We start from the raw sequence: 72,089 nt of genomic DNA on the forward strand, positions 1-72,089 counted from the left end.
CTAGCTAGAAACACAACTCATGTGACAGCTGCAGTTGTCTTTAAGGTGTATGACACACATAAGTTTATGACACACATAAGTTTATTTTTTTCCATTGTCAAATTGTGGAGGGATACTCCCTGCCAGTGCTCCCCATTGGTAGCAAATCATGTGAACTGCCACAGCTTCTGGAAAATATTCCCATGTTATTTTCTTTCCATTGGAACATTTTTTTATAGTTTATTCTCCTTTATCATAAACCACAAATATGTTCAGCAGTCCATCACATATGTACCTAATTCCCATCAATCCCTGCCCCAGCTAAAGGCACACAAACTAGGGTTAATTTCCCCAGAAATATGATGCGTTACCAGTACTCCCTGAAACCTTTTCTAATGAATTACCTGGTGCACAGTGTGGGGGACTGGCAACCCCATATATATGCATAAAGAAAGAAATGGCACAGCAACAACTGCTGGGCTGGTTCTGGCTTTGTTGATTTCACCAGAAGCTAAACTACCTACTTAAATCTTCATGGAGTATAAGAGAAACCCTACAAAGATGTGGAATGTAAATATAAACTGCACATAGAATGTGCCATGGATTGAACCAAGGCCATGAGACTGCCACTGAAAACAAGAAGGAAATTCCAATAAAAAGTAAGCATTAAGAATGTTTAGCCTATTTAACATATGTATGTGAGACTGGAGATGAGCATTGCTTTGCTATGCATTTATGGCTAATAAGATGCTGGCAGAAGAGAGATTTACAGGACATGGGTCCCTTGTGTTCTGCCTTGTACTGAATAATACTATTATAACAATGGGCCTTTAGTTCAAGCAGAAGGTAAATATATGTACAGTGAAATTCTGCAGATAGATAGTGCACTACAGGCCCCTAGGAATTTGCATCCGGGCATTTCCTGGCACAGCATTAAGGGAAGGACACCACTCACTGACCCCTCTGCGCAGTCCCACAAACACTATCAGCAGAAATACCAAGTGCTGACAGGACTGATTAGCTGGGGCCTCTGACAGTGGCCATTTGTGTTCTTTGACCCTCTAGGTGCCAGGTCTCTCAGACACATTTCCTGACCTACTGCAAAACAAGACATTCCTCCCTCTGCTTTTCATTGATGTATGCCTTTGAAGTAAACACAATGATTTGCTCTATCTGTGAAGCCACACAGTGCCCAATCCTGTCTCCTAAAGCTCTTCATTCATAGATGAGCGCACAAGGGCTGAACGGAAATAAAATGGAGCAAACCATGAACTGCATGAAAAAAAAAAAAAACTGGGATCCTTTACCCTTGGGGGAATAAATGCTTTCAAGGAATCTTTTAAATTCTAATTATGGCTGTAGAAAACATGTGCACTTGATGGTGTTTCTTCCTATTAAAACACGTGTTCTCCTATGTCTGATAGACATACTGTAGTATACTGGTCCGGACTGAGAATTAAAATAGGCCCTGGCATTTCAGGTACACAGAGGCCCAATCAGCCCACATAGAGGCCCAAACAGCCCCCACCAGCCCACTAAATACTGACTTTTAATGGGACCTTATAGCAGGCCCTCTGGCATTTGCCAGAACCCACAGATTGCCAGTCCGGGCCTGGTAGTATAGCAGAACACAACCGAGCAAATATGGTGCCATTTTGCCAGATAATCTGGCCAAGGCCAGTAATTATGTTGTTGATGTTACTTTTCCAGAGCAAATTAGGAAACATAAATATACTGAAACATGAATCTTCCTTTGCTGAATAACCTGTTCCCAGGTAAGGGGTGTGTTTATGTGCCTATTATTTATTACTTATTCATACTATTTATTAGAAGATTGGTAGATGCAAAGGACAGAAGAGTTTTTGTTTTGGAAGCGGAGAGTGAGCACATCCTTTAAGAGTCCAATAATTCCTATATTTTTAGTTTGGATTATGCGGGAGAGGGATACAGTAGGAGTAAATTGCCAGCAAAGCCAGGGCCAGTAAACATAGCAACACAACAAAACAGAGATAAATGAGGGCAGAGCTGGGGAGTGCAGAGCTGAGTACAAACCCTTATGTATCAGTGAAAATGTCAGTGTAGAGAATAAGCATTACATGCCAAACTATAATAATCTTCTGTATATTGACATATGTTCAGCATAAGCCCAAACTCATCCTGTGCTGAAAATATAGCTTACTGTTTTCATAATTTAACTGCTATTTTGGTTTATATCCTTTCAGGCACTTTTACTGAGATGTGAACAACTTTTGTATTCTATTTTCTTCCCTCTGTACCCAATTTGAGCATGATAATGTAGCATAGGAATCAATGGATGAAAACAGCTAAATTTGCCTCTTAAATAAAAAGACAAGTGGAAAAAAGACCTAAGAAATTCCTGTGAAAATGGTGCCAACTCTTCATTTACTCCCTGATAAATATCCACATGTTAGTAGAGCCACCTATTAGTTTAATAGGCACAACAAAAAAATATGTGAAAGCTTTTTCTATAGCAAATTGCATTTTTGTATCTGACTGATTTTGACATTACAACACCATTAAGATAGAAAATAATGCCCTAACACAGAATCAGAATGGCAGGATTTGTCTCAAATATATTTCCATATTAGACAAAGTAAATTGTGGTGTGAAGATTATGGCAGATGATAGATAGACAGACAGACAGACAGACAGACAGATAGACAGAGAGATAGATGATAGAGAGATAGATATATAGATAGAGAGATAGAGAGATAGATAGATAGATAGATAGATAGATAGATAGATAGATAGATAGATAGATAGATGATAGAGAGATAGATAGATAGATGATAGATAGATAGATAGATGATAGATAGATAGATAGATAGATAGATAGATAGATAGATAGATAGATGATAGAGAGATAGATAGATAGATAGATAGATAAAGAGATAGATAGATTGATAGATAGATGATGGGTAGATATTAATAGAGAGATAGAGAGATAGATAGATAGATAGATAGATAGATAGATAGATAGATAGATAGATGATAGATTGATAGATCGATAGATAAAGAGATAGATAGATAGATAGATGATGGGTAGATATTAATAGAGAGATAGAGAGATAGAGAGATAGATAGATAGATAGATAGATAGATGATAAATAGCAAATAAAGGGAAAGTTGTGCTCACCACCGCAATGAGGGGTGCAATGAGGCTTTGACTACAAAATTGATACAGAAAAAGCAAGAGGACCTCTGAACTTACCCATGTGAGTGAGTGTAGGATTGTCCAAAACAGAGATGTCTTTGACATAGTTGGCCAGCTTGAATATATTGCAATGTATGGACAAACAATCCCTGTTTTGTTTTGTTGCATGTGAGTCTTTGGGTTCATCCTGAGCGGAGTCCTCCTTACATCAAAATTACCTTGTGCTCCCATCATCCCCTAGGCACTGCTTTGAAACATATCGCTCCAGACACAAGCAAGGCAGCCTGGGCTGATGGCTCCAGGGTTTCCAAGGAATGAGTGTACGGTACCTATACATTTTTAATCTAAAAATACATGTGCAATTGTTCAAAATAAAAAGCTAAGTAATTTTCATTGCTCACATACTTTGTACTCACAGGACTGTGCTGAACTGGTGAACATATATGACAGGCTGTGTGTTGCATCTTACCTGCATTCCTTTAAGTATGCAAATAGAAACACATTAAAATGCCAGTGTGTAAGAACCCTTAAACACATGGTTTGAACAGTCCATCCAGAAACCATCCAGGAATGGTACTGAAGAAGTTATGGAAAGTCAATAGATGGTCAACAGCATGATGGTTATACTATGGACATTGATAGATCCCACCATCTATGCTCACTCACAGCCTTAGCACAGAATTATTTCTTGGTAGAGCTTACATTGGCCATTCTAATAACACAAATGTATCCAAAAATCAACCATACCAAAAAGACAGAGGTACCTCAGTGTTCTATGGTCAATGAACCCCTACATCCTAAAGCATTTGGCATTATTGGACACATTGATCACCCCTTCTGATGAAGCATCCAGTCATGTGAAATGCGATAGAAGGTAGGAACTTAGGGACCATGGAGATCTGAGATACATCCCTCGTTTTGGTATTGTTGATTTTTTTTAAAAATTTTTAGAAAAATTATGATTTTTAAAATGGTGTAATGAAATAAATGTTTAATGTGTGATAAGGCCTACTAGACCTGGATGGGCGATCTGTAGGTTCTGGTAAATGTCTGAAGGGATGCTGTAACAGCGCCGTTTCTGGGGAAGGAGCCGCCTGAGGCGGCTCCTGCAATGCCGCCCCCCGCACCGACTTACCTGTCGGGAGGGGAGGCTGGAACACGATTGCAAAGAGCGCATTGCGCTCTCTCGCAATAGCGCAGCCGAATTTCCGGTTTAAAAACCGGAAATTTGGCTCTTAAAGGTGCAGGAGCGGCTTTTTGCCGCCCCTGGAATCCTCTCTGGCGCTCCCGCCTGAGGCGAGCGGCTCAGCTCGCCTCATTGGCGGAGCGCCCCTGTGCTGTAAGACATGCCATAGACAGTCACTATTTAATTGGCTGGTGGTGGCTGTTTGGGCCTCTGTGTACTTGATATGCTAGGGCCTATACTGAATCCCAGTTCAGACCTGTTTCCTTCTGTCTTGCCGAGCTTCCCCTAGCAGACTTGTCACATGCAGGGATAGAAATAAAACACACACATCAATATTAGATAAGAATAATAAATTTTAAGAAAATAAATACATCACCAATTGAACACAATGCAACGTCTAGCTGAGCTTCCCTTGGCAGACTTTTGAGAGGAACATCAGCTGGGGGACCCCAGGCCAAGTACAGCAAACTCTCAAAGCCAGATCATTCAGGCAAGGTTCTACACGTCTGCTTGTAGATGAAGTCCCGAAGCCCCCTTAACTGAGTTCTCTTTTTATACTAGTGTAACAATAAAATAATCAATCAAACAGAATTTGGCCTCAATCCTAATTGCAGACATGTGACCATGAGAATGACCATGAGAATGAAAACAATGGTTGAATGCTTAAAATTATAACCACGTGAATGAGACATGAGCTTCCTTCTTGATAAGTTTATGAGTTAATTACCTCAACTCCTGCTGTTCCCTTGTCTCCAACTAATGTTAATGTATCCATATTAATTACCTCAATTCCGGTTGTTCCCTTGACTCCAACTAATGTCAGTAGATCCATGTTGTAACTAAGGAGCCATATTGGATACACTTGATCACACTCACATTCATACATGGCCTGCCGTGTACTCCACTGATCATTGCCCATTCTATTATAACACTCCAATGACCGGCTATGAAGTTCCTGGCCTAAATCTCCAACAAGGTTACAGTATGTACAGTATGTATAGTAACTTGCAGAATGAGTACTTTCCTACAAATACACTGAATACAGGATAAAGAACACTTTGTAGATATATAACTGTTCTCATAAATAACCATTTAACAGCAATTAAACAGCTCAGTTCCTTCCTGTGCTTAGTTTGTACAGTTATTCCAAAATGGTGCCATTAATAAAAGGTGATAAATACTCTAGAACAGTAGTGCAGCTAATGAAAACGAATGATCTGAATTACATGGGAACGTAACATTTGTGCCGTTCAGGGAGGCAAATTAGAATTCAATGTTAATTATTTCTAGTGGCCAAAGTCCCTAGAAATTCTCACAATAAGTATCATGTCTGTAAAAGAACTGAGAAACATGATATGTATGCAGTAAAACTTAGCAGAGCATGTAATTATGGAATATTTAATTACACAGTTAAACTACAGTACTAAAGAAGGATAGATTGTGTGCCCAAACCACCAATCTGTCTTGTAGGTTTGTTTTTAAAGTTACAGCTTTGATTAAAACAAATTGATATTATGGTAACTGTAGCCTCAGCATGAATGAAATACGCCAAAAATACATAACTGTGAGCATGAACATATTAATGTAACAGTAAACATTGTGCCTTTTTATTATATGCTGAATCAGTTGTTCGATGTGACTTATTAGGTACCAGAGGGGTCATTCATTTATCAAGTGCCGTGCAGAGTGCAAAGTACAGAAAATAGGCACTGTCAGCCATGTTTTTGGCACTGAAACAAAGGCAGTGGGAGGCAGGTGGGCATACCTTCTACCCACCACCTTATTTGAGCATCTTTCAGACAAGCTAGGGAGTGCTAGCGCATGATATGGGGTACTAGACCCTTGACTCAAGAGCTCTTTGAATGCAAAGTAGTAGTGAGCTGCAATTTATTGCGAGAAGTCCCTGTCTGAATAATATGAAAGGACCCTCTTTCCTTATAAAAGTATTCTTATTATATTTGTATATTTTTTATTACTCTTGTCGTGTGCCATGTCCAAGCTGTGTTGTTGGCACTTTACAAGTCCTCTGAATTCACATTCATTCAAGTCAGGTCTACTTGCAAACAGCTTGTTAAGTGTAATATATAGTTCTGTTTCCCCTTTTTGCTCTTAAATGGTCACATGATAATAGCGCTTTGCTGAGCAAAAACACAACCACATCAAGGTAAACGTTAAGTTATGGTTTTGTATTATTGTATTTAGCTTTTTGTTCATGAGGATAGGTGGATTTTCATTAAGGCTTCCCAAACCTGTTTGCCAAAAAAAAATTTAAAACCCATAAATCCATAAAAAGTAAATATGCCAGTGCATGTAATTTTGAAACAGGGTTTTTTTGTTACAAAGTTATGATCATAATATTGATAAGCCACCATACCACGTCAAGGTAAAACCCCACATGGTGGTCCCTAACTTATTTATCTTTAATCATAGTAAACAAGGTACATTACCTCTCTGTAGTAACAATTCTTTGTGTAAACATCTCCTGTGCCTTGGTTTCAACTCAAAATTACATGCACTGGCATATTTACTTGAATTACTTAGACAGGGCTTTATACTTTTTGAAATTATACTTTTTGAAATTGGCCTTAGGTGTGCATCCACAAACCCCCCCATATTGATGTATTTGCCTGAAGCTTTGGCTAAGCTCATGTGGTTATTGCACCCTCATACCCCCCCTTTATACTTTTGGTGGTCCCCCTCACTTGTTGTGCCTTGGTTTGTGCAATCGCTCTCTCTTAAAAGCCATAAGTGCTGGCGGCATGGGAGGGTCTAGCCGTGAAAAAACCAACGTCCCATTAGACACTACTCTATGTACACATACACTTATTATGTCTCTTATTTATTTCTTCTTTACATTCTTTTATTCTATGCTTTCTTACACATATACTCCCAAATACACATACACTTTCCCTTACCACTATCATACATACCTTCACATTTCACTTACACATGTATACACACTATTGTGCAACTGCACATATCACTCTACCTTGATTTTAATTACAACACCTGACTTCTACTTTTCTAAAATGGGCGTTGGTTAAGGCAGTCTCTCCCTCTTAAAAGCCGCTCAGCAGTTGGCGGGGGAGGATCTAGCACAGAGTTGAAACCAAGGCACAGGAGATGTTTACACAAAGAATTGTTACTACAGAGAGGTAATGTACCTTGTTTACTATGATTAAAGATAAATAAGTTAGGGACCACCATGTGGGGTTTTACCTTGACGTGGTATGGTGGCTTATCAATATTATGATCATAACTTTGTAACAAAAAAACCCTGTTTCAAAATTACATGCACTGGCATATTTACTTGAATTACTTAGACAGGGCTTTATACTTTTTGAAATTATACTTTTTGAAATTGGCCTTAGGTGTGCATCCACAAACCCCCCCCATATTGAGGTATTTTTTAATACTTACATTTCCTATGAAGTCATCCTGGATAGGTGATTTTGGAAGGAGCTATTGCAAGGGGTTATTGGCACAAAAAATAAATACCATCAATGGTCACTAGAAGTTCTATTTAACTATTCAGGTAGGTGTTGGCTGAAACTAAAAAAAGGTGTGATGCAGTCAATATGGTACCATTGTGACAAGATCACACCTCTACACATCTCTACCTACCTGAATAGTTAAATGGAACCAATGTGATTGGATATCGGTGACTGTTTCTTTAAGGGGTTAAAGGCCTTGTAACCTTAGCTGCCTGGCAATTAAATAAGCCATAACTTTTTACTGGAGTGCTGCCTTCATCTGTATCACAGCTTAGGGCAGGGGCACACGGGCAGATTCGGGGCGCCTCTTCTTCTGGGCGACAATCTCCCCGAACTGCCTCCCGCCTGCTATAATGACAAAACTCCAGCGCAATGGCTTCAATTTCCGAAGTCGCCTCCCGAGGAAACTTCAGGCGACTTCGGAAATCGAAGAGCCGCGAGTGCATTGCTGCAGGTGATTTTTAATTTTAGCAGACGGAAGGCAGGGGGAAGGCAATTCGGAGAAGTGGCGATTAGTCGCAAGGTGACTAAATCTCCTCGAATCTGCCCGTGTGCCCCTGCCCTTAGACTGAAGCACAATGCTTTTTTTTGTAATTTCACCTTCCCCTGGGTCAGCTAGCAGATCAGGCTACTTTCACAAATTGTGTCAATATTAAATGCAAGTTTTTTTTCAACCTCATCTACTGTTATATTGTATTACTTTGAAAGTACAGTAAAGAGACAACTAGTGTTTTTTGCAAGGGAACCAAAATATATCTCAATCAACTCCACCATAGGCGTGCACTCCAACAACTTCTCAGACGCAGCGTAACATCAAAAAGTTAAGTTGTAATTAATGTGAAAGACTTACCTTTTTTAACTTACGCTGCGTCTGAGAAGTTGTTGGAGTGTACGCCTATGGTGGAGTCGATTGAAGTATTTCCCCTTAAGCTACGGGTTCGGGGCGCAGCACCCGGGCCTCAGACGACGAGCGGTGAGTGCTTCTGATCCTTACAAAGTGTATTTGATTAAGCAACGGGTTCGGGGTATAGACGCCCGAACCACAGCGCCGGCTTGGTGAGCGCTTGAACAGTAATTTTTAAATATAGCTATAACTATAATAATGAGCTATAGTAACCGAGCCGTTAACGAACTAATGGGATAAGCTGTAAGCACCTGTAGATTGTTAATTGGAGTGTTCATTTTTAAACCAAAATATATCTCTTGTGTTTTATGTGACCAATAAACATGGTTTAATGTTAAATCCAAGCATAAGTCCTGATTTCCAGTAATGTGGCTTTTTCTATAATTGTAATAATAAGAGAATGCTATGCATGTTATTTTCAAAATAGTCAGGAGTTCATCCATGGCAGTTGGAAAATAACTTAGTACTTAGCCATGCAGTCTGTGGTAGGGTTGCCCCCTGTACAGTTTTGACCCGGCGAGCCCGGTATTTTGAAAGGCTGCCTGGGTCAAAACTTCCTGCCTGGTTTTCCAAATTAGGTAAATGGGTCTTACTTTTTTACTTTTAAATAAGATGGGTGATAGTAAATCTCCCAAAGTGTGTGCTCATCTAGCCACACTTCTCACTTCTTGTTTCAGTGTATCAAAAAAATCGTCATCTGTGTATAGAATTGGTAAGAATTTCTTGACTACATTGACAATTTTTTTGATATTGTCTGCTATATCTTGTAATAAAGAGTATCTTATTATTATATTGTGTGTTGTATTCCTTCTTTTTTTGGGGCCAGCAGCGAGTCCCTATCCATATTCGCTGCTTTACAGTAAGCCATACCTCCCAACTGTCCCTTTTTCGGAGGGGCAGTCCCTCTATTGACAGCTCAACCCGCAGTCCCTCATTTGTACTGGAAAGTCCCTCTTTTCTCTGCACTGAACAGCCAGAAAAAGAAACAAAGTTTCTCACTTAATTGGCTTTTAGCAGAGAGCCCAGAACAGGTAACAGGTGCAAATAAGATACTTTGTAACAATTTTGAGACACAAAAACACAGTTTAGATAAGGAGAAATATTTTCAAACTCTAATAACCTGCCAAATTTTGTAAACCGAACATGGTAATTAGTGGGTGTGGCCACAGAAAGGGGTGTGGTCAAAAAATTGCTGCGCAATATATTGTGGAGTTGACCCTGTTCTCCTTGAGAAATAATCTCACATCTAGAAATTCAATCCCTGTTTGTGAGAAATTCAATCCCTGTTTGTGAGAAGTTATCTGTAAATCGTACATTCACATTTTTAGCATTGATTGTTTGCACAAACTCCTTAAATTCTTGCCTTCCTGTCCAGATACATAACAGATCATCGATTAAGCGAACATATCATTTCAGATACTTTCTCCAACCTGCAGCGATGTGGGTTTCCTTCCACCAACCCATATGAAGGCGAATTTTTATTTCGCTTGCGGCACAACGTGGAAATTCACCGCAAATTTGTGTCTGGCAAATTTATTCGCCCATCACTAGTGATGTGGCAAATGAGTTGAGTTGAATCTTACATGCATCAGAGAGTGGAATTTTATCAGAAAGGGTAAGGTGGCAGTGCAGGTCTGAATTCAATTTTCCCCAGGCTGGTGCATTTTTTTCCCAAATGGAGCAACAGCCCAGGGAAAGTAACAGGATTCACCTAGGTGGTATCATATTGCCACACCCCCAGTGAATATAGGTTTCTGTGTCCTTTAAGGAACTCAGATTAAAACAATCTGTTATATTTTACAGTATACATAAAACTCTTTATAAACAGGATGTAATATCTCAGTTCTTCCATTTTCATGCTCTTGCAAAAGCTTCTTTTCTTGTGGTGCATATTCATTCCTTGAGGATTTCTTCCCTTCGCTTGCCTGATTTATTTGCTGAACTTTGTCATGTTCTGTTGTCTTTGGTGCTTTCATCAAGAGTCATGGAATGCATGTCTCTTAGATATAAACCATTCCAGAAGAAAATCAGTAGCACAAGAGGTACACCCTGAAACCTTTTTTTTTTTAAAGGTATAGATAGTAATGAATAATGGTAAAAAAAAATATAGTTACTGGTATTGACCCAATTGTGCTGATTCAATCAGAAAACTATAAATGAATGCTCAAACCTATCCCTTGTTTCCATTGGAGCCGATTATCTTATAATGTGGTTTCTGCATGTACAGAGGACAAACTGCTTAGTGCAACTATAATAATATGTAATATATGTTACACATTTTAATTTTTTTTTGGACATTGAAGCCTTGCTTTGGCTAGTGCTAAAACAGATGAAGGGAGGGTCCCCCCCAGAAACCTTGACCGTGTAGTCTCTACTGGTGCAATAAATGGAGTCAATTCCCCTGAGCATTGTATACTGTATATAGCACAGTCTCTATTCTCTGCAGGTTGCGTTCACCACTATCCCAAATGATCTGTCCCTGTGATATTCTGTTACAGCAACAATGTTAATAACCAGCATGAATTATGCCTAATGAATTTCATCTGCAACATCTTATCCCACCGCAGCGATAATGCAATAATGGAATACATCTGCAGAACTGTCATTATATCAGCCATCTAGTATTTTTTTTGAAGAAAGACAGCCATGATTTCTACTGAAGGTGGTGGTTTGCATGGCCTGGTTCAGAACAGAGGGGTTCAAGGTAGTGCGGAAAGACAGGGGATGGTGGGAAAATATACAAATAGATAAACAGAATCACAATGTAAATCAGCCATCTGGCTAGTACACTACAGATCTCTACAACAGCTGCAAAGTCACAGGCTGGATATCCCTAATGTAAAGACAATTATTATACAAAGTTACATTATGAGACTTTTGCCAATTCCATTTCCTGGCTAAACTCTTGTCAGTAAGGGCCTAGGGCATATTCTCTTGGCCTAATCCTTAGCTGATGCAGAGGTGGAAGGGCACGGTGCAGATCAAAGCAATAATCGGCAACGGGTTGACAAAGGCAGACAATTACAGAGTTAAACACAGAATCACAATTAAATCAAGCCAAGGGATTATTCTTTGAGCCTAGAGAGCTAATTATCATGGTGCACCCCTGTCTATAACCTCCACATGTCAAAGTATTTTCTAAACTAAACATAATCACTCAAATGTGACATCCCCCCTGGCAATAGCTCCACATTCACAGGGGTTAATTTGGGTTGAGACCTCTGTTTTGAGCTATGAAAGTGAGCATATGAAACCGTGAGCCCTGGCGATCCCTATGGGATACTGTTGTTACATAAGTTAGTGTTTTCCCATTATCTTCATTAGCTTTTTACACATTTCTAAATGGCACTGTTTAGGTGGTAATTAAGACTTGGGAGTTTGCATAAAATGTATTTTTAAGAGACAGGAACTGTGGTGTTTTGTAGCTGTGTTTATTCTGACAACTAAAATGTGGCAACAAAATACCAGCAATCGGCTCAAGTTCATTTCCATTAAAGTAAATGGGAATCAAAAGACGAATGGCACAAGTGAGCAATAACTGCATGAAATTCAGAGGTTTCTATTTCTGTCTGTCATAAAGACCAAGGGGCAAATTCACTAAGAATCGAAGTTGCGCTAGTCGCAACTTCGCCGCTCTTCGCCGCACTTCGCCAGGCGAATTTTCGCCAGCGCTCCGCAAATTCACTAAAATCCGAAGTTGCGTACAGGGGTAGCGTAAGTTTGCGAAGTTGCGCTAGCGTTGATTCGCTATATAAAGCGAAGTTGCGCTGGCGAAGGCTAATTTGCATACAGCGCGAAATTCTAATTTCAATGGAGGAACACGTATCTGCACTACAAATGCCTAGAAAACCTTCAAATCAGCAAATAAAAATTTTATTTTGCCCTACACATGTGCCCACTGTCTAGGTAAGTTGCCATGAGTCAGGAAATGTAGGGGGGAGGAAGGGGAGCCCCAAAAATTTTTCGATCTTTTTCAGCCTATCAGCCAGAAAACACGCCAGCGTTTTTTGGGACTTAGAAAAAATTTTGACTTTTTTTGAAACAATCCCTATCTACTCTATTGCGCTTCGCCAGGTCTGAGGTGGCGAAGGATGTCTAGCGTAAAAGGAGCGTTCAGTACACTGCGCAAGTTAGTGATTTTGCGTAGTTCCGTCGCTAGCGAAAATTCGCCTGGCGTAAGGTTGCGAAGTAACACTAGCGAAACTACGCCAGCGTTCGTTAGTGAATTTGCGCAGTAGCGAAAATGCCAAACGCTAGCGAAATAACGCTAGCGTTCGGCGCTTCGCGCCTTAGTGAATTTGCCCCCAATAGTCCTATCTCTTAAGGCAACCAGTGTACTGGTATTGTGTGGGACTCATTTACATATGCCCCAGATGTGCAGGATAATGTGCAAAAATGTGCCTGTTTTTTGTACTTTGCACCTTACCTGAGAAAAATCACAGCTACAAAACCATATTTGCATTGCCCTAAAAGTGCCATGGTTTTGTTTGCTCTGCTTTCATTTATCTTGTTATCTCCTCCAGTCTGCAGCTTGCATTGAGGACTATGCCACATATGGACAACTGTTGCTTCAAATTCTCCCAAATTGCATAACAGAGACAGAATGTCTAGAAGCAAAGTTAGTGGGACATATTGCATTTTGTATTTGTAATCTCAACCAAACAAGGTCTGCATCTTGGTCATAAATCTACTAGTACTATGTTTTTTTAATAGCAACCCAATGTCCAGAGGCATTGCATCCTTTTGTTAGCACTAAAGTGCTATCAATAGATGTCACAGCAAAGCACTATACCAATTTCCACAGACACAAGCACCCCACAATCTCCATAATACTTACAGTCAATTTTATCACCTGATCTTCCACTCGCCTGTAAGTTCTGTAAGGATTTTTGGGCTCATCAACAGTTAATGGAGAAGCCACCTCCACTTTGTATCATAGACACACAGGGGTCTGATACATGTAGTTCCTCAATAAACTACCATTGACGTTATTGAAAAGCTCTCCAGTTATCTCCATAATATTTACTTTAGGGGCAGTTAAATAATTTGGTAAAGGAATAAAGCAGGGCTGTCCAACTGCAGGTCCACAAAGTAAACGTGTCCACAAAAATACTGACCCTCCCATCGCTGACACAGCAATTACGGTAACTAAAAATAAACTTGTGAAATAAAAGTGTTCTCTCCAACATTGCATCATGACTTTTTACTTTTGTCACCAACAGAACTGATTTTACTTCTTTAGGAAAACAATGTGTAATTAGAGAAGTGCTGGAAATATCATTACATCGAAAGAATGGGATAGGTGAATGTACATGGCAATACAGGGGAGCCTGGTTATCAGTTTAGAAAACGAATTTTAAAGTGACTGCACCAGAGACTGATTGGGCAGAACGATTGGGAGGTACAGCATGAATACAGCCCCAGGCTCATTTAGAGAAGTGCTGATGAGAAAGCTTTACATTTTATAGTTTTATTCTGTTAATATGGTTTCTTACTTTGGCAGGTTAATAAGTGAGTTGAAGCTCAAGTTAAAGGGATACTGTCATGGGAATTTTCTTTTTCAAAATGCATGCTCCAGCAGAATTCTGCACTGATTTCTGTTTCTCAAAAGAGCAAACAGATTTATTTATATTTAATTTTGAAATCTGACATGGGGCTAGACATTTTGTCTGTTTCCCAGAAACCCCCAGTCATGTGACTTGTTCTCTGATAAACGTCAGTTACTCTTTACTGCTGCACTGCAAGTTGGAGTGATATCACCCCCTCCCTTTCCCCCCCAGCAGCCTAACAACAGAACAATGGGAAGGTAACCAGATAACAGCTCCTTAACACAAGATAACAGCTGCCTGGTAGATCTAAGAACAACACTCAATAGTAAAATCCAGGTCCCACTGGAACACATTCAGTTACATTGAGTAGGAGAAACAACAGCATGCCAGAAAGCAGTTCCATCCTAAAGTGCTGGCTCTTTCTGAAAGCACATGACCAGGCAAAATGACCTGAGATGGCTGCCTACATACCAATATTATAAATGTAAAAAAAAATACACTTGCTGGTTCAGGAATTACATTTTATATTGTAGAGTGGATTATTTGCAGTGTAAACAGTGTAATGTAGAAATAAAAAATACATTGTAAAAATCATGACAGAATCCCTTTAAAGAAAAGGTCAATGACAAAGCCCCTGTTAATCTGTTCAGTAGCTATATTGTTTTCAATGGGATAGATCCCCAAGCCCAAGAAGGCATTTCACATCAGGCATTGGGAAGGAAGGGGATTCAGCTGTATACTGTATATGTAATAGAAGGGCACTCATCTGGAATCTACTTAACTCTTCCTCTTCTTTATAATCAGGAAATGGTTTCAGATTTGTCCAGGGTTTGTAATGCCAGGAAATGTTTCTGTTTTCAAACAAGCTATATCGCTTAAAGGGGAAGAAAAGAAAAAAGATAAGAAAACAAAATCTGATCCATGTTTATCCGATCAGTCTCAATTTGTCCCACACCTCATGTGGAGGTCACTGGGGAGCTGTGCCATCTGCTTATCTCATCATCCTGCATTCCAGGGATACTGACTGCAATTCCCACTGGGATGCGGAATAACAACATCTTAGGGCTCCTATTTTATTATTGATTTCCCACCTTGATGTCCTTAGTTTCTGTATACACTTGCCAGGCCTAAATCATTCATATTATGTTCACTGAATGATTCCCACATGCACTCCCCACCCATATAGATAACATTGTAAAATTGCTTGCAGGGCATGTTATAGTTCAGATATCTGGATACACTCACATATATTTACATTCATCCGTCTGTGGCCTTCGTTGGATCATTCCTCTATGTCTGGAGCATGACACATTTTATATTTTCACACACTGTGGCCAAATACTGTACATTCTCAGATTATTTATTTATTTTTTAAATTGACTTTCCACACTTAGGGGCCGATTCACTAAATTTGAGTGAAGGATTCGAAGTAAAAAAAACTTTGAATTTCGAAGTATTTTTTGGGCTACTTCGACCATCGAATGGGCTACTTCGACCTTCGACTACGAATCGAAGGATTCGAAGTAAAAATCGTTCGACTATTCGACCATTCGATAGTCGAAGTACTGTCTCTTTAAAAAAAACTTCCACCCCCTAGTTCGCTATCTAAAAGCTACCGAAGTCAATGTTAGCCTATGGGGAAGGTCCCCATAGGCTTACCTAACTTTTTTTGATCGAAGGATATTCCTTCGATCGTTGGATTTAAATCCTTCGAATCGTTCGATTCGAAGGATTTAATCGTTCGATCGAAGGAATAATCCTTCAATCGTACGATTGCAGTATTTGCGCTAAATCCTTCGACTTCGATATTCGAAGTCGCAGGATTTCAATTCCTAGTCGAATATCGAGGGTTAATTAACCCTCAATATTCGACCCTTAGTGAATCAGCCCCTAAATGTAAAACAAGGAAAGATATTGTGGATACAATGTGGATAGAAATTGGAACAAACAAGAGGAAAAAGGTGCTCCAGAATATCAATACAAAAAGCTCACTAAGTATATCCAGTGGTCCAGGTGCACCAGCCCCAGACCCTCAGCTTCAGTTAGCGGCAATCCCGCATGTACAGAAAAAGCAGGGCTAACTGGCACTCAAAAGAATCAGTTTTTTTTTGTATTAAGTTATATTTATTAGTAGAAATTAAAAATTACACATCTTCATGGGCCCTACGCGTTTCGTACCTTAAGGGCACTTAGTCACTATGGGCCCATAGAGATGTGTAATTTTTAATTTCTACTAATAAATATAATTTTTTTCTGGCCCTGTGGATTCATTTGAGTGCCGCTTAGCCCTGCTTTTTCTATCTGTCCAATGTGGATACACACTGCGCCACACTTTCTGAGCAAAACAGTGGATAATATTAGAGAGCACCTTCTACCTATCTCCTTCTGAATGAATTAAAATAATTTATAATAAAACTGAATGTAACAAGAATAAACTGACATCTTTTTACCCTAACCTCGCCCTGAGCAGGTCCCTCCTGCCAATTGATATTTGTATGTATGTTTTTATGCTTTATGGATAAAACTTTTTATGGCAGGATATAATGGCATTTTATAATTATGTGTTATTAATAATACAGGTATGGGATTCCTCATCTGGAAACCCATTATCCAGAATGAAGCTCCAAACTACTGGAAGGCTATCTCCCATATACTCCATTTTAATCAAGTAATTTCCATTTTTAAAAGTGATTTCCTTTTTCTCTGTAATAATAAAACAGTACCTTGTACTTGATCCAAACTAAGATATAATTAATCCTAAAACCAACCTACTGAGTTTAATTCATATTTAAATTATTTTTAGTAGACAATATATGGAGATAAATTATTTTTTGCTATGGAAAGATCCTTTATCCACAAAACTCCAGGTCTTGCGCATTTTGGAAAATAGATCCCATACTTGTAATAATAATCTCTTGTGAGCAGGGCCCTCTTATCCTATATTTATTCTGCAATTCTTGTTAAATAATCTTTAAGACTCATGTTTGTTATAAATGAATGTAATGTGCTGCGTAACTTGCTGCCGCTATATACACCAAATGATGATGATAATAATAATAACATTCACCATTTTCTATGGTGCCTTTAAACCTGTTTAATTTGAAAGTGGTTTTGGGAAGTCTTTGACTTCCCTTTCCTTTTCAAATCACATTAATTCGGCTGTCAGAACAGCTTTCTCTTCACAAGCAGCTACTACAATATGCTCTGATCCTGGCTAGGCAATTGTAATCAGCTACTTAACGACCTGTCAGATTCCTACCTCTGCTTCTTCAGTCTTGTTTTAATCTCTGCTGTAACATTATGGTTCTCTGTTAAGCAAAGAATCTTTCTCTTTCATACCCATTCATCCCTTGCCAACTCATTATGTCTCTTTATTTATTCCTCTATATGTTCCTAGGGATCTACTTTTTTTCTTACACTCACAGACTTATTACTCCACCCGCTGCCATCTCTCTTGCTTTTCCTTATCTATGGAATTCCATCGACAAATTTCTTTGTAAGGAGAACTTCTAGGTCCTCTTTGAAACTAAATGTAAATCCTATCTCTTTGTGCATGGACATAAACTTTTTGCTTCATAACAAGAAAGTCACCATGTGTATCAAAAAGAAAATGGTAGGAGCAACTGCATTACCATCATATAAATATATCATTTGGAATATTGGTATATTACAGAGCTCTTTAAGTGGATTCAAATCAGGAGTATGTGGGAGACTTTGTTTAAATGTTATTGTAGGTAAAACAAAGGTTACTGAAGAAAAGGGTTCCTTCTTCAAATCAATTTACACCAACAACCATTCCTACCCTTAGGGCTTTAGCACACGGCAGATTCGGGGAGATTTAGTCATCTTGCGACTAATCGCCTCTTTTTCGGGCGACAATCTCCCCAAACTGCCTTCCCCCTACTACAATGAAAAATCGCCTGCGGCAATGCACTTGCAGTGCTTTGATTTCCAAAATCTCAAGAAGTTTGTTTCCTTGTGAGGCAACTTCGGGCGACTTCGGAAATCAAAGCGTCGAGAGTGCATTGCCGCAGGCGATTTTTCATTTTAGCAGGCGGAGGCAGGGGGAAGGCAGTTCGGGGAGATTGTCCCCAGAAGAAAAGGCGATTAGTCACCAGACGACTAAATCTCCCCGTATCTGCCTGGTACTAAAGCCCTAAAGAGCTGCAAAATAAAAGAGCCAAAAATTAATTTGTTCTGCAGATAAGACTAATGGCTGATACCTTTTGAAGGAAACGTATGTTAGCAATAAATAAAAGCCCTTTGTAATGTATTGGCACACCAACAATACAGTATATCTGATTTAGTATGTGTGGTTCTCTTATCAGTGTGAAGAACCCAACAAAAGTATAGTAATGTCTCCCCAAGGATAAGAAGCCCAGGTTCAGAATAGAAAATATTTGCCTGACAAATATTACAAGCTTTTTATATGCAAGATTGTAATATTTGTCAGGCAAATATTTTCTATTCTGAACCTGGTCTTCTTATCCTTGGGGAGACATTACTATACATTTGTCGGGTTCTTGTAAGCTTTGTAAACAAGAGAAATGACAATGAAACCTCTGTTAACACAGTCAGTTTCTAGATATGCCCAACAAAAGGCATTTGAAACTCCCAGGTTGTCAACCTGCTATGAAATACAACCCACAGCATTCTTCCTCAGCCATATACACTGGGAGTCTCGGTTCAACAGGAGCTGGAGAGTCACAGGTTGGTCATTACTTTATATTTATAGCACAAAGAACATCATAAGCCAAAACAATTGTGCAAGTTAACAAAAACAACATTAAACTTGATTCAAAAAAATACAAACACAACTAGGAAAGCTTATTATACCCAATGGTTACAATATTAATTGTCAATCTTTAAAATACTGAATTGGTAAGGGAGAAAAAAACAATGTGCATAGGGATAAAATGGATCACAAAGAGGAAAAGGTATGTGCATGAGTACATGTGATTAGGGGTGATGAGATAAAAGGTGTGGAGTGTGATACTGGTTTAGTTACCTTCAGGAATCAGCAGGTAGCATTTACTGGTTGCTGTGGTTAACCAGACCAGAGCAAGCTTTGCACCATTTATTACATTACCTTCTGTTAAGGCAGTTACACAGTTCTAATCTGTGGACATCGGTAGTATAGGAAGCAGGGCAACAGTTAGGGAAAAAGGGGCCCTGGGCAATAATTCAAGGTTGGAGCCCCATAATTACACAAGGACATTCTAATACCAGTATGGAATTGGCTTCTGGATGGCCATCAAATAAGAATAAAAGGAAAATCAGTGATGGGCAATATTTGTCCCTCCAGCTGTTGTTCAACTACAACAAGCACTGTCCAACAGAGCCTGCTGTTGTAAATGCTAGATGTTGTAGTTCAAAAAGTGGGCTAGTGGGCCATAAAATGACACCCCTGATGTAAACACACAGAAAATCTATTATTTTGGCTACAGGGCCCCACTAAGGCAAGGGTCTTTACTCTACAACAATCGATAGGAAGCAACTCTGGCTTGGGGCTCCTTTCCAGCTGAGACACTTTGTTCTATTGAGGGCTAAATGACTTCTCCACTACAGGTCAGGTCAACAGGACAGCAAAGGACACCCCCACGCCGAAACCCAGATTTAGGTAAAAATTAAGTGGCATTTTAGTAGTCAGCAGGTGTATCAAATACAGGAGACAATGATAAGAGAAAGTTTGATTCGGGGACACTGCAGAAGTCAACCTCTTTGCCTACTTTTTAATGATCACAGCCCAAGAGTTCCATTCGTAGTGTGATACGCTCGTGCCAAGACTGTGGCAGCACGCGCACAAAACGGGCGGAGAATGGCACATCAAAGAGGTTCTTTTTGTGGGAGTAGTTGTCAGTGTTTCCGAGGAAGATCTGCAAAAGAATAAAGAGTAATGCACATTATGTGATTCACTTTAGTATTACAGGCGGTCCATTGGGGAACACAAAATAGATATCCTCACAGTCGTTTGCACACATCTGCCCATATATAGAGGTTAAACAGCTGGTATGAAGTGAAAATACAATCATTTTTATAGGTTTGTTTTACTTTAATACAATGGGATGAAAGGGGCAGCAATGCTTAAATGTTACTGGGAGCAGAAATACTTAAAGCTCACTGGAATCACATTACGCAAATACTGCTTTTACTTCATTAAAGGTGATCTCCAACCTTTTGAGATATCGGTAGTTTTTTTTAGTGTGCTCCCTGAACCTAACATTTCTTATAGCTTCAAACAACTCAGCCATGCTTGCTTGTCAGTAATACATTGACAATTTCTAACTCATGCTGGAATCTGTCTCTGAAATTTGAGATTCTCATCATAACGGGTTTGTTTGCAGCTAGGGTCACACCTGACCGCTATTTTACTGGCCTGGCTGGTAAAAATGATGGCTGATCCCAATGTTATTAATAGGGAAAAAAGATAAATATATAGGAAGGTCGGTATTTTTTTCCAGAAAAGGTGGCAACTCTAGTTGCAGCTGAAAGAAAATATTTGGTTAGAGACCTCACAAATTTCTCATTAAAATATACAAACAACTGTGAACAAATGTTTTTTTTAATTATGAAACATCCAGTACAGTTCTTGAATCACCTGGATTTTGCTACATTGTTTTAGGAGTCAGAACCAGCAGTCCAGAGACTATAAAGATCCAAATAGATATTACTTTAATATATTTATAAATAAGTATTAAAACCACTGAACATTTGTAATCAATGGATATTGGACAGCCGCTTGTGATTGATTACATTTTAATTATTAAAAATAATTTTGGGTGGATATTTCCTTTAAAAAGTAAACAGGTTGTTGCTTCTTACTTTAGACTGTTTACAAGGGCCAAATCAGGAACAGTAGCATTTTTAAAATAAAAAGATATGATTACATCCATTACTGGTTTCTGCTCAACAACACCTGCCCTGGGCATAGGAAACAAGAACATACCAAGAACATAGTTTCCAATAGGACGAGTTCTTATACACTGGTGTGCAAAGTCATCTGTTACTTCACAGGGGCAAATTCACTAAACGCTGAAGCGCCTAACGCTAGCGTGAATTCGCCAGCGTTGGGCATTTTCGTTAATTCGCAGATTCACTAACGAACACTGGCGTAACTTCGCTAGTGTTACTTCGCACCCTTACGCCTGGCGAATTTGCGCAACGGACGTAACTACGCAAATTCACTTAAGCGCGAATGATTCTGAACGCTACCTTTTACGCCAGACTTCCTTCGCCACCTCAGACCAGGCGAAGTGCAATAGAGTAGATAGGGATTGCTTCAACAAAAGTTAAAATTTTTTCTAAGTCCCAAAAAACGCTGGCGTTTTTTCATTTTTTATGGGTGATAGGTTGAAAAAGATTGAAAACATTTTTGGGGCTACCCTCCTTCCCCCCTACATTTCCTAACTCATGGCAACTTAACTATACAGTGGGCACATGTGTAGGGCAAAATAAAAATTTTATTTGATGTTTTGAAGGTTTCTCAGGCTTGTGTAGTGCTGCTACGAATACTTCCATTGAAAATTGAATTTGGCGCTGTATGCAAATCGCTAGCGTAGTAGGTGAATTAACGCTAGCGCAACTTCGCAACCTTACGCTACCCCTGAGCGCAACTTCGGATTTTGCTGACTACGATTGTGTGTGTCCCACACAGTGTTTATGGAATATGGCAGCAAGTGAAATGCAAGACTGAATGTTTAAATGGATAGATCAGATTTAAGCTGGCAACAGCAAATGTCCCCCCCCCCAGCAGCCTTTTAGAGGAAACAGAGGCTGTAATTCCAGGAACTAGCTTTCTGACAGCAGATAAAGCTATGAAAGTGGCTACATGGATGTCCGGCTAGCACCGATCCACTTGTTTGGCCAATCGGCTATGTGAGCAGACTTGAACAGAAGAAAGAGAATGTGTCCCAGGTTACTTCCCTATACACACACGAACTCAAGGGGAGGCAATGGCCAGATTTTCTGGTCACATGGCTTTACCAAGTTCCGATGGTACTGCAGTGCAGTCTGATAAACTGTCTCATTAGGGGCCCAAGCACTCAATAATAGTATAGTAGAAAGACCGAAATATGCAGAATTACCCCTGCTTTGTTTGGTCCTATTACTTTTCCTCTGTTCAGCTTTTCTCCCTTTAAATGTGCAGCTTTAAATTATAATAAATACCTTATCTACTTTTGTCCTGCTATCTTTGTAAATCTTCCAGGTGTTGCCATCGTCGCTGTAAGCCACTTTGAAGGACTCCACATACTGAATACTTCCAAAGTCCTTTGCACCCTGTGTAATAATTCCAGTGATCTTCTTAGGAATGTGGAGGTCAATCTGCCGAGGAAAGTCACAGACATTGATAAGGAATACAGTATGTAAGTGTGTGTGTCTCCAGCTTTTCAGAATGTTATACATTAATCCAGATGCCAAAAGAATTTTAGGTATGTTTTGTAAAGGATTGATTTATTTAAACAGGGTCATAATTGCACAGATTGGGTCAGGCAGTTTGGACAATCCTGGCAGTACTGCATAAGCATCTGTTCATGTGTGGCCAATTCAGGGGGTACTTTTTGACAGACTTTCAAGTATTAAAATAACAGATTCATGACAATTTCATTCTAAAGCCGCTTTAAAACATCATGTATTGGTGTAAAGTAAAGGTGCCAGCAAAAGAAGATATTTGGAATGACCATTGCAATCTGAAGGTCAAACAAGGGACAGGAATCAAAAAGGGCAATGGAGACAACCTGGCAAAAGCAGTCCCGGCAAACAGGAGCACTTAAGGTTATAACCCCATGGAAAGAGAAATGTAAAGGAGTCAGTAGCCAACAGGCCACAGTTTGGAATGGAACAACTCAACTGCCACATTGATAACATCTGTTTCTAAGCTGAGACAGCATTCCGGGCATCCCTTACTGACAAAAGTGTTTGCTTTGGGAGAAAGAGGAGAAAGAAAAGAATTTATATGCAAAATAAACCATATTTCTAAGTAGAACTGTATGTTACTTTGTTTTATAACATTTACAACATACTGTTCTGAATATGTATCTAATCATGAATGGGGGGGTTACAATGCTGTACTTCGCCTCTACCAGTTAAACCTCATCTATATTCATAATAAAACAGTGTCTTCTAGTGGCCAATCTAAAGCCCTTTGTATTACAGACGTTACTGAAGAAAAAATGTTAATGATTCACTTCTACTGTGATGGCTCTTGAGCCAGTTATATTGACCCACGGAAGTCATTCAATTGGTTCTACTAAACATTATATCTCTCAATAAATAGCTCTGATTGTACCCACAACTGTGTTCCCTGTAATAGTCAGGGGAGCGGTTTTTGGGCTAACACCCACTGCTGGGTAAGGTATGGGAGCACCTTATCCTTACATGTACTAGAACCTACATACCATTATGACTGTTTCCCATTAGTATTGGATCATATTCAAGGTTGGACAAACGTCTATTTACAAAGATAAAGAATTGATCCTTCAAATAAGAGCAGAGTGAGCATTGCTGAGATGGTTTAGACCAAACATGCATGTGGAAATGTATCAGTCCATTTTCAATGCTATGGATAATAAGTTAGGAGAGGATAAAAGCTGTCAGGAAGCTGTAGGACTGTATGAGCAAGTATCAGGGAATTTAAGCATGGCCCAACAAAAACACATGGACTGCCAAAGAGACAAATAAGCCTGACACCATGATAATACCACAGTGAAACAGCTAGTAGTTATGCATCATCAACTGCCAATGATACAGCAAGCAACCACACGCCATCAGCTGAGAAACGAGAAGTCAGCAGCCATGGTGCAGTAACCTACAAATTAGCTCAACCAGGCAATCCTCAACCAATTCACTCCCATTGGCTTTGTTTTCCTTTAGTTATTTTGGTATTTATGCATGAGATATTTCCCTTTAATGGATCTACAGCTCCTTCCTGTTTCCTGCAGGTTCCATTTATTTATGAGTGAAAGGAGACATTGCATTCTTCACTATGTTATATCTAAAGTTCTCCACCTTACAATAGATGGAGCAGAGCAGCAATTATATGTAGTCCCCAAAAACATTATTCTTTCCTAAACCTGATGAAGGGTTCCATGGACCGGCATTGAGTTACAGCACCCTGTGAGGTCGTTTTGAGTATTCAGACTTAGGTTTGCAATATAGCAGCCCATATACGAACACATAAGCACATATACATATGAGATTTAAGAGAAGACAAACAGTATAAACCCCCTTTCAAACAAGATAACTATATTAAGTAATATCTAATGAGGATAACCAATTTTCTATTCTTTTGGTTTTTCTATTTTATTGGCACTGTTCCCACTCCCAAATTCTTCTACATACAGTGGCTTTTTTTTTTTTTAAATCCAATGGTTTATTAATACATTAAGAAGCATGCTCGGGCCAAGGGTAGCGTTTTTCACCCACATCAATTTGCCCCTTAGTCTAACAGCCTAAAACAGCGCAGATCATCATTTCTCCACCTGTTTTTCTCTATGATGATACTCCTTACACTTTTATTTTCTTCTATATCGCTCTGGCATGTGCCTGCTACTGGGGCAGATTTTGCCTCTTGAGTGGAAGCGGTTCTCAGTGACAGACTGATGCCATAGAAGTCAGTTGAATAATGTATAGGAGGTACTGGAGAAAACACCATGGTTAATATTAGCCCTGAGTATGATAAAGATATGATCAGCAACCAATATCCCTCAACTGTCCCCCACCATACTTTGTAGAGTTTATCAATCTAGCTAATCTAATTCTAGTAATATTCTAGTAATATAGCTAATCTAATTCTAGTAATATTCTAGTAATCTAGCTAATCTAATTCTAGGAATATTCTAGTAATCTAGCTAATCTAATTCTAGGAATATTCTAGTAATCTACCATAGCTAATATAATTCTAGTAATAAAATATTCACCCATTCTGAACAACTAATCTCCTACTACTGACACACAGTAATGCAGAGGGAATGTAAATAAACGTGAAAATATTGATATGGGAGCACCATCCATCAAGAAACAAAAGATGGTGTGCAGAGTCAATAGTATTAACATATATGAAAAAAGAGAAGAAAAAGATTGGCCCATGTAATTGCACCTACCCATCTATTACTTCCGAGAATTCATACGTAACAATTACAACTTAACTTTTAATCTTTATTTAAAACAGGGTCCAAACTGGTTTGAAGGGGTAGACCAAATTCGTGTTTCGAGTACAGCAAAACATACTGGTTAGGCAGGTGATTTACTCTATTTACAGTCTTTACCTAGAACCACTTGCCTCTAGTCATTCCGACCCCCTTGCCTTTTACTACATTTTAATTTATTTTTCCTGGACCCTGTTTTAAATAAGGATTAAAAGCTACGTATTAATTATTACATAGGAGTTCTCAGAAGTAATAGATGGGTAGGTGCAATAACATGAGCCAATCTTTTTCTTCTCTTTTTCAGGAATGAAAATAAAACAAGGAAGCAGTGAAGTTTGTATTATATATCATATCTACCAAAATTTTGGAATGAGTGGAGTGGCATGAAGAGCGCAAATTATTTTTTGGACACGCTCACTTTGTGGCCACACCCCCTAATTACCACATCCATTATACAAAATTTGGCAGGTTAATATAAGTATGAACATTTCTGTGTGTTATTACAGTTTTGCTAATGAAGGTGACTTGCCCTTTAAACTACAAATCACAGTTTCCCAGTTTTACCAGAGACCTGTATCTTAAATTGTTAAAAAGTATCTATTCTGGGCTCTCTGCCAAAAGCCAATTAACTTTTAGAAACTTTGTATGTTTTTCTGGAGGTTCAGTGCAGGAGATCAAAGAGAAAGGCAGGACATTTCAGTAACAGACCCAGGACTGTCAAAATCGGGACTGTCCTGCTCAAAATGGGACAGTTGGGAGGTATGTGATATTATATATACATTTTATGTTATATAAAATGTATTCAATAATATAATAAAAAAGTATTTATTGGTGAGCCTCATTGCTGTTCGAACTGCTCTGCTGGTAGTCCACCTCTGTGTGCCAGTGTCCCTTTAGGCTTACGGCACAGCAGTTTGCAATGTTTTACCTGCACAAACTGACACAAATGGTTTGTCTACCCCTGTGTTGGTATTTTGCATGGATATCACTCAGCAGGCAGCTTTGGGAGTTTGACTACAGATATAAAATACCAAGAAACCCTAAAATAATCATGTGCTATAAGAATTTATATACAAAAGAAATGACCAAATATTAGGGCAACCAAACAAATAACTGTAGTTACAACATTTTTCAAAATTACATAAAATATATCCAAATGGATATAACAATCAATTCCCATGAAAAGAACTGCAACACTGATTACTTGCAAAAGGCAGAGCATTCTCCTCTATCATCTAATAAAACAGTGCCCTCTACTGGCCATGTTATAAAATCAGTCCAAACATCAATGAGGGTCCCCCGTTTTTGCTTTGCATAAACATCATACAAAGTATTATGTTCAGTGAATATACATAGATGGACATCATGATATCTCTTAATACAACAAAGAAGCTCACGTCACTATGTACTAGGGATGCACCGAAACCACTATTTTGGGATACGAGCGAATCCCAAATCCTTTGTGAAAGAATTAGGCGAATACTGAACTGAATCCTCATTTGTATATGCAAATTAGATGAAGGAGGGGTTACAGAGAACCACACTCTGTGTAAGTAGTTAAAACATTTATTTGCTTCCTTGTGAGACAAAAAGTCACGTGATTTTAAAGATTTGGATTTGGTTCAGCCAAGCACTTTGGCTTAAAATTGTTGAATCCTGGCCAAATCCCATACCGAATCCTGGATTCTGTGCATACTTACTATGTACCAAGAACTCCAACATAAATCACATGAAAGCACCACCCAAAAATCATAGCAGAGAAATGGTCCATGGGAATCTGCACTTACAAGGCAAGTTCTGTAAAGGTCCATTGATATCAGTGGCATGTGGTATGTGCTCAAGGTAAATGGATTCCATATTCCCTATACAGACCTGTGCTCTGATGTAGCAACAATTAAGAGGGGTGGAAAGGATGAATCTGCCTCTATACTATAGATGCACCAAATCCAGGATCCGGTTCGGGATTCGGCAAGGATTCTGCCTTTTTCAGCAGCTGAATCCTTCTGCCCGGCCGAACCAAATCCGAATTTGCATATGCAAATTAGGGACGGGGAGGGAAATCGCACAAGGAAGTAAAACATTTTCCCCTTCCCACCCCTATTTGCATATGCAAATTAGGATTCGGGGGTTCGGCCGAATCCAAAATAGTGGATTCGGTGCATCCCTACTCTATACCATCCTAAACTGGAGGGTGTGGGTATAATGTTAATTGCTGATGCCTGGATTCTCCACCCTGGTGGAACTTCAGGAGACAGTACGCATACAATTGGGACCAGATTTGGAAGATGCCAAAGCAGAAGGAAGATAAATAGCCCTATTCTCTTGGTTATAGTAAATAAAAAAAGGACAATTATCCCTTCACGTTTTTATAGTGGTCCCACCCATTCATTAGCATACGCATGTTTTACTGCAGCATTATGCAATAACTTGATTGGCACTAATGTAATGTATGACAATAAAAAAGGATTGTGTCAGTCTATAGAAAATGGTACACATATGGAGATCATCATAAGAAAACCACAGCAGAAAAAGTTCCTCTTATTATTGTTGGGGGGGCGGGGGTGGGCGTTGAATAGCATGCGAATAGTATAATACAGTATTCTGAGGCAGGAATGCTGAGAGAGAATTTATATTTTATGCTATAATAGAGTTTAACATGATACATCTTCAAAGGCAGAACTGGGTTACCAAAACAAAAAATACCACAGACTTTGGAATACAAAGTAACAAGGACCCACTTTGTTCTGGTCCAGTAACTAATAACAACCAAACAGATGTTTGAAACGTTCTAATGCTCTAGATTGGTTACTGGAACAGGCAAACAGATATGATCCTTGTGTCTGTATCTTGTGTCCGGGTGTTTTCCAGGTCAGGGAATAGTGCACAAGCAGAATACCAATTTTTATCTTTCTTAGTTCTCCTTATCCGCTTGCCTCTTTGCCTGAACAAACTCCAAGATGGTCATGCATTCCAGCCATCTTGGACTTTTGTTTTCCGAGGAGTAGGGATTGGAGAAGAACTGAAGTAGGGTACCACAGGACATTTAAACAACAATACAGAACAATGTAATCCATTAATGCAGCTGGGTTAAGCAGTGCCCATTACTTTAGTAGGTGGCAGTATTATCTTTAAGAGAAAATATAACCCCCCCCCAGGGAGCTTATTCAATTGGGCTTATGTAGAAAGGATGCATAAACACTATAGGACTATCTTCTAGAGATAAACTTTTTTTTCACAGATTGAAAGGAAACCATGACAGTCAGCCTGTGTTTAGGTGTGCCAGTCCACTCCATTTAGCCTCAAGGATTGATCATCCCCTCCCTCACCCTGTTCCATTGTGAAGAGATGAATTATGGGACTTAAAGGCCCACTGTTTCCAGAGAATCTGATCAACTTGAAAACTATAGAAAACAGAGGGGCTTCAAGCCCCAGAATTCATCACTTCACAATGGAACAAGTTAAGCCTGTGAGCCTAATGGATATTGGCAAACGGTTCAACAGAGCAACATGGTTTCCTTTAATCAGGAATATAAGGTATGTTAATGCAAAATAAATTTGTATTTATTGTTTGCCGTTTACATATTATCTAAGCAATTATACATAGGCTTAACTGATTGATCTCATATTAAAAAGAGGTATATATTTCCTTTAAAGTACATACACACAAGATAAATCACTAGCCTCTATTTCCCATGCTAAAAAATGCACAAGCTATGAAAATGAAACATGTAAATGTGTTTTTTTTACTCAGTAGTAAAAATGTATATAAAAAACAATAAAACAAATGAAAGGAGTTAATAAACAATAGATATCCCCTTACCTGCAACCACTGTTCCTGGTTATTCTCAAGTGCAGTCCAAGCATTGGTCTTGCCAATCTTGTCCAAACGGGCATAGTGTGGGTACCATGTAAAGGCATCAACACCCCAGGTCTGGTAAACACTGGATGCTGTTATTTGCTTATCAGAAACCATGTGTGCTTTCATTCCGAGAGGGTCAGAGCAACCTACCATGTTGAAATAGACTGTAACACAGCAGTTCATAGAAAGGTGGGAGAGAGGACAGTGCTCAGCATCACAAGCCACAGCAAGCAAACACATATGTAAAGCAGTATCGGACACAAACAGTAAAGGGGACTACAAGCAAGACTTTATTTGTATTTAAGATGTAGCTACTCTCAGCAAATTAAAGGGAATATCAACCCCAAAAATAATGTTTCGCCTAATAAAAGAAAACATAATTCTGGTGAAATGCTAGTGGTGCTGCTATTCAAAAAGGGATCCCGTACTCAGCCTAAAATCTATAGGCCAGTTAGTCTGACATCAGTGGTAGGAATGCTTTTATAAGGAGTGTTAAGGGATAAGATACTGAACTTCATTGCAAATCATAATACTATGAGTTTGTGCCAGCATGGTTTTATGCATAATAGATCTTGCCAGAATAACTTAATTTCCTTTCATTGGAAGGTGAGCAGGAACATCAACTCTGGGAAGAAACTGGATGTGATTTAGACTGGGCAGTAAACTGGAAAATGAGGTTCAATGCTGAAACTTTAGTAACAATAATATAAATGCAAGTTATACACTAAATGGCAGTGTGTTGGGAGTTTCCTTAACTGAGAAGGGTCGTTGGTTTTTCTGGATAACAAGTTGTCTAATTCTGGGCAGTATCATTCTGTGGCCACTAAATCAAATAAAGTTCTGTCTTGCATATAAAAGGGCATCAAGGGACGAAAACTCAATCTTGCCTCTTTATAGTAGGGATGCAACGAATCCAGGATTCAGTTCCGTATTCGGGCACGATTCGGCCATTTTCAGCAGGATTTGGCCGAATCCTTGTGCCTGGCTGAACCAAATCCTTCAAATCAAGTGCGACTCTATTTTTCCTTCCTCCTCACTCATTTGCATATGCAAATTAGGGTTTGGTCGAATCTTTCACGAAGGATTCGGGGGTTTGGCCGAATCCAAAAGTGGATTCGGTGCATCCCTACTTTATAGATCTCTGTGTGCAGTGCAGTTTTGGACTCCAGTCCTTTAGAGGGATATAAATGAATTGGGGAGAGTGCAGAGACTAAGTGCAACTAAACTGGTTCAAGGGATGGAAGACTTAAATTATGAAGGTAGACTGTCAAGGTTGGGGTTGTTTTTTCTGGGGAAAAAAGATGCTTGTGAGGGGACATGATTACCCTTTAAAAGTATATTAGGGGACATGATAGACAAATAGCAGAGGACCTTTATACCCATAAAGAGGATCACCGTACCAGAGGCCACCCCTTCAGACTAGAGGTAAAAAAAACTTTAATTTGGAGCAGTGTAGGGGGTTCTTCACAGTGAAGACAGTGAGGTTGTGGAATGCACTGCTGGGTGATGTTGTGATGGCTGATTCAGTTAATGCCTTTAAGAGTGGCTTCGTTGATTTCTTGGACAGACATAATATCCAAGGCTATGGGGATACTTAAATCTATATTTAGTATAGATATGGGTATATATAGTTTATGTGAATGTATGGAGGGGTCAGTCTGTGTATGTATGGATGGGTGCTGGGTTTCATTTGGAGGGACAGAACTTGATGGTCTTTTTTCAACACGATTTAACTATATGTAACTATGTTAGCAACTTTGCAATTTATGTTCATTAAAAATGTTCTATGGTTTTTAGGTTATTTGTATATGTATTGCTATTGAAAGCCGTGTTTGTCTGTCCCTTTCTATTCTCTGCCCTGGTGGCTCAGACTGTGGATACAATGTAAGACAAGGCAGCTGATTAAAAGACCTCTCTTTGCAAAATTGTTTAAAAAAATAACCAGGAGTTAAGCTAATGCTACTTTCAAAAGCAAATAAATGTAAAAATACATGTATATTAGAAAGTTGCTTGCAATTATGCTTACTTTTATTAGGTATATTTTTAATTTGGGGTTGACTAGCGTTTTAAACATGAATATACACAAATATAAAGTTGCCAATATCCAGGTCATTTTTTTTTTTGTCAGTTAGACCAGAAAAAGTTGCCTAGCCTGTACAAATGAGCTGTCTATCACCAGCAGATAAATCAGATTTATGGCATCCTCACCTTGCTTTTAACTCATATATTAGATCTAGGAAATCACTTCTGAAAGAATGTGCATTACAGCAAATGCTGCTCAGAACAAACTTTGCAATATCTTTGTGTGCCATTAGGTGGTGACACTGGACAAAGCTACAGTATATACAACAATGCTTTTAAAGAAGCTTAAATTCATGGAGTAAATGTGCAAAGCCAAACCGGGTGCAAAGCATTAGACTGGCAATTATACGATGAACTTATTACCACTTGCTTCACAGCCATACAGCTCAAAGCGAAGAGTACAGGCAACACGGCATGTCACAGGGAATATACGGATGAACTGGGCAGAGATTGGTGGGCTGAACAGGTTTGCCTTCCTTCCATCATTGTCTATGTTTGCAGGAAACAGCTAGAACAAAAGAAAATACAGACAAAGTATTAAAGGGGTTATTTAAAGTCCCAGATCATCAATACATTTCAATTCTGCACCAATAAAAAAATATTTTTGTAAAATAATCTTTCATAATTTTCAGTTTTTCATAATGATGCCTCTCCCCTAACATCATCTTTCTCTGCAGCTAATCTTCTGATGTGACAGCTATGGGATTAAAGACTGACAGTGCAATCAACCTATCAGCAGATGGTGGGAGGGAACTGCTGCCCCCCATGTGTCTGCAGCCCATTTTCACTCTTTGCATCCCTTTACACGGACTGCTCTATCATTGGTAATGATGGAATGATCCATGCAACGGACTGCAGACACATGAGGAGCAGGGATGCCCTCACTCCAATTGCTGATTTGCCAGTTTATAACTTCTGCAAAAATGTACTACAGGGATGGGATCCATTATCTGGAAAACCTTTATCCAGAAAGTTCCAAATTACAGAAATGCCATCTCCCATAGACTTATATTATTCAAATAATCCAAATGTGATTTCCTTTTTCTCTGTAATAATAAAACAGTACCTTGTACTTAATTTCCAACTAAGATATACTGTAATGAATCCTTATCGGAAGCAAAGCCAGCCTATAGGGTTTAATTAATGTTCACATGATTTTCTAGTAGATTTAAGGTATGAAGATCCAAATTACGGAAAAGTCCGTTATCCAGTAAACCCCAGGTCCCGAGCATTCTGGATAACAGGTCCCATACCTGTATCACATTCCAGCCTGCTGCTTTAAATATGTACTGTGTAACATATTATTCAAACTTCCACAAATTGGTACAGCAGCAGCTGCTATAAAAACCCCTATTTTCAGCAGTGAAAGTGTTAAAGCTAAAGGAAGTGTGTACAGTTTCCCTGGATCTCTGGTTTACATGCTTGCTTTGTGAAGCTATACTGATAAGCATTCAGCTTGTACTACTTCTCACTTTGCTTCTCAAGCTCCTGGTTTCAGCATAGACCTCAGATCAAATATCTGTGATAAGAAAACAGTAAGTCATAAGTAATTTTGTCTCTATAACCAATATTTTAAGCTCTATTCCCTTAGATCGTGAGTGCTCACTGGAGTTTGCTGAACCACTATTATTGGGCCATTGTCTGCATTATCACCATTTAAGCAAAGTATACTTTGTTACAAAACCATTTGAATATTTTCTGTAGTTACAGGAGCTTTAAAAAAAATTATTTTAGGACAGAAATGCACAATAACACAATAGGACAGCTATGGGAATGGATAGAGATGATTGTGGATAGCTGGCCTGACAGACAATGGCATTTTTTGCAATGTTTCACAATGTGTTGTGGAGCTATGTGTTTAGCATGAGGCATGCAAATACCTTCTATTTTAATAGGCCTTTCACTGTATCTAAGAGACAGACATTCCAGTGGGTCAGCAATTACTGCAGAGTTGGCTGTGTAAAGTGGAAATATCCCTGGTTTCTACTCTCACGTGTACCACACGAGTCCAACAGAGCTTAATCCATTCACTAGATTATTGGGTATCTAAGAGGCAATGGGATAGAACAAACAGGCAAATACACAGAGGTGCTTTGTTTGTTATGGAAATTACACTTCTTAACCTCTTTACAAATTAATCCAGTGAATTTGTTTCCCAGCTTTGCTAGTTTTATGCAGGGATTTGTAAGAGGCTGGACAACAATCTAAACAAATCAAGTTCAAAAGTACCATTCCCTTAAAACCATAAACATACAGTATAACATACAATGTTATACAGAGATATAAGGACTACACCTACACAGGCTATAGGGAGACAGCCTCAGTCATACCCATAGCAGCGGCATTCATGTAACCCAGCAAAAAAAGAGGAATATAATTGTTACTTAATGCTGTAATTAATGATATGAGTATGTTCAGCATGAACATTTTCGGCAGGAGAATGACTGGTAATTGGGCCCCACTGCAAGATCATTGGGCACCTAAACTATGGGAACAAGACATTTTCCCTGAAAATATATTGCAGCTGCTTATCAGTCCCACTGGGTCCTTTATATCTCCTGGGCAGGTTCTGTTTACTCTATAGTAATCCTGTTTTTTGTGTGATATTTTAGGGCATTTGCTATAGTGACACGTTATTAGTGCAATCTATATAGCACCCAAGACATTCTGGATACCACTGGCAAAATAGAAGTCTCCTTTTACAGTAGTCATTCATTTCCCTGGGAAACTTAATATAATTCCATTCCTGGACCTGCCCAAGGTATCATGAAAATGTGTTAGTGGCAGTAGGTAAGGCTCTAGTTCCTCATAAAGGTCTTAAATTGCTGCCCTACAGCTCCTCACTACATCTTCCTAGGAGGCGTTAAATTTCACAATAATTATCGCACTTTATGCTTTTATCACTTGAAAGATGTAAGTGAATAATGCGTTAGGACTAATTCTATTCTATAAGTATTGCAATGTGATTAGAATCTGTACAGAAATGTAGAATTAACGCTTGTGATATGACTATTAGCGCATGCGAAAATACTTTGATGAATCATTTCTTAAATATCGCATCTTAAATAACGCACAGTGCGTTAAGGAATAACAACCTTTAGTGAATCAGCCCCATGGAGTTATTTTAGAACGGATTGAAAAGAAACTGTTTCTGTACATAGGGATACTACTCTTTCTTTCAAAAAGCACACGTTTCAGTGCTAAAGGCCCCCAAAATTCCAAATGATTTAAAGCTAGCATATGTATTATTAGATGTGGTGCACACAATTTTATTAGTATTAGACAATGGGCAATATTTTTCCAAGGCAGCAATAGAACAATTCCAGTCTACTGCAAAGAAGACACATATGTTTGGAATAACTATTGAATGAGGAATCTCCCAGAAGTGTTGTATTTATGAGTATATGTTTTTTTTTCCCTAAAAATGTTGTGCAGGCTATAACCCCATTCACAGAACAAAAACTGAGAGCAAGGTAAAAGTATAGGCTATTACAGGCATGCAGTCTTTTATTTGGGAAACTCTGGCATTGGCAAATTTTGGAGCTTTCTTGTAAAGGGGTCACTGGGTAACTGCTCTCATACCGGTGTATAAGTGGGCATTTTATTGCAAAATTACAGCAGTGGTTGCAGTTTTATCTCCAAACTGCACATCTTCTATGCAGGATAGCATTTGAACAATAGGGGGTTGTTAGAGCTTGAGGATCTGGTCAGTCATAGGTAACGTACCGCAGAATTAAAATGGCAAAACAAACAAAATTTGCAAGATTAAAGGGAAAGTAAACCCTCATTTTTTTTCCTTTTTAGATCTTTTTCACAGAACCTTCACTGGATCACCAAATCAAGATACAAATTATAGATCAGCACCATAGGCTATGAAAAAAACCCCCAAAAAATAACCTAAAGCAATATTGTTAATATTCAGTGCAGTCACCAGTGTATTACAACATAAATCTGTGTGTGTCTTGAACCATAGAAAGTCTATGCTCAGATTTTTCTTGTGTGTTCTAAAGTGCTATAGTGATTTTTACAAGGTGCTATCTCCAGAATACAATTATAATTAAATAAAACAAAGTGTTTATAGTGCTTTTTTCAAAAGGTAAATGAAAGCAAGGTGCAATGGTGTTTTCTTTAAATAATTAAACTCAGCATGTGGCTTCCCCACTCTCTGGTGTGAAGAAAACACAATTGCACCTTTCTTTCATTTACCTTTTGAAATAAGCACTACAACCCCTTTGTTTTATTTAATTATAATTGTATACTGGAGATAGTACTTTGTAAAAATCACTAAAGCACTTTAGAACACACAAGAAAAATATGTGCATAGACTTTCTATGGTTCAAGACACACACAGATTTGTGTTGTAACACACTGGAGACTGCACTGAATATTAACAATATTGCCAGGTTCTGGTTTTTCCATAGCCTGTGGCACTGGTCTATAATTTTATCTTGATTCAGTCATCGGTAAGACCGGCAGGACACAAAGGCATAATATACAACTTGTAGGTCCTATATAAATAAATGATGATGTAAACTCACTTGTGACAAACACTAACAAATAATAGCTACATCAGAAGAGGGGCATTGGGTGAGCTTTAAATAGCTAATGGGACAGGGCTCTGCAGCTGAGACTGTCTGCCAGGTTATGCCTCATTTCAAATAGGAATCTCCTGTAAAAAGTATTTGGTACCCTACCTCTGTACAAGTAGGAATAGGATTAGGACCCACAGCAGTACAAGAATGATCATGCCTTTGTACAACTCGGGACAAATGGCTTTATTATTACTATGATTATTTTTGTTTAATAGTAGAGCAGTTATTTATACAATGATGTATAAACAGAATTTCAAAGTTAGCACTTATCTTACAAAGCTTACAATCTAACTTTAGTGTTTGATATACAAGGAGCTTTACAAAGCAGTCAAAGGGTGCTCTTATACTTTTGGATGAGCCCACAGTTTCTCAATCAGGCATAATTTAGCAAGAACAACATGGATTGTACTGCCTTTCTCCAAATCATGCATACCAAGCAGAACAGAAGGCTAAATCAGATGGAAGAATGTATATTAAAACTATGAAACCACGAAATAATAATACAGAAGTATGAATGGGTATGTACCTTGTCCTTCCCTTCACTTTTATAAAAAGTGAACTCATGCCCATCAACACTGTATGCCACCTTAAACTCTTTGACATATTCAGCAGTGCCCATTCTGCTGGCTCCTTGGGTGATGATGCCTGACACTCTCATTTCTCTTAGCAGATTGACCTATTAAAATAAAAAACAACACATTTTCAATATATATCATATATATAAAATTCAAAATAAACTTCAAGATAAGCACTCCAGTCCCTATATAATGTGTTTAATTATTTTCAACACATTGTCAAGTGTCCAATGTCATCCTTGAGAAGGTGCAAGAGAGTGCAACTTATTAGGAACATTAATGACAGTCTGGTGTAAGCTCTGCGCAAAGTCCAATTAAGTTAGTAATTAGCAGCACCAAAGATATATGTGGAGTAAAGTAAATTTCAAAGGTCGGTGTGCAGGGGATGTTTAACACTCCCTATTGAAGCTGACAGTGCCACGATAATTTCGAGACTACTGTGCCGGCCTAAACAGGAACCACAAATCCGTATCGCAAGCTGCAAGGAGGATACCACTTGCATCGACCGACACCACTTTCAGGGAAAATACCAACAGACAGCGGTTTTAAATCAATACGGCTCTTCTTACTTGCGTGACTCGGTAATGGTCATTACCCGCAGGGCCAGCCAGGAGCTCCAGTAATACTACACTATTGTAGCTTCTTTTTCAGGTGCACGTAATACCGTTTCGGTTCTCTACAATGTGCGGCACTAACTCTGCCAAAGGCAAATAACCAAGAGACTGTTTGTGAGTAGATCCGGTTATTCTGTATATATCCCTGAAAGAAGCGTACCTCACTTTATACCGCATTTTACATTCAGGTATCTGGGGATTTGCATATTAATCACCATCACACCGACCTTTGAAATTACTTTTATTAGGAACATTGCTCTGCAGTCTCTGTGAAGATGGTAATGTATTAAACATATTAAATAACATTTTCTTCTCCTCCTTATACCTTCCCATAGTTCACTATAGTGCATAATTAATTTACAGAAGCAAGTAAGAGGCTTGGCCTCAACCCCCTGGGAATGTAACCAGCTGAAAAACGATGGTAATGGATAAGGCTTTGAATACTTTTTGGCGCAAGCCTTGTAGCTTGTACAAAAAAATACCAATTAAAAATAACACTTTGACAGCACAGACCTTTCAGTGTACAGAACCTCCTTGATGTACCTCCAACTCAAGCAAGGGTGACAATAAATAAATTTAAAAGCCCATGCAGCCATATAAAAGGAATGGTATACAAACTAAGGAAACACTGCAGTAACATACAGTATGTCTCTGTGTGGTGTAGCAAATACAAAATTGTCCTGAGAATGAACCCAAGAGTAAGTGAGGGTTGGCCTCACCGCACTATGAAGAGGGTGGACCTTTAAATATACTATCACTTTCTCTGTGGCGAACTGTCTATTATTCTTTACACACAAATTTCGATCACTGTACTTTGTACATTTTCATTCAAAGGATCTATGTGTTAGCTAAATAATCTAACTTCTGCTTCTAATATCAGTGCAAAGAGAAGTAAATCTTGCCTGTAGTAAGAAGACAAAACATCAGTACCTGTATCCATGGATGCTGGTCAAGGCTGTTTGCTGTCCAAGCATTTACCATACCCTTATTGTTGAGCCTGGCCAAGTTCGGCCCCCAGCGCTGTAAACCAAGGAAGCCGTGGTACAGAGAAGAGGATATTATCTGGGCATCTAAAATTGCCCTGCCTTCCATTCCCAATGCATTGGCACAACCTAAAACAATGCATAAATTAAATAAGATATAGCTATCAAAGCTTTATTTCATGAAAGATAAATCCTATGGTCCTACCTACTAACATTTTGTGATTTTTATGATGAACGAACATAGAATTACATAATATTTTATAGCAGATTGAAATAAATTTACACTAAGTATCCCCTGTGCTGAAAAAGAGTGCTGGGTGCATGTGCAATACAGTAACCAATATACAGTCATATGAAAATGTTTGGGAACCCCTCTTAATTCTTTGGAGTTTTGTTTTATCATTGGCCAAGCTTTCAAAGTAGCAGCTTTCTTTTAATATATAACATGCCTTATGGAAACAGTAGTATTTCAGCAGTTACCTAAAGTTTATTGGATTGCCAGAAAATATGCAAAAAACAAAATTAGACAGGTGCATACATTTTGACACCCCAACAGAGATATTACATCAATACTTAGTTGACCCTCGTTTTGCAAATGTCACAGCCTCTAGACACCTCCTATAGCCTTTGAGGAGTGTCTGGATTCTGGATGGCGGTATTTTTGGACATTCGTCCATACAAAATCTCTTCAGTTTTTCAAAGATATTCAAGTCGGGGGACTGTGACGGCCATTCCAGAATATTGTACTTCTCCCTCTGCATAAATGCCTTTGTAGATTTCAAAGTGTGTTTAGGGTCATTGTCTTGTTGGAATATCCGAACCCCTGCATAACTTCAACTTGTGACTGATGCTTGAACATTATCCTGAAGAATTTGTTGATATTGGGTTGAATTTATCTGACCCTCAACTTTAACAAGGGCCCCAGTCCCTGAACTAGCCACACAGCCCCACAGCATGATGGAACCTCCACCAAATTTGGTAGCAGGTGTTTTTCTTGGAATGCGGTCTTCATCTTTCGCCATGCAAAGCACTTTTTGTTATGACCATATAACTTAATTTTTGTCTCATCAGTCCAAAGCACTTTGTTCCAAAATGATTGTTGCTTGTCTAAATGAGCTGTTGCATACAAGTGACTCTGTTTGTGGCGTGAGTGCAGAAAGGGCTTCTTTCTCATCACCCTTCCATACAGATGTTCTTTGTGCAAATTGCACGATGTACAGATACACCGTCTGCAGCAATATGTTCTTGCAGGTCTTTGGAGGTGATCTTTGGGTTGTCTGTAACCATTCTCACAATCCTCCACATATGCGGTGCTGTATTTTTCTTGGCCTGCCAGACCTGGGTTTTACAGCAACTGTGCCTATGGCCTTCCATTTCCTGATTACATTCCTTACAGTTGAAACTGACAGTTTAAACCTCTGTGATAGCTTTTTGTAGCCTTCACCTAAACCATGATACTGAACAATCTTTGTTTTCAGATCTTTTGAGAGTTGCTTTGAGGATCCCATGCTGTCACTCTTCAGAGGAGAGTCAAACAGAAGCACAGCATGCAATTGGCCACCTTAAATACCTTTTCTCCTGATTGGACACACCTGCCTGTGAAGTTCAAGGCTTAGGGGGACCTGTCACCCTAAGAAATAATTCCAAATTCTTTATTATCATGTTAGCTGAGCAAAATAACCTTTACTTACACTATGGGGCCCATTCACTAAGCTCGAGTGAAGGATTCGAATGAAAAATACTTCGAATTTCGAAGTATTTTTTGGGTACTTCGACCATCGAATTGGTTAAATTCGTTTGAAGTAAAAATCGTTCGACTATTCGACCATTCGATAGTCGAAGTACTTTCCCTTTAAAAAAAACTTCGACCCCCTACTTCGGCAGGTAAAACCTACCGAAGTCAATGTTAGCCTATGGGGAAGGTCCCCATAGGCTTGCCTGTGATTTTTTGATCGAAGGATTTTCCTTCGATCGTTGGATTAAAATCGTTCGAATCGTTCGATTCGAAGGATTTAATCGTTCGATCGAATGATAAATCCTTCGATCGATCGATCGCAGGATTAGCGCTAAATCCTTCGATATTCGAAGTCGAAGGATTTCAATTCGAGGGTCGAATTTCGAAGTATTTTTAACTTCGAAATTCGACCCTTAATGAATCTGCCCCTATATCTATTATTTAAATATTGTTTCCTTCAGTCTTAGAATTAAACTATCACAGCAAGCAGGCAGGAGCCATTTTGTGGACTCTGTTATTAAGATAAATTTTATATCACCCCAAAATCTTGTGTATGCACCAGAATAGGGAACGTAATACCCATGCACATCAAATAGTATTTGATTGACAGGTCAAATATTTAAAGGGATCTGGTCATCGGAAACCTGTTTTTCAAAATGCATCAGTTAATAATGCTACTCCATCAGAATTCTGCACTGAAATCCATTTCTCAAAAGAGCAAACAGATTTTTTTTATATTCAATTTTGAAATCTGACATGGGGCTAGACATTTTGCCAATTTCACAGCTGCCCCCAGTCATGTGACTTGTGCCTGCACTTTAGGAGAGAAATGCTTTCTGGCAGGCTGCTGTTTTTCCTTCTTAATGTAACTGAATGTGTCTCAGTGGGACATGGGTTTTTACTATTGAGTGCTGTTCTTAGATCTACCAGGCAGCTGTTATCTTGTGTTAGGGAGCTGCTATCTGGTTACCTTCCCATTGTTCTTTTGTTTGGCTGCTGGGGGGAAAAAGGGAAGGGTGATATCACTCTAACTTGCAGTACAGCAGTAAAGAGTGATTGAAGTTTATCAGAGCACAAGTCACATGACTTGGGGCAGCTGGGAAATTGACAACATGTCTAGCCCCATGTCAGATTTCAAAATTGAATATAAAAAAATCTGTTTGCTCTTTTGAGAAATGGATTTCACTGCAGAATTCTGCTGGAGCAGCACTATTAACTGATTCATTTTGAAAAAATCTTTTTTTTCCCATGACAGGATCCCTTTAAATACCTTTATAACAGGCATGGATGTTTAATTTGCAAAGGACTTTCATTGTGCAGCTTTTTATGTGTAGGGGACAGGTCCACTTTAACAAGCTAATCCAACCACTTTGGTGTTGCCAGTAATCAGTATTGAGCAGTTACATGCATTCAAATTAGAAAAATTACAAGGGTAACCAAATTTTTGCACAGCCAGTTTTACACATTTGGTTTATTTCCATACAACTGAATACTGCTTCACTAAAAATCTTTGTTCAGAAAACACCCCAGTACTCAGATGTTACTGGGAAATGAAAGACATACCACTATTATCTTTTTTTGTTGAAAGTGGAGTAAATTATTATGCAGGCTGAGAGGGGTTCCCAAACTTTTTCATATGACTGTAAGAAGTTGTGAGCATTTGCCTGCCCTGGGTGGTGTAGCGGATAGGAGATATCTACCAGATGGTGTGCTTTACACGAAAGTACCGCAAGCCAGTGAATATTTTAAAGAAGATGGGCCCCAGCTTGGGGTACTAATGTGTGAATGACAACAGTCCAGTGGTTTGTTCTAAGCCAGCCAATGTTCTCTCTCATAGGTACCTACCCTCATGGGTAAATGAAACAAAGAGCACTTAAAGGAACAGAGCACAAGCAAGCAATTGCTCCTATGTTTAAAAATGTTATACTATCTTAACATATACTTACGGAAGTTGCATATTTTCCCTATATATGGTGAAGCGCATTTGCATGAAAAGTCGTCACCAAGATGTTTGCAGATGCCCCCATTTTTGCAGGGGTTTGTATAGCACTGGTTCTTATCTGAAACAAATAAAGAAGACACCATGCGAATGAAACAATGTAACACAGGTCACATCTTGTATGGTGGTTCAATGGGGTATCAACTCAGTGTTCTGTTCAACTTTCCTCCGAAATAAGAAAGATTTTTAAATCATTCGGTTTCCATTTTAACAGATTTGGATGAACAAATTTGATTTTAGAATGGCACATTAAAACATTTTGTTGCTTATACTACTGGAACTAGCAGCTAATATTAGATTTGAGCCTATTCTAATGCTCTAATTGGCTAAAGTTTAGGACAAAGAGGCAGCCCAACTTGTTTTTTTACTGATTATACCAAATGGAATGTTTGAGTCATGTGTTCTGTACAATCTGCTTGTCCTGCATTGGCCTCCAGCACATACCATAATCACTTTACATAATTAATGGGTTTAGGAAGGTCTAGAAGTCCTGGGTTTACGTCTGAATTAATTTTTTTAATGAACCTTTGCTCTCTTAGGATAGATATGTTAAACAGCCCAAAATATCAGAGCATTTTTAATATGCATTATTTAAAACAAAAAGAAAAACAAAAAAACTTCAAGGACACAATTCCTGGGTAATTGATAGTGAACAGACAGGATTTTAAAGAATCGTTCACATTTCTTCAACGTTTTGTCTCTCTTGATACACAGATAGATAGATAGATACTATACAACTCTTAAAGGAGAAGTCAACCTGTACGGTGAAAAAACCCTCCCCTGTGTAGTGTGTAGGCCCCCCTCCCTCCTCCCCCTGGCCTACCTGCCCCCCCCAGGCAAATACCCCATACTTGTTACTCACCCCTCAGCACCATCTCCTCCCGAGCTGAAAGCAACTGAAAGAACCCAGAAACACTGTGCAAATCACGGCACAAGTCCCACGGATTTCGGGCTGGTCCGCGCATCACTAGTGTCCAGTCCAACCCCCACTGTCATTCTAGCATACCAATTAACTTCGCAAGACTGGGTCTTACTTTAAGTTGAGCCACACCATCGACATGCTGCTTATTTATTTACTGAATGACACTTGGATTTTGCAGTTCTGTCTTCCTTATCCTGGCAGGAAAGCCGGCAGAATGCTGTTTGTTTGTTTATTTATTTACTGAATGGCACTTACTGATTTCGCAGTTCTGTCCTTCATATCCAGGCAAGCACTTGCAGAAGTACTGTACAAAGGTGTCACCTCTCCCCGAATCAGACAGTACGTGACATTCCCCATTGCTCTTGCATGGATTAGGATCGCAAGGACCTAACAAGTGGAAAGAATATTGGAAAGCTTTCTACAAACTCATGCAAATTCCTAATTATTATAAGTATCTAAATTAATTTTTTAATGAAAGGCAAAAATATTATGTTTATAAATAATCTCCCACTTATTCAACGCTAATCGAATACAGATGAACAGCACCGATTATGGATTTTGTTTCATATATACAGAGCAAAGCTTTTAAAATGTAGACAATAGAAAATAACACATTACTTTTTATTAAGCGCCAAGCATTTCCTGCATCTGGAAGTAACTGCAGGGTAATAACAGTCTCATACCGATATAAAGTACATATGGTGAATGAAAGACAGTAATGGAATTGACACACCAGTGCTTATTTTTTTTATATTGTTGTGCATCCCATGATTCTCTGTGCTGCCTCAGAGATCACCTGACCAAAAATACTGCAGCTCTAACTATAACGGGAAGAAAGTGTGAAAGCAAAAGACAGAGCCTTGTCCGTTAATTGGCTTAGGCGATCTAACATGTTTGGTTTGTTTGTGTGCACTGTGAATTGTAGGATCCCAGGGAATGGCCCTTAAAGGAGGAGGAAAGCTATAAGACAATTTACTGCCAACAGATTAGCCACAATAGTGCAAGCTAGAACGCTATATTTATTCTCCAGAATGCTTTACCATACCTGAGTAAACAGCTCTAGACACTGTCTCTGTCTGTTTAGGATAGAAGCTGCCATATAAGCTTGGTGTGACAACACTTCCTGCCTGAGTCTCTCCCTGCTCACTTACAGCTCTGAGCTCAGATTACAGCAGGGATGGGAGGAGGGACGAGCAAACTGAGCATGCTCAAGCCCTGCCCTGGAGGTTTATGCTGAAAACAGGAAGTCTGATACAGAAGTCCATGTGTACACAATAAAAGGAAAAGAAATGTGTTTCTTTTGACAGAGGACTCAGAGCAGCATCACTTTGAGAGTTTACTGGTGTATTTATATACACCATTGTGATAAAGCTTACTTTTAGCATTTCCTTCTCCTTTAATTTGGACAGAAACTGGTTTACTATTAGCTTTACTATTCCATTTCAAGGGAAGCCTCTAGAATTAGTTAAGGTCCATCCAAGGAGACTGTACTTTAAAGAATGTGTCTGGCAGCCTCTCCAGGTGTACACAAGTTTCTGTACCAAGAGATTTCTAAAGCAAAATGTAATAAAAATAAAATTGTTGTGCCTGGCAGGGTAACCTAATACAAACACCAATCAAATGAATCCGGTAGTCAATGAATATGGCCTAGTGATTGGCTGCTATAAGTTATGGCGCAAACTTTGTAACTACATTACCTACTTAGAATGTAATTTTTGGGCAAATAAGTTACACTGTGTATCGTAGCCTAAAGAGATGATAAAAGAACAATCCCCAACCCGTCTGTATACCGTGCCTGTTTAATTGCACTTACCCTTTTCAGTAATGCTGCAATCAATTCCAGTTAAACCAACTGGGCAAAGGCAGAAAGGATTGTCAGGTGCATCTTTTAGACAGGTTCCTCCATTAAGGCATGGGGTTTTTCCACAAAGTTCCCCTTAGAAAAAAAAATAGTTACACACCAAGAATAGAGCAACAAAAAAATATTCATATTAATTCATCCTTTATTTATATAGTGCCGGCATGTTAACTGAAACAAAGCATCATGCAGTCTCCCACTTTGAGAGAACATATATTATTAGCATTCACCCACAATGGGTTTAGGATACATCTACCAACAAAACACAAACAATAAGGGTACAGTTTAAGGCTGATCCACAGACACCACAGTTGATTCTATACATGGCCGGCAAGATGAACATGAGTACCATTTCTTGTATTTCCTTTTCCCAAATGATTTCTTGCATCAGTTTTTCCATCTCATGTTACACAGCATTATGGGTCTATTGAATGGTTTTAGTAACCTAACTTGGCAACTCTTGAATAAGGGTCAGATTTATTAAGGGTCGAATTAAAAATTAGAATTTAATTTTCAATGTTTTTATGGTGAAAACTGTCAATTTCGAATTGTGAATTATCCAAACTCGATTTGAGTTTTAATTACATTTTCAAGATTTAACGCTGGCATTTTAAATATTTGAATTCAACTATTCGCCACCTAAAACCTGCTGAGTTCATGCATTACTCAAGGGGAGAGGTCCAGGCATCCATTTGGATGTTACTAGCCTTTCTGACATTTGAGTTTTTTTCGGATATAGATTTCCGATTTTTTTATTAAATAACCACCCAATTGAATTTCGAGTATATTGGAAATTTAAAAAGTTAAAAAAAACTCCCATGAATTCAACCTTTAATAAATGTGCCTCTGTCCAGTAACAGAATTCTGACCTAAATGAAATGCTGGTCCTTTGCATTGGATATGATCATTTTTGGCTCCTCCGGCCACTGAGTTGTTTAGGGGAAAAACATTCAATCAATTAATCAATCTAAACATTGATCGAAATGTTAAAACTGTAGAAAAATCTCGATATGCAGAAGAAATGTTTTTTTTTAATCAATATATTTTTATAACAAAATCAGCCCCCAATCAGATAACTGTTGCAAAAGCTGGTAATAGAGATCAAGGGAAATAGGTACAGGTATGGGATCAGTTAACCTATTATCCAGAAAGCTCTGAATTACGGAAAGGCTGTCTCCCATAGACTCCATTTTATGCAAATAATGCAAATTTTTAAAAATTGTTTTTGTTTTTTTCTCTGTAATGATAAAACAGTACCTTGTACTTGATCCAAACTATGATATAATTAATCCTTATTGGAGGCAGAACCTGCCTACTGGGTTTATTTAATGTTTACATGATATTATAGTATGGTATGGTATGAAGATACAAATCACAGAAAGATCCATTATCTGAAAAGCCCCAGGTCCCGAGCATAATAGGTACCTGGCTCTTCTGTGATCGATGTAGTGTAGCCTGCTCGCACAACCCTGGCCTTCAGCAATTCGACGCCTGGTGCACGGTGTCGGAGGGATCGGCACCCCCCTCAGCAAATTGTCCAAGAAGACACTGGCACACAGAGGCTAGTAACAGCAGGGTTATACCCTTGCGTGTTTATTCTGCAAACGTGCAACGTTTCGGGGTCAGACCCCTTTGTCAAGCATAGAAAAAATGTGCAAGTGCAAGCAATTTAACACCCCTCACATAATTTTGATTGGTCAATCCCCACATTTACATACATAATTAGCGACACAAAAATTAACCCTTGAAATTCCACGTGTAAAATCACATTTGAGATACTAAAAAGTCCACAGTATAAATAGTAATGCCAGTAGTGAAAAAAAATTTATAAAAATTTTTTTTAAAAAATTCCATAGAAAAATTGGTAGAAAAATGCTGGTTTGTATTCACAAAGCCAGATACCTAATAAAAGGCAAAAATGCTTCATTTAAGACACAAAACTCCAAAAATTGATACAAAGGGAAATCCCTGAAAAATGTATAAAGTCCAGCACTGTTCCAGTCCTGTTAGTCCAGAGATTTGCAAGGCAAGATATAATGTAAGCAGTGATGTATCGGAATCAGAGACAACCTATTAAGCGCAACAATATATCAAAGTATTTGTCATATCAGCAAATTGAAGCATCATGCAACAGTGTAACAAAAACAAGGTTACAAACGGGAGGGTTAAATCTTACCCTACAGGCGAAAGTAGATTCTGTCCCTGCAGGGGAATCATGCAGCATAATTATCTGAAAGAAGGTGGAAGATGCATTAGTTAAGAAATTAAAGATAACATGTCATATTGAAATCCTCGTTTAACCCTTTAGGATGCCTGGACTGAAGTAGCCAAATCCAGTAACATTCACGCTGCAATAAAAGCTTTTGAATATCAAAACCTTGTTTGTGTGTTACTTTTTCTAATATTTGCCAACGTAATTGGGATATTCTATGGCCATTAGTAAAAAAATGTTTGGCAAGCAGTGTTTCTTTTTTCGATTTCCCTTTTTCAGCCAGCTTCACTGTACCAACTTGATCAGCGGGCAAAGGCTTATAATTACGAATTGTGGATTTGTGCTCATTAAGCCTCACCTTCATCGCTCTGCTGGTTTGGCCAATGTACACCAATCCACAGGGACACTTTAAACAATAGACAATTTCCTTGGTATCACACGTGAAAAACCCTTTGATATCATATTTATTACCCAATTGGGGATGTACCACATGCTTCCCTGGGATGATACCGTTACAGTGCCCACAGTTTCTACAGGGGTATGTACCTCTGTTCTGTGTGGATAATGTCAGAGGGGGTTTATTGGCAGGGGTCACTTTTGGTTTTATAAATTCCTGTATACTTCTCCCTCTTGAGCACAAATCCACAATTCGTAATTATAAGCCTTTGCCCGCTGATCAAGTTGGTACAGTGAAGCTGGCTGAAAAAGGGAAATCGAAAAAAGAAACACTGCTTGCCAAACATTTTTTTACTAATGGCCATAGAATATCCCAATTACGTTGGCAAATATTAGAAAAAGTAACACACAAACAAGGTTTTGATATTAAAAAGCTTTTATTGCAGCGTGAATGTTACTGGATTTGGCTACTTCAGTCCAGGCATCCTAAAGGGTTAAACGAGGATTTCAATATGACATGTTATCTTTAATTTCTTAACTAATGCATCTTCCACCTTCTTTCAGATAATTATGCTGCATGATTCCCCTGCAGGGACAGAATCTATTTTCGCCTGTAGGGTAAGATTTAACCCTCCCGTTTGTAACCTTGTTTTTGTTACACTGTTGCATGATGCTTCAATTTGCTGATATGACAAATACTTGGATATATTGTTGCGCTTAATAGGTTGTCTCTGATTCCGATACATCACTGCTTACATTATATCTTGCCTTGCAAATCTCTGGACTAACAGGACTGGAACAGTGCTGGACTTTATACATTTTTCAGGGATTTCCCTTTGTATCAATTTTTGGAGTTTTGTGTCTTAAATGAAGCATTTTTGCCTTTTATTAGGTATCTGGCTTTGTGAATACAAACCAGCATTTTTCTACCAATTTTTCTATGGAATTTTTAAAAAAAAAATTTTATAAAATTTTTTTCACTACTGGCATTACTATTTATACTGTGGACTTTTTAGTATCTCAAATGTGATTTTACACGTGGAATTTCAAGGGTTAATTTTTGTGTCGCTAATTATGTATGTAAATGTGGGGATTGACCAATCAAAATTATGTGAGGGGTGTTAAATTGCTTGCACTTGCACATTTTTTCTATGCTTGACAAAGGGGTCTGACCCCGAAACGTTGCACGTTTGCAGAATAAACACGCAAGGGTATAACCCTGCTGTTACTAGCCTCTGTGTGCCAGTGTCTTCTTGGACAATCTTCTGTGATCGAAACATGTGCAAGTACAGCACGACTATCTGTGCATGTACTGATTGAAAATGGGATAAACTAGGGTCCAGTGCCTAGATCAGAGATAAATAAGGTCCTGTATCTACCCCTTATTAGACACAGGCTAAGGTTAATACCAGATGGGGCTGTTTCCCAGCCTGAGTTTGCAGAAATGAATGAGAAAAGAGGATTCTGCTAACAGTCAGGGGCTAAAAATTGCGCTGTGGATTTCAGCAGGCCCAAGCCTTAAATTTTCTCCAAGGTGTTAAAATGTTGCAGTTTATTCCACATATTGTTTGCCATTTGCAGCTGCAAATAATTTGCAAGTGTAAAGTCTTTGTTCTTAAACACAATACTGTAATTTAAATTATCTTTACGAACTGTGCTGTTTTGTGTGTAGAGATTTATGGGGTCCTATATGTTTAAAGTAAAGCAATTGTGACATTCCAGTCAAGTAAGTGTCTTTATTGTTTTATCCCAGAGATATTCTAGTCTAGATCTGATAATATCTAGTCATCATCTGTTTTGGAAGGTCTCAACACCACTGCACCTTCAATTAATTATATTTAGCAAAATATTTACATACAAAAGCAGCTTTGATTATAAAATGCTTAGAAATGCTAAATAATCAGTCCAAACGGAAATAAAACAGCCACAAAAAATTCACGAATAGGCTAACTAAGCTCTACATGAAACCTTATATATAAAGCATGTAAAAAAAACAAAACACATTATTCCCCAAGTAAGAGCAATAATGAGTGCCCTACATTATAGCTGGAAAGAAAGGCAATGGCACACTGGGCACGATCAAGCAGGGAAAACCCTTGCGAAGATTTATTTGCACACGATGCAACGTTTCGGGGTGGTCCCCTTTGTCAAGCATGCTTGACAAAGGGGACCACCCCGAAACGTTGCATCGTGTGCAAATAAATCTTTGCAAGGGTTTTCCCTGCTTGATCGTGCCCAGTGTGCCATTGCCTTTCTTTCCTTACTATTGGTTGAGGAGGGTGCCGATCCCTCCTGGTATTTGAGCACCTGGCAGAGTTCCTGAAGGCCAGGGTGTGCGAGGTGACTCTTCTTTTCTACATTATAGCTGGCCATACATTTAAACATCCACTTGTTTGAGAAAGTCACAAAACCAACAGAACTTTTCCTTGAGGTCATTTGGCCCAGGGGATCACAACAAAGGAATGCAGGTCATTGGGGAGGGACTGCATCAATAAGTTGTTGTGGTCTGAGCCCCGGTGGGATTTTTAAACCGCTCCGTTTTCAGACAGGCCTGTCGGAAGGCCCCATTAAATTGCCAACTTGGTCTGGAAGGACCGATTTGGCAGCTTTTAACAGCCCACATATGGCAACCTTAATCTATTTAACTATTTGGTGTGTTCAGGTACTTTTCCATCCTGAGTCAAACGAGCACCAATTGCTTCCATCCTCAACCCCCACCACTCCAACTATAACAGCAACCCTACAAGCTACTGTCCAGTTCCTCTACTACATTTTGCTTCCAAAATGCTGGAAAGGCTTGTGTTTGGATATTTCATGCACATAATTTTAGAGTAGATCACCACCTCACCCTCTGATGGCATCTGTGACAATTTTCCCTCTTTATTTAAATCATATCTGGTTGTTTTTTTCCAGTTCCACCACCCCATATGTCCCCTTTCTGTTGATGTTCCTCAAAATGTTCCTATGTTTTCCTGTGCCTTCTTTTACCTGTTTTTCTGTTGAACACTTTTTTTGTAAACTTTTCTTTTTTTTAGACTAGTTTCTTTTAGCTAGCTAATCCACACAGTGCATGCAACTTTATCCTTGCTTAGTTCTATTCCCTATGAAGCAAACAGTAATACAGGCTGTCCACATAGGAAATGCAAAAAGCTATTTGTACCCACCCACTAGAATGTTACAAGCAGCCCTTATTGTCCATGGACAACTTAATCTATTTTCAGTTCACATTCCCTGGCTCAGTGTTCCTTAACATTTGTTTTTATCAGGTGACACAAATGAATCAGCTTGGCAACCCTAAATGAACTTAAAGTCAGTAACGCACCTTATTTTCTATTGTAAGAAGGAATTCCCATTAAAATAGATAATTGGAGCCCACTGGGTTCCTAACCCATAGCAGAGAGATAGAAAGGGGCAAAGCCAAATGAGCAAATATACAGGGTTATATTCTCACCCATTCACCTAGAGATCAGTCATCTGAGGACAATTGCATAAGTGATAATTGAGTGTCTTTATAAACCAGAATACTGGGAATCGCCCCTTAACCTTAGAGCTTAAACTTCTTCATAATGTGCTACTGTGTAAAATGTTCTTATTTGATAAATTATTTGATACATTTCTTATATTTGGCCCTGCTTAGAGCACAGTCCCTAAGTTTCATTAAAGAAACAGCAACACCAAAAAATGAAAGTGTTTTAAAGGAATAACAATATATTATAGTGTTGCCCTGCACTAGTAAAACGGGTGTATTTGCTACAGAAACTCTACAATAGTTAAGCGGCTGTGTAGCCACGGGGCAGCCATTCAATCACTGGATACAAAGCAGATAACAGATACGTTTTGAAGATCCCATTGTATCCTACAGAGCTTATCTGTTGTGTATCCTGTGTCTTTTCTCCTTCTTCAGCTTTGAATGGCTGCCCCCATGGCTCATTTATATAAAACTATACTAGAGTTTCTGAAGCAAACACACCAGTTTTACCAGCGCAGCACAAGAGTACATTATATTTTCATTACTTTAAAGGGGTTGTTCACCTTCCAAACACTTTTTTTTCAGTTTAGTTGTTTTCAGATTGTTCACCATAAACAAAGACTTTATTCAATTGCTATCTTTTGTTTTTTAACTTTTTCCCAAAATGTAAGTTTAATGTTCCTGTCTCTAGTGTTTCAGTCTGGCAGCTCAGTGATCCAGGAGCAGACTCTGAACGGTTACAATCTGCTACAATTAGTTGATACATTTCTCAGCAGTTTATGTGGAATATTAGCAACTACTGTATCAATTCTAACAGCTGGCTTTAATGAAAATCAGGGATTCTGCTCAGGAGGGCTAAAGAAAACAAATATATCAACTAAATATATCAATTTAAACAGATTTGGTGATTCCCCCCCCCCAGGCCCGGACTGGCAATCTGTGGGTTCTGGCAAATGCCAGTGGGGCTGCTTTAAGGTGCCATAGAAAGTCAGTATTTAGTGGGCTGTTTGGGCCTCTGTGTATGCTCATTGGACCTCTGTGTACCTGAAATGCCAGGGCCTATTTTAACTCTCAGTCCGGGCCTGCCCCTTTACAAGGTAAAAAATGAAACTTCAATATTAGAAACAGATTTTTTAGCGTTACTGTTCCTTTAAAGGCAGCTGTTAATGGATACAATAGTTGTCAATGTCTCACTGCTGAGAAATGCATCAACTAATGTAGCAATTTCATTGCATTCATTAAGCAGCACCCATGAGACCGTTCTATTCAGTTCATGCAGACCTTCAGACCTGCTAGCTAGCAGCATTATAAGAGTAACCAAAGATGGAAAGGAATTCTACAAAACACAATACATTAAAGCCCGTCCATTCTAGTTTTGTGTTGTGCAATAGTTTATTACTTTTGTTTGGTATATAAAAGGCCTTAAAACACCTTTAATTTTCAAATGGAATCCAGCTACACTGGAGTAAGCTCCATGGGGGAAGGGGCTATTGTAAATGATGTATAATCTCTTTAAAGCTCTGAGAAAAAAAATGTGTTTGCGTTACATATAAATAGCAGTGAAAAAAATTATTACCCATGTTCCACTCACTGTGCTGACTCTATGGGGCAAATTCATCAAGGGTCGAATATCGAGGGTTAATTAAACCTCGATATTCGACTGGGAATTAAAATCCTTCGACTTCGAATATCGAACGATTCGAAGGATTTTAATCCAACGATCGAAGGATTATCCTTCGACCAAAAAAAGTTAGACAAGCCTATGGGGACCTTCCCCATAGGCTAACATTGGGTTCGGTAGCTTTTAGGTGGCGAACTAGGGGGTCGAATTTTTTTCTTAAAGAGACAGTACTTCGACTATCGAATAGTCGAACGATTTTTAGTTCGAATCCTGCGATTCGAAGTCGTAGTCACAGATCGAAGTAGCCCATTCGATGGTTGAAGTAGCCCAAAAAACACTTCAAAATTCGACGTTTTTTTACTTCGAATCCTTCACTCGAGCTTGGTGAATGGGCCCCTATGTGTTACCACTATGTAGCACAGAATGTTGTCCCTAAAGCTATAGGTGAGTTGTACTGACTGAAGAACCCAGGGTGTACATCTGTACAACGATCACCCACCATCATCACACTGATGCTCTCCACTTTAAGGGTTTAAGCACACAGGCAGATTCGGGGAGATTTAGTCGCCAGGCGACTAAATATCCCCGAAACTGCCCGTGTGTTTGAACCCTAACACTGGTGTTAAAAGTCCTGCAATTTTGCCATTTGCTGCTTTTAGCACACAACACAGACAGGGTGGGTGAAATCAAATTCAGAAAACGTATCAATAGATTTCTGGTACTTTCTGGCCTAATCAGTATTAGGAATTGAATTAGTAGGGACTGCTGCAGGACAGTTCCTGATGGGAATCATTGAAAGTCGCAGTTAGCAGGCGGCTGTCACAAAAAGGCACCCTTTTCCTTTTGGCTATCCCTGACATTCTGATCAAAATGCCATGTGTTCCATAGTCCCAAAGCTGAATTCTGGCAATTCAGGGTGAAACACAAACATGTCCTCTTACTTGAAAAAGCCAAGAAATTTGCTTGTTTTACCAATAAACATTGCCTTACACAGAACAATAGAAAGTGACTGAACTGGAAATGAAGGCAGGAAAGTCTGGTTCTTTTCCTGCCTACACTAATTTTGAAATTAGCTAACCTCCTGTGTGTGCCTTAGGCCAGACCCAGAAGGAGTATCTTTAAATTACGTCTATAATGCTTGGTAGGGTCCCTTATAGCTGTAGCAATGCTGCATTCACACTAACTTGTGCCAGTTCGGACAGATAGACAAGTTCCAGTAATATCACCGGATGCTGAGAAAAGGTTGAGGTGCAACTGCTTGTCAGGCTACTGTAGTTTGGAATCATGGCAGTTCACAAAGAAAAACAAGAAATAGTCAATAAGCAATTTCATCAGCAATTGCCATAGAAGTAAATGGGGGAAGTGAAAGGGTGGAGTAAATAGGGGGACAGACCCCTAACATCCCCAAGCAGTTTCTCTGCTGGCATCCCCCCTATAACCTTGATTATGAGTGCAGAGACAGGGGTGTAATCCCCATTACTGTACACACACAGTGAGGATTTTGGCCAGAAAATTCACACAAGAGTTTTTGAGCAGATTTGCTGGGGTTTTTTTTTCCTGACACCAGAGAAAACGCCCAATGTAGCCTAAGAGAACAAGTAAACCAATTACAATAGAAAAAAAAAAACACATTACAGCTGTCTAGACAGCAGCCAAAAACAGAAAAAGCTGCATGTGGTATAGCAAGCTCATATTAATTAAACAAACTGTTTCTCTGACAACTAACACGGGCCAAAGCTATTACAAACATATTTTATCAGCATTTTTTCTAAACTGCAGCTGTAACACTAAGGAATGGAATAGAACATCAAGTCTCTACTTGCTTCCTGCTGCTAAAGGCTGGATTGTCTCAAGCACCATCTCACCCTAGCACTGCTCCCATTAGATGTCAGACACTTGCATTCCCAGGGCAACACCATCCAGACACTAATAAATACTGCTTGTAACTATACTCATCCAGCCATTCTGTCATCAAAGAATTTTCTTTATGTTCAGGAGGCAGAGCCCTTATTAGGATTGCCCAGCATGTAGCCCTTCAGCTACTGTTTAACTACCATAGCTAATATTTAACTACCATGCCTAGCAAACCCAATAACTGATGATTGCCTGTGGATGCTGGGAATTGTAGTCCTAGGAATTTGCTGGTAACATTATATCTACCATTATATATATACCATTATATGAAGGAGTGCTTTTTTTTCTATATCTATATATAGTTACTGCAGAATTTACAACAAATCAAATAGTCAAAAAAGTGGAGGTTTATTTGAGGTCCAACGTTTCGGTTCTGTACAGGAACCTTCGTCAAGGGAAGATTCCTGTATGGAACCAAAAACGTTGGACCTCAAATAAACCTCCACTTTTTTGACTATTTGATTTGTTGTAAAATTATACTTGGAGGGCTGTCAATTTCTGCAGTAACTATTTGATTTTCACAGACTGGCACACTGGCTTCTTAATTCCCTTATGGTTCTGTGTTCAATTTGATATATATATATATATATATATATATAGTATATTTTTCAATTGGAAAATGGAAGAATAAGACTTTGTAGGTACCTAGGCATATACTACAGAATAGGGCACAGCTAGAGCACTTACAAGCAAGAAGTAATAAAATGACTTGTTAATTAAGATACAGTAGGAAAAGCATCCCTATAAGCAGGTTTAGAAAGTGCAGCACATCAGATGTGGGTATGTTATGTATAATGAGTCATCACCATGACATGTTTAATCATACAAAGCCTTTAGTAAGTAAATATATATATGATACACTGCTCCACAAACAAGGCGTTCTGATGAATCAGCAGCCGGGGCTGCCATACAGCACAGCTTCTCTGCGACACCCTTTAATGGATCAGTCCCATGACTGCCCCGAGTATTTCTAAAAATAACAGTGACCAGATCTGCCCTTACCTGCCAGAGCCAGCCCCAGCCCGGAAGTCAGGAGGGTGAAAGTAACAAGTGTAGGAAGAGCACAGACGGAGCCATCCATTGTCACCATTCAGGTCGGGCCACTGCCTGGTATTCGTATTCCCACAAGGACGAGAATGGTTTGTTCCCCTACTGCTCTTTGGAGTTCGGCGGTCCCAGGAAGATTTGTTACTCGCTGAGCCTGTGAATGCAGATTACCCGAGCACGTGACTCCGCAGCTCCGCCAATGGGAAGAGAAGAGGAGGCAAAGTCAGCTGTGCTTTGGATACAGAACAGGGAGGGACACCGGTGGGAGGATTTGTTGTGTCTGTACAAACTGGGCAGCGCGTGTATATAGAAAGTTACACAGCACATGATGCCTTATTGAGGTTGGGGCAACCGGGACACCGCAGGAATTCCCAGTATTATCAGCGGATATGGCAACCGTATGAGCAGTTTATGTCATTCCGGAAGGGTAGTACTTTTCCTCGCACAATGAATAGCCTACAAGCAGACTCTGAAAAATCATTCACAAAAAATAAATAATGGTTGTGGGGATTTTTTTTTTAGTATCCATTCCATTAGTATTCATGTAAGTGCATGTTGTTTCAAAAATAGGGGGTTTTAGTTACTAAGTTATGGCCACAACATTGTTAAGCCACCGTACCATTTCAGGGTAAACCCCATATGGTGTAACTACTATTGATCACACACACAATCATGGATGCAACGACACTAGGGTCAGGGGCGCTCCACCAATGACGAGAGTTGAGCCACTCGCCTCAGACAGCAGCTCCCCCCTGGTTGCCAGGGCGGCAAAAATGCCTCTCCTGGTAACTAAGAGCCGAATTCCCAGTTTTCAACCCGGAAATTCGGCTCTTCTAATGCAGAGAGCGCAATTGCGTTCTCTGCACTAGCGCCGTGCACCACCCCCGACCCCCTACAGTGCTGAAAAGGTGAGCGCCGTGAGCAGGGGAGGGGGCGGCAAAGGGAGGCCGCCTCAGGCGTGAAAAGGCAAGGATCGCCGTTGTCTAGGGTTTCCAGGTCTAATTTTCAAAACCAGCTACAAAACCAGCCCAAAACTAGCCAAGAGGCACTCCAAAAGTAGCCCAAAAATAGCACAATATGTGCAGTGAAAAAATCTAAAAAAATAAACGAATATATGTGAAAATATGCCTTTTTCAAATTTTCAGTTTCGCATATTTTTCCATGAAGCAAAATGGAACAGGTTCGCCCTTCACCAGGGGTGTAAATACAGAGAGTGGCCCAAGAGGTATAGAGGTCCTATAAGGCCCTAATACATATTCAATACATATTGGTAAAACAGCTCAACCTCTAGACATTTTGGTGGGCAGCAGATTTTTGTCCCAAAATTGTCTGAAATTGAGGAAATGCGAGAATGCTTAAGAGGGACGGGAAACTGGGGTACAGACAGTAATGGAACTTGGTGGCGGCGGGCCGTGCAGCCGGGCCCGTCCCCACCCTCGTCTGCGTGATTTTTCTCTGACGCTGTAGCCAACTCCAGCCAGCTGCAGCGCGCGTAGGGTTGCCACCCGGCCTAGCCGGTAAAATACCTGCCAAGGCCGGGGCCGGTATTACAAATTTACCGGCAATGTAGCTGCCGGTAAATTTGTAATACAATTAATAGGAGCCCTCGGCCTGCCCCCAATCCCCTGGAACTTACCTTTTCTTTACTTCTTCAAGCGTCTGTGGCGTGGCTCCGCCCCTTTTGATGTCACGGCCCGCCCCTTTGTGTCCCTGCCCCTCCAGCAGCCGGTAAAAAAAAATAAAAAAGGTGGCAACCCTAAGTGCGCGTGATCTACCGGGGGGGCCCTGTGGGGGTGCGGGCCTTGGCCCAGTTGCACCCACTGCTCCCCCGGTAGTTATGCCCCTGGGTACAGAGCCCACAATCTGCTAATTCCTGACTTCTACACAAGTCAGTCCCATTGCATGCTGGGTATTATAGTTTTACATTAAACTTGGCAGTTGGCAAATTTTTAAACAAAAACTACATTACCCAACATGCAGTGGGAGATACAGGCTTGGCACATTAGGGCAAGAAAAAACTTTGGCTGGTTTCCAAAGTACAAACCAGCCAAAGGCCCAAAAAGTAGTCCATATCTGTACCTTGGCTAGTTTGTACTTTCAAAACCCACCTGGGCTTTAAATTAGTAGCCCGATTTGGCTGGAAAACTGCCAACCTGGCAAAATTAGTTGCCAGTGCAACATGTCCGATTTTTTGAAGGGCTGCCCGGGTCAAAACTGTCTGCCTGGCTTTCCAAATTAGGAAAACTGGGCAGGATTCCCTATGATTGACACATCATAGCCCCTCCCCTGACATCATGACCTACCACACAGCATAATAGCCCTGCCCACTGCATCACGCCCCGGCCTAGATTCAACTGGGCCAAATGGTGGCAACTCTAAATGGCGCTCAAATTTCTCCACAGATTAATCTGCGATGAGATGCCATTGTGTCTCCAGCAGGCCGCAAGTGGGTGCAGGCTGAGGTTCAATCACACCTTTGATAGTTACATCACTGCATATGATGGCCCTATTAACATGTATTTATTATTAACATGTAGAGTAAGTTGTTTATACGAGTCTGAAAACTGAACAAGGCTCTGCCCTGATTGACATGAAATTCAGCCAATTATGAACCACCACATCATAACCCTGCCCCTAAACCATTGTTTTGCTCCTCTGTGTCACCCGTTGTACCCCCTTTTGCCAACCCTAGTTTAGAATTTCACCACATCCTGCAATCCCAAAAATGCCCTGGTTTCCTGCTATATGTAGATGAACCGCACCTCTCACCTATGATATTCCTGCCCTGGTGGTGCAGCTCTCTCTAGAAGGTCGGCACACGGTAGTACAAAGTAGTAAGTTTAAAGGGATACTGTCATGGGAAAAAAAAATTTTTTCAAAATGAATCAGTTAATAGTGCTACTCCAGCAGAATTCTGCACTGAAATCCATTTCTCAAAAGAGCAAACAGATTTTTTAATATTCAATTTTGAAATCTGACATGGGGCTAGACATATTGTCAATTTCCCAGCTGCCCCCAGTCATGTGACTTGTGCTCTGATAAACTTCAATCACTCTTTACTGCTGTACTGCAAGTTAGAGTGATATCACACCCTCCCTTTTCCCCCCCAGCAGCCGAACAAAAGAACAATGGGAAGGTAACCAGATAACAGCTCCCTAACACAAGATAACAGCTGCCTGGTAGATCTAAGAACAGCACTCAATAGTAAAAACCCATGTCTCACTGAGACTCCTTCAGTTACATTGAGAAGGAAAAACAGCAGCCTGCCAGAAAGCATTTCTCTCCTAAAGTGCAGCCACAAGTCACATGACCAGGGGCAGCTGGGAAATTGACAAAATGTCTAGCCCCATGTCAGATTTCAAAATTGAATATTAAAAAATCTGTTTGCTCTTTTGAGAAATGGATTTCAGTGCAGAATTCTGCTGGAGTAGCACTATTAACTGATGCATTTTGAAAAATTTTTTTTTTCCCATGACAGTATCCCTTTAAGAGAATTGCACAGGGTTAATCCCCCCCCCCGGAACGTTGATGCATAGGTGGTCACTTAAATAAAAGGGGTAAGCTCCCCACCTGCAACATATATGGTGTTTTGTGCAATTCTTTTAAACTTCCTGGTTTCCTGCTAGCCACTTACTAGATTCCTCACAGTCACAGAGACTGTGAAATCACTCCCCTTATTACATAAACCACACTTGCACTTGGAGACAGGTCTTGGAGACAGATGTCACCAGCCTGCCCCTAAAGGCGGTTGTTCTACTCCTCTACATCACCCGCACTGCTCCCTTTCCAGGCTGTCTGTCCAATCCATGAAAGGTGGCACCACACAGCACGTGGACCCAGTTTCCTTTAAAAGACAATGACTAAAGGGGGGGAATAAAAATGCGATGGGCGATGTTTTAACACCGGCGATTTCTGTAATTGCTGGTGGAGAAGCATTTTTGGAAGATATGTCGTCTGCAGTCGTGCATTTTTATCACAGGAGACAAATCTCCCTCTAGGCCATAACCGAAAAGTCCTGGTTTTCTGTCAGCCAGCTACTAGAGATTCTCACAGTCACAAAAACGATTAAATCACTTCCCTCATCATAGAGCAAACCTGCAGCTGCCCAGAGACAAGAAGTCTGAAGAACACTGATGCTAATGTCTGTGCAGTTCCTTGGGGGATCATAAAGAGTTGTGGTATATTTGGGGGCTACAGTGTGTTATGTAATGCTTAGGGCAACAGTAAATATCAGTTACACCCTTATGTGCCCTTGATCCACCCAGCTTTGCATAGTTTTCCACAAAGGAACCCATGTTTTCAGCTCAGCAAATCAGGACTGTTTCACCACAAATAGGATCCCCCACGGAGTCAACCTTTATTTTCTGCAAATAATTGTAGACATATATATGTATTGAACAAATTAGATTTTTAGAAGGTGCACACCCAATTTCAATTTAATAGTGAGGTGCTTGTCCCATGAAGACGCCCATGTAGAGTCTCCAAAAAAAATCAATCAAAAGATAAATATAGGGACTGCACACTAGAAATGTAAAAAGGCAAAAGTTTAGTACATTTACAAAAATTACACTCACATATTCAGCTATGGCCCAGTATTGGCCCTACGTGTTTCGACCACAAGAGTGGTCTTCATTAGTGGCAAAAGCCATAATTTATTACAAAAAAGAAAAAAAATGAATTACTTATCCTATGGGCATATCAATAAAGGCAGTATAGAAAAAGGAGCAGAAAAAAATGTGTTTGTTCTAATTTTTTACTGCTTTTTTCTCAAATCAAGAAAAAAGTCACCTTGATAAACTGTCCCCTTTGTTTTATCGGCACTTGCCTTTAAAAATCCCATCAGCTGAGGGCAGCCTATATTTGGTAATCACTTAAAGGGGCCTGTAACTCAGACATAATAAGCTGTATATTAACTTAAAGTCATCTTCAAATTAAACATGAAACCCAAGTTCTATTTGTATTTAAACAGCCATACCTGTTATAAACTAGTTTAAAAATCTCAGCTGTCAATCATATATTGCCTGCCCCTCCTATATGTCTCAGGCATAGGGTGCGGGGCAGGCAATTACTTTTACTTTCCATTCTTTACTACTAAGATGTCACTGTACTCCTCACATTCCCCCTCCTTCCTTACCATCTAAGTTTGTAACCACTGAATGGGTATGTTCATCAGGCCTCCCATTCTGGTGCATAAAGAAGATTCTGGGGTGATGCAAACCTTGCCTTAATAACAGTGTTCACAAAATGGCACCTGCCTGTTTGCTGTGTTTGTGAATTCCAAGACTGAAGACAACAACGTTTTAGATAATTTCTAAAGAGTAAGTAAAGTTTATTTTGCTTAACAAACACAATAGAAAGGAAGTTGTAATTATTTTTTAGGGTGACTGTTCCCCTTTAACTGGCACAAGCCCCACCATATGGATGGCCAATTCGGCCAAAAATCTTCCTCTCTGTTGACATTAATAAGGCCAAACAAGCGGTTAATATTTCACATTTGAATTAAGTTTAATGTGTTTACTTGAAAGAACATGATTTTTTTGTTAGTTTATAAATGTATTTGTTTTTCAAGAAGTAGCATAGACAATGAATAATATAATTACATTCTGATTTGAACAGTATTAACAATGACAATTAGGGGCACATTTACTCGAGTAAAGGAATAAAATAAAAAATACTTCAAATTTCGAAGTATTTTTTTGGCTACTTCGACCATCGAATTGGCTACTTCGACTATGACTTCGAATTGAACGATTCGAACTAAAAATCGCTCAACTATTCGACCATTCGATAGTCGAAGCACTGTATCTTTAAAAAAAACTTTGACCACCTACTTCGCCACCTAAAACCTACCGAGCATCAATGTTAGCCTATGGGGAAGGTCCCCATAGGTTTTCCTAACAATTTGGGATCGAAGGAAAATCGTTCGATCGATCGATTAAAATCCTTCAAATCGTTCGAAGGATTTAATCGTTCGATCGAACGATTTTTCCTTCGATCGTACGAACGAAGGAAATGCGGTAAATCCTTCGACTTCGATATTCGAAGGATTTTACTTAATTAACCCTCGATATTTGACCCTAAGTAAATAGCAAAGTTCTATGTCGTATACATGTTAGAGGACCAGAATGCCATGCGGTATGAAAGTTACTATTTCTTTCCTGTGATATGTGTCAGTCAGGTGTGTTGTTGTTTCCAGATTTTTCAGATTTAGTCTAGTGTGAGCAATGAGTGATGTCTGGAACAACAGATTGGACTCCCTGGTTAATTGTAGATGCCATAGAATTGTCCCAGTTGCTCCATACTATATTGTTGGACCATATTAGTTATTAATGCTGTCCTTTGGCTTAAATTGTTTATTGCTTTCAATTGTTGATATAACGTCTTTGATAGTTGGAACATCAGTGGATTTTGATTTAGAGGTGACTGCAGTGGTTATTTACTGGGAGAGCCAGTAATTACTGCGGCAATTCACACGCGGCGCTTCATTTTCCGAAGTCGCCCGACGTTTCCTCGTGAGGCAACTTCGGGCGACTTTGGAAAAAGAAGCACCCTGTGTGAATTGCCACAGGCGATTTTCATTGTAGCTGGCGGAGGGCAGGGGGAAGGCAGTTCAGGGAGATTGTCGTCCCGAAGAAGAGGCGATTAATCTCCCCGAATCTGCTCGTGTGGACTGACCCTAAAGGAAACCCAGTGTGAGTTTACTTCTGGATTAAGCAGATACCTGCAAGGTTACAGAGGAGACTGATTACAATGTCTGCAGTGATACTATGCTTCCAATATTTTAATGCTGTGTGATCAGAACATTAATTCTGCACCTGCCAGAGAAAGACAAATAGCCAGGCAATGTCCTGAAACTTCATTTCATTATCATTGAAACAGGAGCAGACATTTCATCTCTACGTTACCATGCAGTGCTATGTAAATAATTGTTAAGAATTTGTTTTGACAATGGAAAGCTTGACTTACATTGCATTTACGTATTTGTGTGAAGGACACCGTAAACTATTATTTACAATGATTTTAAATAGAGAAGGGGGTGGCACACGTCTTAGGTGCTTATCCAGAGGGACAGCATTGCCAACATCCCAGATAAACTCGTGCCAAACGGGTGTCGAAGTACCTATTACATGAATGATTACAGAATGTCTCAGCTGACACTCACACATGTCCCTTGGGGACAATTAGAGACATCCTCTGTGATAATATGAGTGAAGCAAACATTAAGGAATTGACCTTTTTTCATTTATTAGGACCTTAGTGATTTATTAGTGTTAGAATGCAAACTGATTTGGGTCAATTAGTTTATCTGAAGTGAAAAAAATGAATCTTTAAGCAGGGTTATTATGGTCCCATGTTTGATGGCAACAATGGCTCTTCACGTGTAATATATATATTTCACAGTAAGCACTAGTAAGTATCAATAAAGTTGCATATTTAATAAATTACACTATGTTTGCCTAGGTGCAGTAACCCATAGCAATCAATAAGATGCTTGCTTTTAAAACTGGACGGAATTTGCCGAAGCGGCAGAATAAGACACGAAAACAGTAGATGACTGCAGTGAAGTCTGATGCCTGAATCTGCGCCGAGGGTTAAGTACAAACTTAGGGGCATTTCCCCGGGGGGCAGCTAGCCTGGGGGGAGGAGGGAGGGCGGTCTATGTGGGGTGGGGAGTAGGGTTTTTTTGGCTAAACGGTTGATTTCTCCTTTAACCACAAAATTCATTTAAAAAAAAACAGTTGATTGGTTGTTGTGGGCTACTGAATCTGTTTGTGTTTGTGGTTCACACTAATAATAGCCTTGGCATATAGCTGTTTGCGTTAATAGGGCTAGTCATTCTTAAATGATATATAATATATTATATATAATTTAAAAATAATATATATAATATATAATATATATATATATATATATATATATATATACAGTACATATACAGCAAACACAAAGGTCAGTGTTTAATGTGCATTCTGTCTGCAGTTTCCACCTCTTAACTTTAGAAATGCTTTCCTTCTCGGCAAGTAGTTGTGAACTCTGGGTCCTTCTCCCGAAAAGGCATTCTCAGTAGCCCCCCCTTAATATTTTATTACTTTTGATAGGGAATAATCCAAAGACCGGAGATCACCGAGGTAAAAGGAATAATCCAAGTTTATTATTTATATAATAAACATACACGAGCTCCGTGGGTTCTGATACACAAGTAGGTCAGAACTGAGAAACAAAAGATTGACCACACATTATATACCCTTCAGGAGAGGAACTTCAATGGGAAAAGGCCTCTCTAGAAAAGGGAGTATTGCCAAGTATCTATCATAGTGTCTCAGTGTACAATTATCTAGTGTTAGCTAGCTATGTGAACGAGAAGGGAGTAACAAAGTGGGAGAGCTTCAAGGCCAGGGCACCTGCTAGAAGCAAAAGGATAACATAACATACTACTGATAAGGACCTTCTCAGATGGCACACTGTCTCCTGGGTAGTCTTGAAACAGTTCATAGAAGGGCCCCATGGGCACTTTGAAACTGCTCAGTCTACCTTGGAGGGGGGCTTAGGAATGCGAGGGGCCATCTAGGGCCTGCAAGACTTTTCCTTCCACACTTTCCTGTTTCTAGCTGCCCATATTTCCAAGCTAACCGGGTAAACCAAGCAGATCTGTTAAAAGATTGCTTACAGGAGGAACTGGAAAATAGTGAAGAGTTTTACCTTACAACTTAGGCTACATTTGTGTATGGCATTAAGATTTATAAATATTAAATTGTGATGACTGTATGTTGCAATAAAATATCATTCAAAGTGTCTTAGTTGGTGATGCAAGTTTAATGAAAATGCAGAAATAGCTTAGAATTAGTTTAGTTTGCCATGATTTGATTTACTTTAACAGATATGTACCAAAGAACAGATGAAAAATATACAATAAACTTAAGGAACAAAAGACTTCCACATTTGTAATTGGGTTAATTTAAAGGCTCAGTGCAGATGAATTAAAGGTTATATGCAAGAACACTGCAGTGAACCACAAATATAGCACTCTTTACTGTAGCTCTATCACGGAAACCACTGCAAATGAATACTTTAATAAACATACAGCTACTTTTGTAAATTTGCTAACTTTACCTGATCTTACTGGCTTCTCTGAGCTTAATAAAGTGCTCTTAATACATTTTCCGCAAAGATCTATATACAATGTCAATTATAATCTTACTGGCATGTCTGAGGTTAATGCAGTGTTCATTATCCAACTGGAGACTCGTATATGTGCATAGTGACAGATGAACTACATTTTTTTTCAATGCCAAATAATCAGGATGGTAGGGGGAAAACCAGCTGTTTCTCTAAAAGTGGATAAAGCACTGTGAAATGCGGCCTTAGCCTTACCCTCCCCAAACAAAAATATCATTCTCTGTCTATCTTGCTTATAATAATAAATGCCTTCCATTTGTGTTGTTGGCAGCATGAAAAAGTATCTTGACGCCAGATCAATTATAAAGATCATAAAATATCCAGGCAAGGTTTCACTGATGCCTCAAAGAGAGAATTATTCTAGAAAATGGGAACAAGTAGCACCACTGCTAAAGCTCCTCCTGGGGATTTCCATGCATTATTGTAGATTATGAATGCCTGAGGTTAACCATGAATGAACTTGGCAAATTCTGTTTATGTTCTTCCCTTTCAGGTTAGAATCTGTGATTCACTGCTCAGTCTGTGTTCACACCATGGAAAATGATGATCATTGGGTTTTGTTTGCATTGCTTGGTTTAAAGGATTCTGAATTTGGTAAAGCCAAATGAATGGTTAAAGGTCCAGTAACATCAAAAACAGAAATATTTTTATATACATTTAAAGTTTGTATTTGTGGATCTAGATTCTAGAACCTAATAATACAACTATTTATTGGTAACAAATGTCCTATTTTATATAAGAGATGTATTCATTATATATCCCTGTAGCAAGCAATGAATTATGTTTATTTCTGTTTATCTTCATGTGTAAGAACTAAACCCATTGTGTTCTACACAGCTTATCTGTCATCTGCGTTGTAATCCTGTGCCTTTTCTCCTTTCTCAGTTTAAAGGGATACTGTCATGGGAAAAAATTTTTTTTTCAAAATGAATCAGTTAATAGTGTTGCTCCAGCAGAAATCTGCACTGAAATCCATTTCTCAAAAGAGCAAACAGATTTTTTTATATTCAATTTTGAAATCTTTTATGGGGCTAAACATATTGTCAGTTTCCCAGCTGCCCCTGGTCATGTGACTTGTGCCTGCACTTTAGGAGAGAAATGCTTTCTGGCAGGCTGCTGTTTTTCCTTCTCAATGTAACTGATGTCTAAATGTCTCAGTGGGACATGGGTTTTTACTATTGAGTGCTGTTCTTAGATCTACCAGGCAGCTGTTATCTTGTGTTAGGGAGCTGCTATCTGGTTACCTTCCCATTGTTCTTTAGTTAGGTTGCTGGGGGGGGAAGGGAGGGGATGATATAACTCCAACTTGCAAAGTGTCTAAGACTATAAGGGGTCTATTTACTAAAGGTCGAGTTTGTTTAGTGAAAAAACCTGATATATTTTTATAGAAAAAAAACCCTCATTTTTTAGAAATATTATGCCCCAAAGTAGCAAAAAATCAGAATCTGAAAATACTCTGTTCATGTAAAAGTCAATGGCAGAGGTCTCTTTAACCGTTTGAAGATGTTTTTTGCCTTCACGATTTTTTGGGTGTTTGAAGCTGGTTTTTGCTCTAAAACTCAAATAATTCAAGGTTTTTGGAGACAAACTTGACAAATTCGAGTTTGTTGCAGGACAATTTTAGAAAGTCACATGATTTGATGCTCAATTTTTTCTTTTGACTATATTGACCTAAATTATTAATAAATTGGCCCAATTCGTGGGTGGGAGTTAGGTTGAGTTTGTAATTTTCAAATTATGGGAAGAAGTCGAGTTTTAGCAAATAACGCCCTAAATGTCAACATCCTACCAAAAGTTAATTTAAAGTTGAACTGCCCATTATCATCTATGAGACATACAATAAAAAGGCCTATGTGTCATATATGATGTTTCCTGGTCTGACTTGTAGTGTATCTGGCTAATTAATTAAAATTAATTCAGGCCAATCTACATAGTTGTCAAGCATTAGTGTAATATTGTTCCTTTATTTTCTAGTATGTAGGGTGGACTAGGCTGAAATGCTTCATGTTTATAATTAAACTTGCCTAGGTTACACTATTTTTGTTTTGCCAAAGTCATTTGCTACTAATACACCTACCTAACCCTGCCAAGTAGGTGGCGCTACTGCTTTAAATTTGGCTCTAATAGGTGAGATCAGATATCTCTAACCTGGTATATCAAATCAATGACACACACAGTATCTGTGCTTTAAACCAATAGAGAGTGTGGATTCAGTTAGTTCGACCTATTAACCACAGCTTCCGCCCAATGAAGCCAGTAATCAACAGAAAAAATGTGGTAATGAACGGTCAGATGCAGGTCTTTACTGCAAAAAGTTGATTTATTTTGAAATAAAGGACCTCAACTTTTTGCAGTAACGACCTGCATCTGACCGTTCATTACTACATTTTTATCTATGTATCTATGCCTTATTATTCTTTCAGAAATAAGAACATTATGGGTCATTTAGCCCTATAGATTCTAAAAATATGATTATTAGTTTGTAAATAAACTTTTAGAACAGGACTGAATCGAGACCATGAAGTAATTATCAGTCCAAAGATTATGAAGCAGCGTTTAAAAGTTTTTTGCTGTACATACCAATGATGACAATTGCTGGCTTATCTATTGCTGCCTTTAATGAAAGACTTATACACAGCAATTCTCAAACACTATAAAATGCAATCACAGAATGTTCAGCACAAGAAAATCAAAACATCAGTGGTTGGCATTGCTGGCTTACCGTTTTGAGTTTGGGTCTTAACCGGTCCCTAGCTCTGCAGAGTTTGTATGTTCTTCTCATATCCAAGTTGTTTTTTTCTGGGTGTTTTAATGGCACTTAGAGTTCGTGTGCATAGTAGGGAACTTAGATTTAAAGATTCACTGCAGCTGTGCTTAGTGGTCACTGAACCACTCCTAAGGTCAGAGCTGGGCCAAGAAGTATTGGAACCCTTCTGCTTTCTTAGCCCTCATCCCCTGCTGCTAACACCAACCTTCTCCCCCACTACCCCTCGGTCCACAATGCCTCCCTACAGCAGTTTACCACTTATAATGCCCTTCCTGTTCTTGTCATGTATGCATATAAATGCGTATAAAATATAAATACAGGGCCGGATTTACATATATACAATAATATAAGGGGAAATAGATATGCAGGGGCACATTTACTAAGCTCGAGTGAAGGATTCGAAGTTAAAAAACTTCGAATTTCGAAGTTTTTTTTTGGGTACTTTGACCATCGAATAGGCTACTTCGACCTTCGACTTCAACTTCGATTCGAACAATTCGAACTAAAGATCGTTCGACTATTCGACCATTCCATAGTCGAAGTACTGTCTCTTTAAAAAAATCTTCGACTGCATACCTCGCCACTTTAAACCTACCGAGCTACAATGTTAGCCTATGGGGACCTTCCCCATAAGTTTTCTACGCTTTTTCTGATCGAAGAAAAATCTCTCGATCGATTAAAATCCTTCGAATCGTTCGATTAACCCTCGAATTAAATGTGCCCCCAGTATTTGATTTTTGTGGATAGCAGTACACTTACCAATACTAACTGGGGGTCCAGGCACTCAAGCCCCAGCCCTTAAGCGGATTTACACAGCAGGCACCCCTAGGCCCGCTGCCGTTCATTGCCCCTGTCCCCTCCCCTTCCTTTGTGCAAATTTTCAGCCATTGAGTCCAGAGTACTGGGGACTGGTGCACTAAGAAATTTTAAAAAACATTGTATCTGCTACAAATCTCCAGTGCTTCAGAACCAATGCGAGTGTGGTTGGGCAGCATGCCGCCCCCCTAAAATTCTGCTGCCTTTGTGGCCTTTCCACAAATCTAGGCCTGCATAAATAAATGTGTTATTGTGGCTTATATTTCATTTGCTACATTCTTATAGCAGGCACAATTTGCCTTTGCCTCCTCTACATTGTATTCATATTAAACAAGTTATTTTAAAAAGTAAAAGACATAGGGCTAAATTTATGACTATTACCACTGTGAGAGAAATGCTGGATTAGAGGTGGAAGGTGTTTATATTTCTCCCAGATTTCTCTCTTATATATACTAAGCTCCAGGGAAAGTATGTCAGCAGTGAAAGAGTGTTCTTTCACTGCATTTGGCTTTTGGAAAAGCCGGTAAAAAGGGCCCTGGAGTGAATGGAAGTGAGCGGGTGGGACTTCCATTCACCAGGCTATCCAGGTTTTGGTGAAGCCTGGCTAATTAGTGGCCTCGTTAGACTTCAGGGGAAACCCCTTTAAACAGTGTGTCTCAGAGTTACTCTCTCTCTCTCTTCCTGGGGAACTGCCTGCATGCAGTAAGGGGAGAGCCGGACACAGTGAGTAACCAAACAAACAACTGTTTTTTGTAGAGTTGGATGCTAGATCCTCTCTATTGTATAGAGAGGGAGCGACTGTATGTTATTTAGAGCCGGACAGGCTAGGATTTCTTTTTATGTTTTGTTTTCCAATATGCTCCTGTGTGCCGGTTATGTGTGAATAAAGCTGATTGCGGTCAGCCTAAAACTCAATGCTGAGTGTGAACTGTGGTTTTCTGAGACCAATCCGATCCCTGCAATCTACCTAAACCCCCCGAGACGGCACCGTTTGGACGAGTGACGTTACATATGGTGGAGGATGCGGGCAATTTAAAAAAAAAAAAAATTTTTTTTTTTGTTTGGTTTTTTTTTTTTTGAAGATTTAAAGGGCCAGAAACCCAGTTCCAGCTGTGCATTATAAAGTGTTTTGCTGCAAGGCATTATGGACGATGTTCTCAAGGCCCTGATACAGGCTACGGCTGCTCAGCAAGAGGCAACCAGAGTCCAGCAGCAACAGCTGATCGCAAACCGAGAGGAGCAGCGACAAGACCGGGAGCTCCTCAAAGAGGTAGTGCAGCAGCTAGCTGCAAGGAGTGCTGCAGCACCCCCTACAGAAACTGCTAAACCAACTGCTATACGGGCTAGCTACTATCTGCAAAAGCTGACAACAAGTGATGATGTTGAAGCTTACCTTTCCACATTTGAGAGGACAGCAGAGCGAGAGGACTGGCCTAAAGAGCAGTGGGCAGGCCTGGTGGCACCTTTTCTCTCTGGGGAACCACAAAAAAAGCCTATTTTGATCTGGATCATGTTGCCGCTAAAGATTATGACAAACTAAAAGCTGAGATTTTGGCCCGGCTCGGTCCGTGCCCAGCGTGTTCATCAGTGGATGTTTATGGCAGAAAAGCCTCCACGCTCCCAGATGCATGACCTAATTCATCTAACTAAAAAGTGGTTGCAGCCGGAGACCCTAACAGGGCCACAGATCGTGGAGCGGATAGTGATGGACCGGTACCTTAGGTCTCTGCCTTCACCTTTGCGCAAATGGGTAAGCCATGCAGACCCAACAACTGCAGACCAGCTTGTGGAAATGGTAGAGAGGTACCTTTCTGCCAAAGAGCTACTCAGTTTTCAACAAGTGGAGCACACCCTAGCTCCCAAAGGGAAACTTCCTGGCATATCCAGCAAACTCCCTGCATGGAAAAAGGGACCTACGACCGATAGGAGCATGCTCCAACGTGGAGAATCTACAGGCACTAGACCCAGAGACTACCAAAATGTGCCGGGAGGGACCCCTCCTCGCAGAGGACTTGGTGCGGTGTTACCGGTGCCATATGCTGGGACACTTTGCTGCCGACTGCAGCCTAACTGATGAACCTATGCAGTGTGATACTGCCTTAACAAAGAGACGTACGTCAATGTATGCTCAGGTTGTATGTACTGCCCTTCCAAAGACAGGGAAGGATAAGTACCTGTGTGATGTTGTTGTGGAAGGAAAGCTAGTAAATGCATTATTAGATTCTGGTAGCCAGGTTACCCTGATGAAATCTTTGTTGATTGAAACGCTTCAGTATGGGCCTGAGACGGTAGGGGTCACATGTATTCATGGGGATACTCGCGAGTATGCTATGGCTGAAGTGGAAATCAAAACTGCCTACGGGACATTAAGGTACCCCGTAGGGTTGGTTCCCACTTTACCACATGATATAATTTTGGGGAGGAACTTCCCCCATTTCTGGAAATTGTGGGAAACTGACAAGGTTATGGACCAATCCTACTCAAAGGGAAGCCGCCCTGATTCCGGTAATAAAGTGTCTGAGGGTGTACCGGAGGGTGAGGTTACGACAGATTTTCCCTTTTCTGTATTAGCAGGGGAATCTGATGAGGTAGACCCGTTGGAGGAAGACAATGACATGCCTGACTTGGAGATTAGGAGGGATAATTTTGCTTCAGAGCAGTTAAAGGATCCCACACTGTCTAGAGCAAGGGCCAATGTAAAAATGATAGATGGGAAATCTATAGATTCTGACTCTAGACCCTCTTGTCCCTACTTAGCCCTCCAAAATGACCTACTATATCAGGTAGTAGAAAAGGGAAATGACTGGGTAGAGCAGCTGGTTGTCCCAAAACCATACCGGCGTATGGTACTTGACCTCGCCCATAAACATGTGATGGGCGGACATTTAGGTGTAGAGAAGACCAAAGAGCGAATTTTGCAACGGTTTTTCTGGCCAGGAATACATGGTGAAGTCGAGCAATACTGTAGTTTCTGTCCAGACTGTCAGTATTCGGCTCCTAAGCCGCATTTTCGGAGCCCTTTGGTCCCTCTCCCTGTGATAGAGACACCATTTGAGAGGATAGCCATGGATTTGGTGGGCCCAATAGTAAAGTCTGCACGGGGACACCAACATATATTAGTAATAATGGATTATGCTACCCGATACCCCGAGGCCATTCCTCTACGTAATACCTCCTCTAAATCCATTGCTAGAGAGTTGGTACATGTCTTTAGCAGGGTAGGAATCCCAAAGGAAATACTCACTGACCAAGGCACCCCGTTTATGTCCCGGGTCATGAAGGATCTGTGCAAGCTGTTTAAAGTAGTCCAACTTCGCACTTCAGTATACCACCCCCAGACTGATGGATTAGTGGAAAGGTTCAATAAAACGCTCAAAAATATGCTTAAGAAGGTGGTAGACAAGGATGGGAAAAATTGGGATTACCTGTTACCCTATTTGATGTTTGCCATAAGGGAGGTCCCTCAATCCTCTACGGGATACTCACCGTTTGAGTTGCTATATGGTAGGCACCCTAGGGGCTTGTTGGACATAGCAAAGGAGACTTGGGAGGGACAACCCACCCCCTTTAAAAGTGTCATTGAGCATGTATGCCAAATGCAGGACAGGATCACCGCGGTGATGCCCATAGTAAGAGAGCACATGGAGCAGGCGCAAGAAGCTCAACAGAGGGTGTATAATAGGGGTGCCAGAGTACGCAATTTTTCCCCTGGTGATCGTGTACTTGTGTTAATACCCACGGTAGAAAGCAAATTTTTGGCAAAGTGGCAAGGACCCTTTGAGATCCTTGAAAAGATTGGTGAAGTAAATTATAAGGTTCGCCAACCAGGTAAAAGAAAACCCGAGCAAATTTACCATGTCAATCTAATAAAACCCTGGAAAGAAAGAATGTCATTGTTCACCAAACCTACTTCATCTCTAAGGGCAGAACCCTTAGTGCCAGAGGTTAACGTATCAGACTCCTTGTCAGACACTCAGAGGAAAGAAGTACAGACCTTTGTAACCCAGAATAGGGATGTTT

General features: G+C 39.6%; 1 protein-coding gene across 5 annotated transcripts; it reads right to left on the bottom strand.

The window, feature by feature from the left end:
• Positions 1–14,797: 14,797 nt before the first annotated feature.
• Positions 14,798–55,577, bottom strand: mfge8.S (milk fat globule-EGF factor 8 protein S homeolog). 5 transcript variants are annotated; one of them, XM_018254322.2, is made up of 11 exons: positions 55,265–55,577; positions 44,606–44,728; positions 43,048–43,179; positions 41,818–41,931; positions 38,084–38,265; positions 36,491–36,640; positions 31,736–31,880; positions 29,252–29,454; positions 22,454–22,612; positions 20,017–20,163; positions 14,798–15,161 (listed from the first exon to the last, which is right to left on the bottom strand). In XM_018254322.2, exons 1-10 carry the CDS (start codon positions 55,350–55,352, stop codon positions 20,020–20,022), a joined length of 1,440 nt encoding a protein of 479 aa, XP_018109811.1. In that variant the 5' UTR covers positions 55,353–55,577; the 3' UTR covers positions 14,798–15,161; positions 20,017–20,019.
• Positions 55,578–72,089: the final 16,512 nt, after the last annotated feature.

The sequence above is a fragment of the Xenopus laevis genome, chromosome 3S (genome assembly GCF_017654675.1).
Source record: "Xenopus laevis strain J_2021 chromosome 3S, Xenopus_laevis_v10.1, whole genome shotgun sequence".
Lineage (NCBI taxonomy): Eukaryota > Metazoa > Chordata > Amphibia > Anura > Pipidae > Xenopus > Xenopus laevis.

Coding starts and splice junctions, on each gene's coding strand:
- mfge8.S (XM_018254322.2), bottom strand. CDS start 55,352: ATGGTGACAATGGATGGCTCCGTCTGTGCTCTTCCTACACTTGTTACT. Junction 41,932..43,047: donor AGGACAGAACTGCGAAATCA/GTAAGTGCCATT, acceptor TATTTGTTTCAG/ATAAGAACCAGTGCTATACA. Junction 22,613..29,251: donor ACCAGGAACAGTGGTTGCAG/GTAAGGGGATAT, acceptor GACTTTCCTCGG/CAGATTGACCTCCACATTCC.